Here is a 72,089-nt window from a genome sequence, read left to right on the forward strand (position 1 = left end):
TTATCTATAGCCCTCAGCTCTGTCCTGCCATGGCACTGGCATCTAATTAGCGGAATACATGGGAGCCTAATTTGTGGTTACTGAAAAAAGCTTATTGGGAAAAAAAGGCGCTTAGGAAATATAAAAAAATACAGAATAATACTTTCCTCTTACGTACATCTCTTGAATCCAGATTTTCATATAGTGGATTAATATCTCAGGGTGACAAAAGGAGGGAGAAAAACAACATCCAATAGTGTAATACAGTTTGGAATCAGTATATAAACAATATAGGTTTAGATTAAATGAGTGATCTATAGTTATGGGGTTGTCCCCTATGCATTCCACTTACAAGTGTGTGATAATATCAGGCATGTCAATAGTGTCATATCCGTAATAAAGATCGGGGGTTACCCCCCACACAGAACACTCACAGATCCACGCTGATTATGTAGGCATATATAATGGTTGTAGATCTCCAAATAAATGATGTTCTCCTCAAACACGTGTCAAACAACAGTGTTTATTGATGAAAAAGGCAGGTCCAAATTTAAAACATTTATTGAAAAATCCAGAAATATAAAATGGATAATAAAAAACATAAAGTCCATACTCACAGGAATTAGATGGCAAAAAAAAAGGATCTCAGTTTCAAAGGCTGATGTAAACGGGATCCCTCCAAGCCATGAAAAGGTCCTGTATGTTCCTTGTGGGTATGCGAATGCAGATAATCCAGAGGTCCTCACCAACGCATTTCAATCCTATCAAGGATCTTTGTCAAGGTGTAGAGGACCACTGGAGAAGAACACCACTAAATACCCTAACCAATACAACAATTAACTAGGGATGTGCAGGCTCGGATAGGTTCGAGTTTGCACGTGGAGTTCGGATTTTTCCCTCCAAAAAAACGGAACTCAGAACGAGGCAAAACGTCATCTTACATGGACGAACATCATCATTCCTGGACAAAAGACCAGGAATGATGATGTTCGTCCATGTAAGATGACGTTTTGCCTCGTTCTGAGTTCCGTTTTTTTGGAGGGAAAAATCCGAACTCCACGTGCAAACTCGAACCTATCCGAGCCTGCACATCCCTACAATTAACCAATCCTAGTCAAGACTAACCCTAACGCTGAATAAAACATAATGCATAGTACATGTCTCTTAATCTTCGAGAGTATATCCAGGGTGAAGTTATTCCACTTGCTGCTGTTACTTCCGGTTTCGCCGGACCAGAAGTGACGCGGCCATCCGCAACGTCTTCCTCCCAGTCCGGTATTGATGACATCACACTGGAAATGACTCCTCCTCCGCTTTTTGTAAAGCTCAGATCTCCTGAGTGTAATCTTTAATATAGAGCGGTGGCCATTTTGTTGGAGTCCAGTTCATTTTAAAGGAAGAAACGGTGGCCATTTTTTTGTATATATAAATCCAGTTCCAATCCAGGTAATCTTAATAATATAAAATCCATAAATTAAAATTCATAATAGACAATAAAGAATATATAAACATGATCAACCACATAATAAAAACCAAGATATGTATCAATTCATACATAATACTAAAATTCATAAAAACCATTTAACTTCAAAATCACTATTAATCCCACCCGGTGCAACGGTCCCATATAGATATATAAGTTTCATCTCGGTCCTGGCAATTAATTTTGAAACATCACTACATCGTTGATTCCCCCTCACCAATTTAATACCAAAGAAATTTTTAATGCATTTAACATGGGAGAGGTTTGCTGTCATAGAGCCCATCCCCGACACAATAGGGCGTCCCGGGGGATTTATTGGGTCTTTATGGACTTTAGGCAGTATATAAATTACCAGTACTATCGGGTATTCGGGAATCAAGAATTTAGCCTCGGTCTCACTTAAAATCCCATTTTTTCTCATACATAGTCACTAAAGTTTGAAGTTCCATGAGAAAATTACTGCTGGGGTCATTTCTTAATTTTCTGTACATGGATCTATCTTCCAGTTGTCTCATTATCTATTTTTCATAATTATCTACATTCATAATAACCACCCCACCACCTTTATCGGCGGGTTTAGTTACCAAAGTGTCATTTTTTCTCAAGTCCTTCAAAGCATTTCTTTCTTTAAAATTAAGATTAAATTTTATGCTCTTATCTTCAATATTTTTCAAGTCCTCTAGGACCTGGATGGTGAAAGCATCTATATAGCTTCCTATTATATATGAGGGGAAAAATATGGATTTCGGCCTAAACGGAGTAGTAGACCCAAACTCCACATTTCATTCCTCCTTCTCTCCCTCTTTGCTTAGAAAAAAATTATTTAATGTGAGTTTACGTGTAAACTTTTGCAGATCAACATATAAATAAAAAAGGTTACATTTTGTAGCAGGGGCAAATTTTAAACCTTTCTGCAATAAAGTTGTCTCATGTTGTGATAATACATGGGAACTTAAATTAAAAATCCTAACTTTACCTTCCTCTGATCTGGTAGTTTTTTCCCTTATGGTTATATTTTGTTCATCCCTGTATTTTCTTTTGTTTTTGTGGTTCTTTTTTAGTTTTTGTTTTATCCCACTCCTTTTGCCTCTCATAGTTTTTAACTTATGTGTTGGTATCTCCAATCCTGATCTAAAAAATGACCACTCCTTGAATGGTCATCTCTCAGCACATTGAACCTATTCCTTGTCTGGATGGGAGGTGGTCCCTCTCTTTCCCTATATCCTCTTTGATTATACGGTGATCTATACTCATCTCTATCTCTATTGTAATTTTGATTACTCCATTCTAATTTAGGAACAAATCTCCTTCTTAAAACAGGTGTTTTATAAACATGTACCTGTTTACTCGTTCCTATTTCTATTCCTCTCTCTTTTTATTCCATTTTTTTATTGGTTCTATTTGAGCTTGTCTGCGAGATGGATCATTAGAGGGTCTATCGATTTTCTCAGCGATTAACATATCCTTATCTCTTTGAAATTTTTTCAATTTTTTCTCCCTTAGTCCCTTCTCCATTTTGATAAGTCTTGATTCTATCATACTTTCTCTTTCCTTATATTCCGGATGATCAATGAATGGTTCAACTAGGAGTTTATGTGCTTCAATATTATTTTCCAATAGTTTCAGATCCTTCTTCCTTTCCTCCACTATTAAATTCATGAGAGCAAAAGAACAGTTCTTTGTTATTAGATCCCATTCTTTGCTAAAATTTTCCGAAGCTGTAGTGAAGGAAGCTTTTTTGTCAATTTTTAGACCTTTAGGAATTAACTGGTGGGAGATGTAATGTTCCAATGTTGCTACCTCCCACCATATTCTACTCTCCTTTAATAAATCTCTCTCCAATTTGTTCATTAGGTTATCCAAATCCTCATCCAATAAATCTATTGGTTCTGATTCTACATTATAGAGAGACTCATCTGTTCCTCCTATTCTCCCTTAATTGAAACATGACTAGCAGCACTAGGATTTGTACACAACAGGTGTAAAATACAACAAATATGCAGCAAGAAAATGTGTACTATCCGGTGCGCTATCCAAATGCAGCCTGCATCTACAATAAAATGAAGTTACACCAAAAAACTAAAAATAGGAATACTGAAAAAAGCTTAAAGAATTCATAACTTGTAATATGAACAATGTTATATATGCCATAGAATGTACGTGCAATAAATTTTACATTGGGAGAATTACAAGACCCTTAAAAATAAGAATAGGTGAGCATATTCGAAATGTAAAAAAGGGTTTAGATACTCATTCACTATCATCCCATTTCAAAAAAGAGCATGCCTGTGATATTAAATGCATTAAAAACTTCTTTGGTATTAAATTGGTGAGGGGGAATCAACGATGTAGTGATGTTTCAGAATTGATTGCCAGGACTGAGATGAAACTTATATATCAGTATGGGACTCTTGCACCGGGTGGGATTAATAGTGATTTTGAAATTAAATGGTTTTTATGAATTTTAGAATTATGTATGAATTGATATATATCTTTGGTTTTTATTATGTGGTTGATCATGTTTATATATTCTTTATTGTCTATTATGGATTTTAGTTTATGGATTTTATATTATTAAGATTACCTGGATTGGAACTGGATTTATATATACAAAAAAATGGCCACCTTTAAAATGAACGGGACTCCAACAAAATGGCCACCGCTCTATATTAAAGAGGACACTCAGGAGATCTGAGCTTTACGAAAAGCGGAGGAAGAGTCATTTCCAGTGTGATGTCATCAACACCGGACTGGGAGGAATACGTTGCGGACGGCCGCGTCACTTCCGGCCCGGCGAAACCGGAAGTAACAGCAGCAAGTGGAATAACTTCATCCTGGATATACTCTCGAAGATTAAGAGACATGTACTATGCATTATGTTTTATTCAGCGTTAGGGTTAGTCTTGACTAGGATTGGTTAATTGTTGTATTGGTTAGGGTAGTTAGTGGTGTTCTTCTCCAGTGGTCCTCTACACCTTGACAAAGATCCTTGATAGGATTGAAACGTGTTGGTGAGGACCTCTGGATTATCTGCATTTGCATACCCACAAGGAACATACAGGACCTTTTCATGACTTGGAGGGATCCCGTTTACATCAGCCTTTGAAACTGAGATCCTTTTTTTTTGCCATCTATTTCCTGAGGGTATGGACTTTATGTTTTTTATTATCCATTTTATATTTCTGGATTTTTCAATAAATGTTTTAAATTTGGACCTGCCTTTTTCATCAATAAACACTGTTGTTTGACACGTGTTTGAGGAGAACATTGTTTATTTGGAGATCTACAACCATTATATATGCCTACATAATCAGCGTGGATCTGTGAGTGTTCTGTGTGGGGGGTAACCCCGATCTTTATTACGGATTTGACACTATTGACATGCCTGATATTATCACACACTTGTAAGTGGGATGCATAGGGGACAACCCCATAACTATAGATCACTCATTTAATCTAAACCTATATTGTTTATATACTGATTCCAAACTGTATTACTCCCTCCTTTTATGTCACCCTGAGATATTAATCCACTATATGAAAATCTGGATTCAAGAGATGTACATAAGAGGAAAGTATTATTCTGTATTTTTTGAAATTTCCTAAGCGCCTTTTTTTCCCAATAACCTTTTTTCCGTATTCATATTTTGGAGTTTTTTGGTGTAACTTAATTTTATCGTGGATGCAGGCTGCATTTGGATAGTGCACCGGATAGTACACATTTTATTGCATAATTTGTGGTTACTGTATAGCAGCTAAACTATGAGAACAGTATGGGTTTGGTGTAGAGACTGTAATACACGTGTGAATGTGTAGATTTTTACGTGTGGAATTTAAGAATCATAAAATTTAGGACACTTGCCCTTTATAATAAAGTGCAAAGATGCGGCCAAAGAAAATATATAGCAGTCATCATCATTAACTCCCAGAGCAAGCTCCAGTGTACTAAGGCAGCGAAGGCCAGCTGGGACATATGGTTCTATAATCGTATGCTATGCTATAAATAAACAGAAATAATTTTGAAAAGATTTCTAGTAAAATAAAATAAAAAACTCCCAATCTTCTCATTTACCTTTTTACATTATTCCTACATCCAAAGCAAATCCTTGTTCCTATTATAGTGACACAGATATTTTTTCAAATATAACAGATATAGGTGGATATTTATCAAAGCTTGGAGAGAGAGAAAGTGCGAGTGATATTCTTGTTATAACTCATTACTAATTTTAAATGGTGCTCCAACCAATCAGCTCCTAACTGTCATGTCTTTAAAAAATGACAGTTAGGAGCTGATTGGTTGAAGCACCATTCAAGATTAGTAACAAGTGATAACAAGAATATCACTCGTTGATAAATCTGGCTCAGAGTAATGCTGGTCATACACGGGATGATTGATCACACGATTTGGGCAGTTTCTACAGGTTGGACAGACCAATCTTTTGAAAATAGTTGTATTTTGAGTCTTCTGCGACCCCGATGCGCGTCCCCGCCGTCGTCTAGTTGGATCTCAGATCAGATGGTTTTGCAGAGAGATCTCAACTGATCTCAACTGTAGGAATTGACACACATTATGTGATGTGATTGATCAAATCATATGGTCTTATGTGAAAGAGTTGCATTTTAAATACAAATCGTCCTGTATCTGAAGGGAAGAATTTTCAAGGGAAATCGTACAAGTGATCTGACCAACTTTTGAATCTCACCATGTATGGCCACCTTTATAAACAAACCAGCTTCTAACTGTCACGTTACAGGCTGTGTTTGAAAAATTACAGTTAGAACCTGATTGATTGGTACTTTATCACTGTCCATTTTATTTCTTTTCTTTTTTTGCTGGGTACACACTAGAAGATATGTTGTCCGATCCTGTGGATCTGGCTGACATTTTGGGCACATCGTTGAGTGCGCTCCCGGGAGTTGTTCAATGGGGAATGTTCCATCGGCCTCCATGTATGGCCGATAGAATGAACCAGCTACCAATGCTGGCAATGCTTCCAATGCTGGTGAACGATACATTGGCCAGACATTCGACGGATTGTGCAGTGCGTACCGCCCACCCATTATATTATTCATCGGCACCATAATGTGTCACATTGGCGGGTTGCTAAGTGTGTACCCAGCCTTACAGAGCCACAACAAGAATAAATAAACCCTACTGCCATGGAGGGCCATGCGCAGAGCTGTTTTTCACATATCCCAGCCACACAAACGTCAGCTGCAAGCCTTTTATTCTCATATTGGATCCATTAGGTGACAGCTGCCACCGCCACTAATGGCTTTTGACTTATTTTGTTTTTTTATGTTATATGGATTTATTTTATTTTAATTCAATTGTTTGGCAAACTATAGTTTTGTCTATTAAACACTATTGTGGAACTACATGCTCCAACACACCTTGGCCATGATGTCCATAAGCTCCAGTCTAGTCACATCCACAAGTACCAACATGCCCAGGCACTCAATGGCTGCCAGGGCTTGCTGAGTCCTGCAGTCCTTCAACAGTATTGCAACCCAATACACTAGATATGCCAGGAAGAACTGTAATGCTCTCCAGTGGTTTTCAGCATGCTGCTGCTTGGCTCTGAGATGAAGCATGCTATTTTTTGTAGGCCCCATTTAGTTCTGTGTGCTCTGCGCTGTCTCCTCGTAGCTGCTTAGGTCCCCGTAACATAGTACGCTAATGGGCATGGGCGATCTATGACCCAATGCGCTCCTGCGCCTGCACCTCAGTACCGTGCATCATCCTCTCTGTCCCCCGGACTGTAAAGACATGCCCCTGAGTGTCTCTTAAGATGAACTGTGCCATAGAGATGCGGTGGTGCCCAGGGACACAGCCAGAATATTATGGGCCCCATAGCATAGCATGGCCCATTTTGAAGGGAACCCAGCTCCAATGCTTCTAGTAGACACACCCCTCTGCTCATATTATGCCCCATAGCAGTGTCCTAGTTAATGTTATGCCCCATAGCAGTGTTCTAGATAATGTTATGCCCCATAGTAGTGTCCTAGTTAATGTTATGCCCAACAGAAGTGCTATAGTTAATTTTTTGCCTTTCATTATTCACTTTATATGTGATGGTGATGCTTCAAGTGCTCCTTCCCTATTGTCATCTTTTGAATCTTAAATGACAGTCCCATGTATGTAGGGTCTTCAGGGCTGAGAAAATTGCAGTTTACAGTGAGTATAAATAAATGCGAAGAGAGTGAGGGGACCAGTCATCTCCACATTTCCTAATGCAGGAAATTCCACTTTAAGAGGAGATCTTCTTAATTTCAGCACCATGTGCCTTTCTGAAAAAGTCCTAATCTCACAGCTCAATCTACACCCCCAGGTGACTTCACAAAGGGTGTAATCAAGGAGAAGTCTAGGGCCAAGCACACTCTTTAGCTCAGTTGCGCCTGTGGGGATGAAATGGTACTTGGGAGATGGATCATATCAGTGTGAATCATTACTAAGAGGCAGAGACAGTGACCTCCACCTATAAAAGCGCTGATTAGTACCTGGTTTTGGGCTGAGCAACAGGCCGGACTCAATTGCTTAACAGCTAATTCTGGGAAATAGGTAGACAACTCTATGACCTGGATCCTGGGCCCACTAAGCCTCTGTGCCCCATAGCAATGGCTCCCCCTGCCCCCACTATAGCTATGCCCATGGTGGTGCCTCTATATGCCATGGTGCCTCCACTGCTAGCTGGTCTGTATATTCCACTGCCACCACTCAGGGCTAGTGCAAGGTCTCTCAGTGCACTAGACAAAGTTTCATTTTACCACCCATCCTCCCCCCAAGACCAACTTTACCACTTTCCTCACATGCCCTATGTTGCCTGCCAGCTTCTATCTCACATATCCCTCTGACCAGCAGCTCATCCCTCACATACACATCTGCAGCCAAAATTTCCCTCACATGTACATCTGCTCACCATCTTTTCCCTCCACAGCTATTTGCTTACATATCCTCTTGCCTCAACCATAGAAACAAAAGTTATATCTAGATATCAACTATAGAACACTAATATTAATTAAAATTTTCATCATTTATTGATTATTCTTTAAAACACATTGAATTGGGATCCTGATAAATGAAGAAGTAAAAATTATTATAGATAAAGAAATCCAAAAGGACATAGTAAGTGAATTAAAGTTCTGTGTCAACTGTAGCCTGCTCAGGATATAATTTTCCATATTTACATATTGACATATGAATTCCTTGATACAAATCATAAGATCCAAGAATACAACTTCAACTTGGCTGATGGTAAAGGTAAGCTTAATATTAAAGTTATTCTCATTTAAGCCTTTACAAAAGAGGCTCAAATTTTCTTCTGTTCCTTTCCATATAAACAATATATCGTTGATAAACCTGGTGTCATGCCAAAGCTTTAGTGATAACATATTATTTATATGGAAAGGAACAGAAGATAATTTTAACATCTTTTGTAAAGAATTAAATGAGAATAACTCTTAAAAATGTTTTTTTTAGAAATATATTTTTATAAATATATTTTTATGAATGTCCTTTTATTATATATTTATATACTGATTTTTTCTGCTGAACTTCATATGGTGTTTTTTAATTAATGTAATGAAGGTATTTATATTTATAATATGATACATTTTAATATAAATAATTTTAGTTTTTTTTACTTATATTTATTGGACTTAATGGACTATGAAGACTGAATGAATCCAATAATCTATTGAAAGAGCTCAGAAATGTAATTTGAAAGGAGTTTCTTATTCATTTATAAGAAAAGTACTCCCATTGAAAGACATTGTGGAATACAAGTGGAATGCATTTTGACTGCACAGTGGAACACAAACAGGAAGTCTTGCGGCCATCTTGTTCTGGTGCTTACGATGACGTCATTTCCGGCTAGTGGCGATTATAGAGACATTGGAAGCTGCGGCTGGGCATAGGGGGAGGCATTTAGATTAATTAGTTGACTGACAACACTATTTAGAGGGCATACAGCAGTGCAGTCACCATGCCTCTTATGAAAGACCCACAGGTCCAAAATGCATTTGGCTGGTGACACTGTATGCTGCTAAAGCAAATACCCGTAGCTGACCTGGGACTGCTAACAATGGTGACCGGGACTAAAGTCTGCACACCTTTAATATCGGGCCAGGTTAGATGGGGGACACCTTTTGATGCAAGCTAACCAAAGAGGATATCTCACCAGTGTGGTGATTATATGCTTTTAAATTATATCAAAATAAAAATGTGAGTTGTTTGGAGAAATAAAGTGTAAATTTTTTTATAACAGTGTTGCAGTAGTCCTGTTCTGTTTTTATTCTGAGATTATTTCTACTGAGATTATGTTGCATATGCACATTACCAATATCTGGTTTTGAACTGGAGGAACAAAGAAGGGGAATTGATTTAACAATTCAACCACCTGCTTGATGTAATGACTTTTATTTTTGCACTGAAACTTCTTACAGATACTTAAGACTGTGTAAAGACAATGACAAGCCATGTTTAGTAACATTCTTATATTGTATTAAAATTGTGGTGAGAGTGGTGAAAGCTCACATATGTTAATTGAGGATGCTTTTCTAGATAATTTGCGCTAAACTATCAGAAAGTTGTTTGCCAATAAAATGTTTGTTTATGCAACAAAGACTATCCCCAATGCCCCCAACAATACAGCCCATAATGAAAAGAAAAGTAGTGCAAGTTGGAATTGTCCTTGGGCCCCCCCACCCACCCTTATGTTGTATTTTAAGAAAGACATGCACAGTTTAACAAACCAAGCACTTCAGCAACAGGGCATAGTGATTGATTTGTTTTAGCCCCCACAAAACAAGCTACCAATGGGCTTAAGTCAGGTAAGAGTGTTCATGAACTCACTTCAAATGACGTAACAGGGAGGAGGATCTAGATGGATAATGTACCTACCTCTACTCACTTTGGCTTTACAAACGCTACAGATGGCTTGACAATTGTGGTCAGAATTTGAGTAAAAATAATTCCACACATATGAGGTGGATTTTTTCATCTTATGCCAAGGCATGACAATGGCCTTCTTCTTTTAATGGGCAAGAACTGCTTCCACTGCTGCATGACTTACACAAACAACATCATCATTATCAACATCCTCATTAGTGCCGGTGTCAGCTACACAAATGATGGCTTGACAATTGTTGTCAAGATTTGGGTAAAAACATTCCTTACATAGAAGGTGGATTTTTTCATCTTATGTCCAGGCATGAGAATGGCCTTCTTATAATGGGCAAGAACTGCTTCCACTGCTGCCTGACTTACACAAACAACATCCTCAGCATCAACATCCTCATTAGCGCTGGCATCAGCTAGACAAATATCCCCCTCATCTTTTTGCACTTCCGCCGTAGCATCCTCAATTTTTATTATACCATCATTACTTGTGCTGCTCATCCCCACATTGGCAGAGGGTGCAGATATTGTGGCAGAAGGCTTCTCTATGAGTACAGTATCCAAAATTTCAGACTCAAACATAGCACTCATGGACACCCTTAGACTTTCCACAAAGATTTGTGACATTTCAGAACACACAGTATGTTCTTCAGCCTAAGTGTTTTTTTCTGCATTGATTTGCTTGTTTTAATTTGACACCTCTTCTAGACTGAGTGAGAAGTTTTTGCATTGTTATGTGATGTTACAGAAGAAGATGACTGACTGACAGCAGTTGTAGAACCACCACTCACAAATAAAGGCCAAGGCCTGAGCCTTTCCTTGCCACTGTGTGTGGTGTATGGCATGTTTTTTCTCCAGGAAACTTCCCCTTTATTAGAAGTGATGTTTTTTTTTTATTTCAGATGCCTTGACTTAAACCCTTTATGCACCGGCTTTTGTAGATGTTGAAGGGCTGGTATCATCATAACTGGTGGCAGCAGCTGCATTGCTAGTACTTGGTTGCTGCTACTGCTCTTCTATCGACTGATCACGATCCACTCACAGCACTGATAATAATTAATGTTGGACTGCACTCACTTTATGATATTATATAATGTTTACAACAATACACTGCCCAGTAAACACACACATTTTTTAGAAAAAAAAGATTTTTTATGGTTTCATTAAAACTTTGGCATAAAATGACAACTCCACACAGCGCTGATTTTAATTAATGGTGGACTGCACCTACTTTACTTTATTTACATAATGTTTACAAGCACCTGTGGAAAACCATTAAGTTGATATGAGCAACTACTTTTTTGTATTGCTGTTCGAAAGGCATGGATGGGACCAGCAGAGGGAGGGTGTGCTAATTCCTGGTTTCTGGGGTACCTCCTAGGTGAGTTGGCTTTCAACTTAAATATATTTCTGTACATGCTGTTATCATGTGGCACAACAGTATGCAATTATATGACCCAGAGTGGGTGCTATTATTATGTAGCATTAGGGATTGCGGTACAGAGGAGCATTGACATGGCCCTGCACTGAATCATGTATTTGCAAATATATGCAACAAAGACCTCTGAATTTCTATTATCATGTAGTATTCAAGACTTTTTGCTGTTTTTTTTTGCAGTGTGTTGGAGGGAAACTTTTTTATTTTTTTCTGTAGTCAAGAGTAAACCCCTTCCTTTACAAGCAGCTGTGAAAAACCATTAAGATGATATAAGCAACTACTATTTTGTATTGCTGTTTGAGAGGCATGGTTGGGACCAGTATTGGGAGGGTGTGCTGGCTCCTTTAGTGCTAATTGGATGTCTCTGGGGTACCTGCTAGGTGAGTTGGCTCTCAACTTAAATATATTTCTGTATGTGCTGTTATCATGTGGCACAACAGGATGCAATTATGACCCAGAGTGGGTGCTATTATTATTTAGCATTAGGGATGCCGGTACAGAGGAGACTTGACGTGGCCCGGCGCTTAATCATGTATTAATCATGTATTTGCAAATATATGCAACAAAGACCTCTGGATTTCTATTGTCATGCAGGATTGCAACCTTTTTACAGTTAACTGGAGGTAGTAGAGCTGAAGTCCAGCGTAAACCTCTCCCTTTACAGGCACATGTGAAAAACCATTAAGTTGATATAAGCAACTACTATTTTGTATTGCTGTTCATAATAAACAATAATCCACTGCACTCGTTTTATTAAAAAAAAATCTGTGTTTTAACAATTGAAAACAACTTCACACTGCGACTCACAGTGCTTATATTATATTTTATTTATTTATTTTAGCAATCTCTGGAGAGTTTGGGCATTTTTTTACACTCGCAAATTCACTAATGTTAAACTCAGGAGAGAGATCTCCTTTGCTACGGGAATATACTGGAGAGTTAGCAAACTCTCTTCAATTCACCGTCGGCTAAACTCGAGAACCTTTTCACTAGTGAAGATAAGATTTGGGAATATACCAAGCAGAGAGTTTCTAAACTCTTATGAAATGGGACAACTCTCCTGTAAAAACAATTCACCTGCCTGTGATCTGCGAGTTTGGCAGAAACATACACAGATCACTGTGATCCATGTATGTTTCTGCCTATAAATAGAAAAAAAAGGGTTCATTTGTATAAAAAAATTATGTGGGGTCCCCCCCAAAAAGCTTAACCAGCCCCAGACTTGTCAGCCTGTCCTGGTACCTAAAATTATGGGGAACAAAATGAGTAGGGTTCCAATGTAATTTAGGTACCGGCACCAGGCTGCAAGGCGTAGGGGTTCCCCTATAATTAAAACCAGTAATGCCACAGCTCGGAGACCCTATTACCGGGGCTCTGTGGCCAAAGCATTATCAGCCCAAGCTGCTCAGGTCAAGCCGGGGATCTCAGGGGAAGTGGGGACCCCCCAAGAAGGGGTCCCCCAAAACCCCAGGCTTGTTATGAATCCTGGGGCTCTTTCTTGCACCCCTGGGCTGTGAGTATGGGGGTAATAAAGTGATAAATATAAGTAAACTATTGTATTTTACAGTGGGACTACAGGTGCCAGCATGCCTCCAATACTGGGGTAAATTTACTAAGAATTGAGTCTGGTTGAGTTAGCAATCTCTGGAGAGTTGCCTATCACTTTATTACTCCCGTACCCACAGCCCAGGGGTGCAGGGAAGAGCCCAGAGCTTCATACCAAGCCTGGTTTTTTGGGGGGTGGGACCCCTTTATGGGGAGGTCCACACTGCCCCTGAGACCCCAGCTTGGCCTGATAATGCTTTGGCCACAGAGCCCAGGTAATAGGGTCTCTGGGCTGTGGCATTACAGCCCGTCCATTTTGGATCCGGTGCTGGTTTTAATTATAGGGGGACCCCTATGCAATTTTTTTCCCCCTATAATTAAAACCAGGACTGGCAATACAGCCTGGTGTTGGTGTCTAAATTACGGTGGAACCCTACTCAATTTGTTCCCCGTAATTTTAGGTACCAGGACTGACTGGCAAGCCCGGGGCTGGTTGCTTTAGGGGGGAGGGACCCAGTGTCTTTTTTTCTTTTAACATTTAACCCCTTTTTTAACAGCCTAGAACACAAGCAGCTTACACATATTTCACTGATATATGCAGGCTGCTTGCTCGAGAGAGTTTTGCAGAGAGAAGACACTGCATTCTCGGGTGAGTAATCTCCTGCAAAACGTGCTACTCGGGGGAGATATCTCATTCTGTTTCACCATTGGCCATCTCACTCTCAGCTAAACTCAGTTCCTGGTAAATTAGAGAGTTTCAGGAGCCTCAAATCACCCGAGTTTCGGCAAAGCTAATAGAGTTTAAGAAAAAGCAAACTCTCCCAAACTCGATTCTTAGTAAATTTACCCCTTAGAGTTCAGAAGCTGACATAGGGCCTGATTCAGTACGGATCGCAAGTGTGATTGCGCATGCAGTCTTACTGCAAAAATTAGCTAATCCTCAGCAATTGCTATGCCATTGCAGCACAACATAAGGATGCTCACCTTACCTTACACACATCCATAATACTTAGCAAGACTGTTAAACCATCGGTAACATCAAGTACCAATGTAGCCTCACGCGTACTTGCACAAGGTCAGATATTACTCAGAAATTGTTAATCTTGCGGTACACAGTGAGAGCTCAGGCTGCGTATGGCATCGCAATGGCTAATTTATGCATGCCCCTGTAATGGCATTCAAACACCCTAGCATGCCTGCAATTCACCTATCACCCCCCCATCACCTCCCCTAAACAGTACAGCCTGTCAATCACTCTGCGATGGGTCTGTGTAGTCACTGCAATCTCAATCCCGATCGCAGTGAAGTCTTTGCGCACTACGATGTATGCACAGTATGCAATAATCGTCCATCTGCATATGCGATTGCAATAGTGATACTTGCTGAATCAGATGCATAGTTCCCAGACCTCCAAGTAGGTCACCCAGTAGGCACCAAGAGTGCACCAATAAGTGGCGGCTCCAGAGGTGGGACTGCAGCACAGTCCAAAATTCAAATAGGGGAGCCACACCAACTGCCACTTCAAACGCTGCCAAACATAGATGGCTGGGACTCACTGGCAGTTGGTGTGGCTCCCCTATTTGAATTTTGGACTGTGCTGCCGCCCCACCCCTGGAGCCGCCACCTGGCAAAACTGTCACATTTTCCAGAGCACAATGATGATGCATTGTAAATGATGGGTGGACATTTTGCCACATAATTCTGAAACAAAGTAAGCAATTACAACACCAATATTTTTCTGCAAATCTACGGACCAAGGGCCTGATTCAGTATGGATCGTAAGTGCGATTGCTGCTGCGATTACGCACGCAGTCTCACTGCGAAAATATGCTAATCCTCTGCTATCGCTATTCTGTTGCAGCTATCGTTATTCTGTTGCAGCACAACATAAGGATGCCTACCTTACCTTACACACATCTGTAATACTTAGCAAGACTGCAAAACCATCGGTAACATCAAGTACCATCGCAGCCTCATGCAGACTTGCACAAGGTCAGACCTTACTCAGAAATTGCTAACCTTCCAGTACACAGTGAGAGCTCAGGCTGCGTATGGCATCACAGTGGCTAATTTTGCATGCCCTTGTAATTGCGTTCAAATGCACTGGCACACCTGCGTTTGCTGACCACCACCCCATCACCTCCCCCAAACGGTACTTCCTGTCAATCACTCTGCAATGGGTCTGTGTAGTCACTGAGATTGCAGTCCCAATTGCAGTGGAGTCTTCGTGCACTGCGATGCATACGCAGTACGAAATAATCGGCCATCTGCATACACGATTGCAGTAGCAATCCTTTCTGAATCAGGCCCCAAGACCTTTCATTTGGTATATGATGTGCCCTGTTCAGACAATGGCATCATAGAAATATGTGACTCAAAAAAGTCATCCTTCTGCTATTAATATATAGACTAGGAAATCCCAGCGGTAACCGCCTTAGTTATGGAGGATAATATGGAGATGATAAGCCCATAATTTGAGGGTATTTGTCATAAAGAGTTCTGCTAAATATTGTGGAACAACCCAAAAAAATCCAAGAAGTGTAGGGCACCACAGTTCACACATTGCATATCCATAGGACGCAAAGAGTAGTATTGTGGCGAATATGTCATGTCCATTGCAACTTCAAGGGGCCTAACAATTGATCTTCTTAATCGTTGGTTGTGATGATAGTATTCTTGACTATAAGATTTTTGAACTGTGCGCTCTGGGCGACCTGTAAGGGTTTCACCACATCAACGTCTTTGAGGCCAGTCTCTAGGCATGTTTGGTGTAAACAAATCGTGGAGAAGTGAATAATGAACACACCAGTCAGTGATTGAGGTCCCCACAAGACATGCTGATATATGTGGCTGCAAATAACTGTCACAGTTTCCAGCCACCCAGCAAGTCAATTGTTCCAGGTTACCCAGCAGGTGCACAGGGAGAGTTCACCAACTGTCACATTTTCTACAGCACAATGGTGATGCTTTGTAAATGGCGGGTGGACATTTTGCCACATAATTCCAAAATGAAGAAAACGATTGCAACTCCAATATTTTACTGCAAATCTACGGACCAAGACCCTAAATTTGCTATATGATGTGCCCTGCTCAGTCAATGGCATCATAGAAATATGTCACTCATAAAAGTTGTCCTTCTGCTATTGATATATAGATGGTTACTCGCAACACCTTTGTTGGACATTAAGTTTATAGTAAAAAGAATTTTCATAGCCATAAACAAAATATTACATTTCCATTTTTAGCTGTGAATGTGAAAGTCACATTACTTATATGAAATTTCATTGTATTTATATGTAAGTAACACCACTCTTAGAAGCTCAATTGTTAATGCAAGTCTCTGACTGTATGGGTTGGTCAGTGCCCTCCTCTTTCACTCCAATGGATTCAGCCGTACACCATCCGATAGTGTAGCATATGTGGGCCCTTAACATTGGTTACTTTGATGGGCCCTTCAAGTACTGAATAAGTGTATAGGGCAAATCTTTAAATAAGAGACAGAACAGAGCAGTGGTTCTCATCTTCAGCTTTCAAGTTTCCCCAACAGGTCATGCTGTGAGGATTTCTACTTGTGGAAGTAGGTGGGATAATTACTGAAAATAGATTAACTCACTCGTGCATGATTACAGACATCCATAATACATGACCTGTTGATGGCACTTGATAACGAATAATAAAACATATTAGTGCCAGTGAGTGTGCAGACAGAAAATATATTCAATTAATCAATTAGATATGAAGTTAAGAAAATAATAAAAGACAAACACTTGTAAGTAGTAGTGAATAAAATGAATGTAATCAAGACAAAAGCAATGCCGGATCCAACTGCTGATATTCAGCATGAAGTAACCCAGTTCAATGGGATGGTGTGTATGTACAACACCCACCTGATGGCTATTAATAAGGAATGGTAAATGCGTAATCTAATCTGACCACATAAATTTTACATAGGGCATGCTAATCCATGTTCAACTCACCTATGACTTGTCTATACTTCTTGCATTTATCACCATATATCCTTGGCATAGTTTTTTCTGGAAAATTGGAATATAATAATTTTTGTGGTAGAAGCAAGAGAAGAAGATGAGCAAACTTGTAACAAAACATTTACAGGTATTTTTACTAAATTGCGGGTTTATAGTAGTGGAGGTGTTGCCCATATTATAATTTATCTGTTAACATTTATCTATCACCTTCTAGAAGATAATAGCTAGAATCTGATTGGTTGCTATGGGCAACAGCTCCACTTCTATATACCCACACTTTAGTAAATATACCCCTTATAATGCAAAACACTATAATGTATTTGAAAATGGTCCTGCTATAAAGGACACTATTTAATCTAACTAAACAGAGCCAGCATTAGCCTTGATGGATCAGCAGTGCCTCCTCTTCCCTCCTCTGCCCTTGTGTTTTGCGACCCCCATCCCAGCTGCTTTCCTTCTTATCTTCTCTGTTGTCTGTAAGCAGGGCCGTAGCTAGGGTAGTGCGGCCGGTGCCAGCTCACAGGGCACCACAGGTCAGGGGGCGCTGTTTGGGCCTGTCAAACTTCTGTTTATTATAGGGGTGTGCACCGGCCACTTTTCGTGTTTTGTGTTTTGGTTTTGGATCTGGATCTTTCTTCGTGTTTTGGATCTGGATTGGTTTTGCCAAAACCACCCTTCCGTGTTTTGGGTTCTGGGTTTTGTGTTTTGGATCTGTATTTTTTTTTTAAAAAGCATAAAAACAGCTAAAATCACAGAATTTGTTGGTTTCTCTGCTCCTATGCTATTATTAACCTCAATAACCTTAATTTCCACTCATTTCCAGTCTATTCTGAACACCTCACACCTCACAATAGTGTTTTCATGTCCAAAAGGTTGCACCGAGGTAGCTGGATGACTATGCTAAGCGACACGAGTGGGCGGCACAAACACGTGACCCATCTAGGAGTGACACTGCAGTGGCAGACAGGATGGCAGTTAGAAAAACTAGGCCCCAAACTGTACATAATGCAAAGAAAAAAAAGAAGTGCAAGATGGAATTGTCCTTGGGCCCTCCCACCCACCCTTATGTTGTATAAACAGGACATGCACACTTTAACAAATCAATCATTTCAGCGCCAGGGTCTGCCACACAACTGTGGCTGAAATGATTGGTTCGTTTGGGCCCCCACAAAACAAGCTGGCAATTAATGTGTCCCTGCACAAACTGGCTCTACGGAGGCAAGATGTCATCCTCATCCTCCTCATCCACCGATTCCTCACCCTCTTCAGTGTGTACATCCTCATCCTCACAAAGTATTAACTCGTCCCCACTTGAATCCACCACCACAGGTCCCTCTGTACCTTCTGGAGGCTGGTCTCCCTGGAAGAGCTGATAATTCATTTTGATGAACATCATCTTCTCCACATTCTGTGGAAGCAACCTCCTACGCCTTTCGCTGACAAGGTTCCCGGCTGCACTAAACACTCTTTCGGAGTACACACTGGAGGGGGGGCAACTCAGGTAAAATAGAGCCAGCTTGTACAGGGGCCTCCAAATTGCCTCTTTTTCCTGCCAGTACAGGTATGAACTGTCTGACATGCCTACTTGGATGCTGTCACCGATGTAATCCTCCACCATTCTGTCAATGGTGACAGTATCATATGCAGTGACAGTAGACATGTCAGAAATTGTTGCCAGGTCCTTCAGTCCGGACCAGATGTCCAAACTTGGTCCTGCCTGCCCTGCATCACCGCCAGCGGGTTGCTTAGGATACCTAAGTTTTTTCCTGGCAGCCCCAGTTGCGGGAGAAAATGAAGAAGGAGCCGTTGACGTGTCACGTTCCGCTTCAGCTGACAGTGTGTTCACCAGCAGGTCTTTGCACCTCTGCAGGCTTGTGTCGGCCGGAAAGAGAGACACCACATAGGCTTTAAACCTAGGATCAAGCACGGTGGCCAAAATGTAGTGGTCTGATTTCAACAGATTGACCACCCTGGAATCCTGGCAAAGCGAATGAAGGGCTTCATCCACAAGTCCCACATGCCGAGCGGAATCGCTCCGTCTTAGCTCCTCCTTCACTTTCTCCAGCTGCTTCTGCAAAAGCCTGATGAGGGGAATGACCTGACTCAAGCTGGCTGTGTCTGAACTGACTTCACGTGTGGCAAGTTCGAAGGGCTGGAGAACCTTGCACAACACGGAAATCATTCTCCACTGCGCTTGAGTCAGGTGCATACCCCCTCCTTTGCCTATGTCATAGGTGGATGTATAGGCTTGTATGGCCTTTTGCTGCTCCTCCATCCTCTGAAGCATATAGAGGGTTGAGTTCCACCGCGTCACAACCTCTTGCTTCAGGTGATGGCGGGGCAGGTTCAAGAGTGTTTGCTGGCGCTCCAGTCTTCGGCACGCAGTCGCTGAATGGCGAAAGCGGCCAGAAATTTTTCGGGCCACCCAAAGCGTCTCCTGCACGCCCCTGTCGCTTTTCAGAAAATTCTGCACCACCAAGTTTATTGTGTGAGCAAAACATGGGACGTGCTGGAATTTGCCCAGATGTAATGCCCGCACAATATTGGTGGCATTGTCAGATATCACAAATCCCCAGGAGAGTCTAAGTGGGGTAAGCCACTGGGCGATGATTTCCCTCAGTTTCTCTAAGAGGTTGTCGGCGGTGTGCCTCTTACTGAAACCGGTGATACACAGCGTAGCCTGCCTTGTAACGAGCTGGCGTTTCTGAGATGCTGCTACTGGTGACGCTGCTGCTGTTGCTGCGTAAGGTGATACATCTACCCAGTGGGCTGTCACAGTCATATAGTCTTAGTCTGCCCTGTTCCACTTGTCCACATGTCCGTGGTTAAGTGGACATTGTGTACAACGGCATTTTTCAGGACACTGAGGACACTTTTTCTGACGTTTCTGTACAGTCTCGGTATCGCCTGCCTAGTGAAGTGGAATATAGATGGGATTTGGAACCGGGGACACACTACCTCCATCAATTGTCTAAATCCCACTGCACTAATGGCGGATACCGGACGCACGTCTAACACCAACATAGCAGTCAAGGCCTCAGTTATACGTTTTGCTTCAGGATGACTGCTGTCGTATTTCATCCTCCTCGCTAAGGACTGTTGGAGGGTCAATTGTTTAGTAAAAGTAGTGGTGTTCCTACTTCCTCTCTGGGATGATGAACGACTCCAAGCAGCAGCAACAGCAGCAGCGGCAGCAGTAGGCGTAGCAATGCAGGATCCTCCAGAGGAATCCCGGATAGGAGAGTCAGTCATGCCAGTGACATGGCCTGCAGGACTACTTCCGATCCTGACTAAGGAGGAAATTGACGAGGAGGGAGTTGACGGTGTGGTTTGCAGGCGCTTGGATACAACAGGACAACGGGATTTAGGTGTCCCTGGACTGCTTACGGTCTTAGCCAAAGTTTCTGAACTTGACAGTAACTTTTTATGAACGCGCTGCAGGTGCCGTATAAGGGAGGATGTTCCTAGGTAGTTGACGTCCCTACCCCTACTTATTTCACCTTTACATATGGTACATATGGCAAGACAGTTGTTGTCCGGATTTGGATAGAAATATTGCCAGACCAAAGAGGTGGAATGTTTGGTCTTCTGCCCAGGCATGACCGTGATGGGCTTTTTCATCCCACGGACAACAACTGTCTCCCCCGGAGCCTGATTTAAACAAACCACATCACCATCAGAATCCTCCTCGCCAACTTCCTCCTCAGCGCCAGCTACACCAGTATCCTCTTCCTGTTGTACTTCAACAGTGACATCTTCAATTTGCATATCAGCAAGTGGACTGTGGGTGCTCCTTTCAGCACTTGCAGGGGGCGTGCAAATGGTGGAAAGAGCCACCTCTTCCCGTCCAGTGCTGGGAAGGTCAGGCATCGCAACCACCACCACACTTGGACTCTCCTTGGGGATTTGTGATATCTTCTTAGAAAGCACAGTTCTTCGCTGTGCTTTTGCCAGCTTAACTCTTTTGATTTTTTTAGTGGGAGGAGGGCTTCCATCGTCATGTGAAGCTGAACCACTAGTCATGAACATACTAGGGATCGACCTTAGCCGTTCCTTGCCACTCCGTGTCGTAAATGGCATATTGGCAAGTTTACGTTTCTCTTCAGCTGATTTAAATGTCTTTTTCAAGGTCATTTTCCTGAACTTTGCCATTTGGGATTGTATGTGCCCTCTACTATGACATTGGGCATCGGCCTTGGCAGACGACGTTGATGGCATGTTATCGTCTATGTCATGACTAGTGGCAGCAGCTTCAGCACTAGGAGGAAGTGGTTCTTGATCTTTCTCTATTTTATTTTTATCGGAGAAAGTTTGGTCCTCCATTTATGTTATATCGATTTGATATATACGTGCGGCTAAACACAGAAAATAATTTTTTTTTTGGTTTGGACTGGAGTGTACTTTGGGGGTTACAGCACCCTTTAACGGTCAAGCCAGCCGGCCCTTTACTTATGACACAGGCGCACGCTTGGCACTACTTTGTTGATGCACGTGCGGCTACTGCGCACACAATTCACAAACACAGAAAATAATTTTTTTTTTGGTTTGGACTGGAGTGTACTTTGGGGGTTACAGCACCCTTTAACGGTCAAGCCAGCCGGCCCTTTACTTTTGACACAGGCGCACGCTTGGCACTACTTTGTTGATGCACGTGCGGCTACTGCGCACACAATTCACAAACACAGAAAATAATTTTTTTTTTGGTTTGGACTGGAGTGTACTCTCGGGGGTTACAGCACCCTTAACGGTCAAGCCAGCCAGCCCTTTACTTATGACACAGGCGCACGCTTGGCACTACTTTGTTGATGCACGTGCGGCTACTGCGCACACAATTCACAAACACAGAAAATAATTTTTTTTTGGTTTGGACTGGAGTGTACTTTGGGGGTTACAGCACCCTTTAACGGTCAAGCCAGCCGGCCCTTTACTTATGACACAGGCGCACGCTTGGCACTACTTTGTTGATGCACGTGCGGCTACTGCGCACACAATTCACAAACACAGAAAATAATTTTTTTTTTGGTTTGGACTGGAGTGTACTCTCGGGGGTTACAGCACCCTTAACGGTCAAGCCAGCCGGCCCTTTACTTATGACACAGGCGCACGCTTGGCACTACTTTGTTGATGCACGTGCGGCTACTGCGCACACAATTCACAAACACAGAAAATATTTTTTTTTTTGGTTTGGACTGGAGTGTACTTTGGGGGTTACAGCACCCTTTAACGGTCAAGCCAGCCGGCCCTTTACTTATGACACAGGCGCACGCTTGGCACTACTTTGTTGATGCACGTGCGGCTACTGCGCACACAATTCACAAACACAGAAAATAATTTTTTTTTTGGTTTGGACTGGAGTGTACTTTCGGGGGTTACAGCACCCTTAACGGTCAAGCCAGCCGGCCCTTTACTTATGACACAGGCGCACGCTTGGCACTACTTTGTTGATGCACGTGCAGCTACTGCGCACACAATTCACAAACACAGAAAATAATTTTTTTTTTGGTTTGGACTGGAGTGTACTTTCGGGGGTTACAGCACCCTTAACGGTCAAGCCAGCCGGCCCTTTACTTATGACACAGGCGCACGTTTGGCACTACTTTGTTGATGCACGTGCGGCTACTGCGCACACAATTCACAAACACAGAAAATAATTTTTTTTTTGGTTTGGACTGGAGTGTACTTTGGGGGTTACAGCACCCTTTAACGGTCAAGCCAGCCGGCCCTTTACTTATGACACAGGCGCACGCTTGGCACTACTTTGTTGATGCACGTGCGGCTACTGCGCACACAATTCACAAACACAGAAAATAATTTTTTTTTTGGTTTGGACTGGAGTGTACTTTCGGGGGTTACAGCACCCTTAACGGTCAAGCCAGCCGGCCCTTTACTTATGACACAGGCGCACGCTTGGCACTACTTTGTTGATGCACGTGCAGCTACTGCGCACACAATTCACAAACACAGAAAATAATTTTTTTTTTGGTTTGGACTGGAGTGTACTTTCGGGGGTTACAGCACCCTTAACGGTCAAGCCAGCCGGCCCTTTACTTATGACACAGGCGCACGTTTGGCACTACTTTGTTGATGCACGTGCGGCTACTGCGCACACAATTCACAAACACAGAAAATAATTTTTTTTTTGGTTTGGACTGGAGTGTACTTTGGGGGTTACAGCACCCTTTAACGGTCAAGCCAGCCGGCCCTTTACTTATGACACAGGCGCACGCTTGGCACTACTTTGTTGATGCACGTGCGGCTACTGCGCACACAATTCACAAACACAGAAAATAATTTTTTTTTTGGTTTGGACTGGAGTGTACTTTCGGGGGTTACAGCACCCTTAACGGTCAAGCCAGCCGGCCCTTTACTTATGACACAGGCGCACGCTTGGCACTACTTTGTTGATGCACGTGCGGCTACTGCGCACACAATTCACAAACACAGAAAATAATTTTTTTTTTAGCACTTGGGGGGAGCACCCCTGATGGACAGAGCACCCCCTGGACAACACTACAGCACTCCTTTAGGACTGGGACACTGCACAGGACTTTGGAGTGGACACAGCCCCTATGGAGAACTGACTGCACAACACAGTCCAGCCAGCCCCTATGGACTTTGAAGTAGTGGACACAGCCCCTATTAACAACAGCAGCACAGCACAACACAGCCAGCCCCTATGGACTTTGAAGTAGTGGACAACAGCAGCACTACACTACACTACACTACACAGCCCTAACTCCCACCCTCCCTCTTCACTGTCCACAGCCGAGTGAGAAAATGGCGCCGACGCGGGTACCTTATATAGGATCCAAAACCCGCGAGACTCGGAAGGCGGGATGATGACGTTTTGCCTCGATTTCAGATCCGAGTCAGGCGGGAAAAGTCGAGCCTGACTCGGATCAGACTCGGATCGGGGGGGCTCGGGGGGGTTCGGATTTCAGAAATCCGAACCCGCTCACCCCTAGTTTATTATCATTCTTGCGTGTAGTTTCCTCTTCTTTTATCCCCAGCATCTCCTGGCCTCTCCTATATCTTCCCTGGCCCTTCTACATGAAGCCATGGCCCTTTATTGGGTGCATTATGGACCTCATTCAGAGTCGGTCGCAAGCACCGTTGCGCTCGTAACCGACTCGATGGTTAGTCCTGCACACGCGCAGCGGCCGCACTGCGCGTGCGCAAGCCCCGGAGTGACAGAGAAACTCTGTCGCTCCGGAGCTCGTTACCAAAGGGGCGGCTGTCGATGTTGATCAACAGCTAGCCCCGTTTGGTAGGCGGGCCAGGGGGGTGGTTTCCAAAATGGAGGCTTTCCTTAACGAATGCCTGACGTTTTGTGGGCGGCCGCACTGACATCATCAGTGATGTCAGTGGGGAGCTTCCTGCTCCATCAGAGCAGAAAGCTCCCTGGGGCTTATAAGTGCCCAGACCCAACCTTAGGGTCTGGTCGTAAGCCCCGATGGTCGCGATGGTGATCACCATCGTGACCATCAACCTGGTCGGTCGTTAAGCTGAGGGTGGTAACCCACAGCTTAGCGATCGACAAGGAGGTGGTCGTTCAGGATGCAAGCGGCCGTCCTGATTCAGTAGGACCGCTTGAAACTAACGACTGCCTCTGAATGAGGTCCTATGTCCCTTTAAAAATGAGGGGGCGCCAATGCTCTTTCTGGCACAGGGCACCAAAATGTCTAGTTACGTCTCTGTCTGTAAGCGTTGGGCATGGCTGAGAAAACAGTAAAACTCATATGTTTCTCAGATATAAGATTACCAAAAGGTTAGAAAAAGATGCAGTCTACATGGGTCAATAAGTTTTTAACTGCCGTCAACTTCTATGTTTCTAACCAAAGTCTTGTAAACAAGCATAACACCAACTCTATTTGGGACATTTATTAAAGTAATTTTGCAGGATTCCCTGGGATGTATATAGGGGCTACCACAGCAGATATTCACCATTTCCGACACAATAGCAGCCCCATAGGTTTCTATGGGGACTGCTATATTGTGAGCTTTAACACATTTTCGAATGTGAAGCAAATAGTTTACACCATCGTCCAACTACACCCTAGGCTACACACTGATAAAATACCTGGTAGAGGGCTCCATGGGAGCCCTCCCTGGCAATGCCCATGGGCACAAACGTGGTCTGCTGGCCTGCATATACAGTAGCGTGGCCGGACCCCAAAGCAAAAAGTAAAGTGATCACATTAGCAATCACTTTAGTTTCACACATCCCAGGCAAGGGCTTCTATCAGCTCCTATCAGTGATAAGAAATTATAACTAAAAATGTCAGACCTACCAAAAGTGTAATAGAGGAGACTTACAGAAATCCCTTAAAATTCAGACAAAATAGTCAATTCAATTCTAGAAAATAAAATGTAAGTTATCTGTGATTAAATAGCATGACAGTTAACTTATTTGATGTGGAGGCTTATTTTAGTTATTTTTTCCATGAGATTATAGCATCGATTTTTAATTATCCCTCTTTAGGAGAATAGAGAATGAGACTGGTGTCACTTTTTGCTCTTGTACCTGGTGAATTTTAAGAATTTTTTTATTCTTGAATCTGTGGATGGAAAGGTGTTTCTAATAAAGCACATATAGATGTTCTGGCCTAATATTGTTATCAGATTACATTACACACAACTCCGCTCTAAATCACGGATTCCAATATACCATTATGGGGTCTATTCAGTATTAACTTTGTTTACATAAAAAATACGGAAACTATGATTTCCGTATTTTTTATGTAAATCCCCTATTCAGCAATGGGTTAATGGAGAAGAATCCACAATTATCTTCTCCACTAATTACCTTCTCGCTGAGTACCGCACTGTAGGGATCACCCATTGATCTCTACAGTGCTTTAATACTTTTTGCTATTCACCATAGAAAAAAGTGTTAAATCACTCGATAAATCCTTACTTTATATAACGCCATTTCAGAATGGCGTTATATGAAGGAAATGCCTTAAATTTCCCGAAAACTGCAGGGAAAGAGGGAATATTTCCCATAAGTCCCTGCAGCATCTTGTAAGCCCGCCCAGTCTTCATGCCTGCTTTCCGGTGATCGGCGACAGGTAAGGTCAATTAGAGTCTATTAAACCTGCCGAAAGTGATTGACATGTGTATACAGGCTTTATACTAGCCTGTATACATGTATATTTATGTACTATTATATTTGAAATGTTGAAATGTATATGTACATATTAAATATAAAAGCACATAAATATACATGTATACAGGCTAGTATAAAGCCTGTATACACATGTCAATCTATTTGGACAGACTGGAGCTGTACTTAACCCTCCGTGGTCACCGGGAAACTAGGACGGAGACTGTTCCCGAGCGCATGACTGAGCATGCGTAGAGGAACAAACAGAAGGGATTGTTTTCGGAAATCGAAAATAATCCCTTTTGTAACATCGCAGGGACAGCGTGTTACTGCAACCGCTGTTCCTTCTGAAAATCTTGCTGAATAGCTTACTAAAAATCTGACAATTGATAATTATTTGTAACGATGTTGCCCGATAATATTGTGGACAATATCGTCACTGTTGCTGAATAGACCCCTAAGTACTAAATAATACAAAATGCTGCAGTAGTAGCACACACAATCTTATTTACTGAGTTAAAAAATAGATAAAATGCTCTTGTTAATCATTAAACATTTTGGATATTATAAAGTGTAGTCATTATTAACTCCTACTCTAACACACAACTGCTCTAATTAAACAGTATATAGTAATGCATCCACTATTCTAATAAAAATTAGAACCAAAAAAAAGAGTTTTAACTTCTATAAAATGTGACATCAGAATATGAAATAAGCATTTTAAAATATGCCATTAACTAATAAAATGTAATTTGGTGTATTTATTGTGGTTAGACAGGTATGTGGATTCCCTCCTTTTAATATGCTCTCTACGCAATTTGTAACACTGCATTTTATGTAATTCTATCATTTAGAACACCATAAAAAGACAATTTTAACAGTTTTAATTACTTAAATGTCTGCTTAAGGGACCAAAGTAAAGATCAGTTTCTAAAATGTTTGAACACATTGATTTCTATCCTTTCATATGCCCAGCTCACCTTTCTTTGTATAAGATGTGTGTCATAAAATTGTGCAGAGCAGCGTAATATTTTGGCACTACAATGCAGTTTATAACTTTCTCATTACATCTTTGATCTATTGCTATTACCAGGAACTGGACACTAGGTGGTACAGAATACAGTCCATGTATGGTTTCAGTTGCACTAACACTTAGGGCCTGATTCAGAACCACTCGTGAGCGGCTGTCCGCTCGCAAGTGGGTCGATGGTCTGCACTGAGCATGCGCACGACGGAGGGAGCTCCGTCGTGCGCATGCGCCAGACGCGACGAGCGAAGGACTTTCCTTTGCTCGTTGTGTCTGATCAAAGGGGGCGTGCTGTCGATGTTGATTGACAGCACGCCCCCTTTGGTGGGCGTGCCGGGGGCGTGCCTCCCTGACGGGGGCGTTCCCAAGGGAACGCCTCCTGTCAGAAGCCGGCCCACTGACATTAGTGATGTCAGTGGGAGTGATTTTGGCTCTGATAGAGCCAAAATCACTCCGGGCCTTGCGGTTGAAAACCTCAACCGCAGGCTCCGGCTCGCAGTTTCGATGGTCGCGATGGTCACGACCATCGCGGCCATCAAACTGCACGCTCGTATAGGCTGTGGGTGGTGACCCACAGCTATACGAGCGTCCAGGAGGACGCTCCATAATTATGGAGGGCGGCCCTCATTCAGAACGTGCGCTCTGCTCAGAGCGTACGGCTCTGAATGAGGGCCTTAATTCTTATCTTAGTGATGTGTATTTATAGTCTATTATAGAACGTACACATTTCAGTTAATGTACTGTAATTAGAACATTTTCTGAAGCAGGGTTTCAAATGTATTGCATATCCAGATTCCATTATTTACTCTCTAATGTCCACTATTCTCTTTGTTTTAGCTGCAACCTTCATTTTAAGTTGGATCTCTATAAAATGGAAACAAATATGGCTTGGAATGGAATGTAGTTATGATTCCAGCTGTCGGGATGCCAGCGCTTAGAATTCTGGTGCCGGAATCCTGACATCAGTCAGAAGATAGTGAATTAATTTAATAAATTAATAAATAAAACAAGTAACTGAACACTATGGAAGCTACTTCAAATATTTTATTAACATGTAAATTTAGGTGAGTAACGCACAGAAAAAGAGAACTAGTTTTACATATAGAATTTTTATCTTTCATATTATAACAGCATGATTCAGAGGCATACAGATCTCAGTCACAACACCATTGTGGCTGAATGGATGTAACTGGGCGGTAAAGGGACATTCACACATAGGTACCAAGGGTGTGCCAAGGGTATCATGTAAATAGAACTGGGGCCCTGATTCAGAGCCGGATGCTCTTTTTAATGGAGCTGGCCTCCTGGCCGCTCCCTAAGCTGTGGGTGACCACCCACAGTTTTTCCGAGTGGCCAGGTGATGGTTGCGATAGTCCCGACCATCGCGACCATCGGGCCTGCAAAGAGATCCTTGTGGTAGGGTCTCGTTCCCGCAAGCCCCAGTGAGCTTCCTGCTCTAAATAGAGCAGGAAGCTCACCACTGACATCACTGGTGATGTCAGTGGTGCCTCCCACAAACGGCAGGCGTTCCTTCAGGAACGCCTCTGTTTGCGTAGCCGCCCCCCCTGCCCGCCTCCAAAACAGGGCGAGCTGTCAATCACAATCAACAGCCACCCCGTTTTGGTGTGAGACCCGTAGCGTCGGAGCGCCAGTTGCTGGCCGGGTCTCGCGCATGCGCATGCCGGAGGTGGCACATGTGCAGTGAGCAAACATCGACCCCCTTGCAAGTGCATAGTGCTTGCGAGTGGGTCTGAATCAGCCCCAGTGTGCACAAGCAAATATCCAAATGTGTGACCTCACTTATTTATACTTCTGGCTGGACAAATAATTGGCTTTTTTTGTGATTTAGATGTCTAGCATACGGTATCACAAGCAACTAGAGACGTGCGCTGACCCCCGTGTTTTGGTTTTGGATCTGGATTAATCTATGTTTGGGTTTTGGTCTTGCAAAACCACACTCAAGTGTTTTGGATTTGGTAGTGGAACTGTTTTTTTTTTTTTTAAATTAAAAATTATAAAAAGATTTAAAAACAGCTTAAATGATGTAACTTTTGCAATCCTAAACCTGAAATTCGGAGTTAAAATACAAATTCTGAACTGCGGGAAGATCAGAACCGCAACTCGGATCTGTCCAGATCTCCTCAGGAGATCAGAACCACAATTCAGATCTGTACGGATTAAAAAAATTTGGGTGGATTTGGATTTCTGGAGAACTGAACCGCACATCTCTATAAGCCACAGTACAGATTTCTACAGAATAATAGCTTATGATACCTTATCATTTTACACCGCTTCTAAGGATGAAAGTGACTCGTACTAAGGGCTTGATTTAGAGCCGCTCGCTCACACTGTGCGTTCGCAAGTGGCCTGATGCTCTGTATACGCGCATGCTTCTTTTTGCGCGTGCGCGAACTACACACTGCGGTCGCTCGCCCAGCAAAGGCAGCCCAGGGTAATGAGTGACAGAAGAGCCCGTTTGTGAGTGGTAACAGGGGCAGGACACTAATAACGGGGGGTTGGAGATGCGAACGCAGGCGTGCCTGAGTGTTTCAATGCCATTTTAGAGGCGTGCATAATTAACAGGCAGCGTCATAGTACACGTCACTTGCCTTTTTTTTACAGTGATTTCCTCGCAATGCTTGTGGTAGGGTAAAGCTACCTCAAGCACTGCGTTCACATCCGATGGTGCTCGATGTACCAATGTTTTAATACACTTCCTGGAGATGACATGTTGCTGGTGGGCGGCTCTGCCTGTGCGATTGGGCGTACGCATACACAAAGTGGCCGCTCGCTTAGACATCAATTATGCCTTGGCGAGCAATCGCTTCCCGTGGCGTCACTTTGACAAATTGTATACGAATCAGGCCGTAAGTGCTGCAAAGGTTCAAATGCTTGGTGGGACTTAACTAAAAGTCCCTTCCTCATAGTTGAGCCAGGAGAAGGTGGAGATTAATTACATCATCATATCGACCTTTCAATTATGTCTTTAAGCCCTCCTTCCAGGATAAATTTTGCACAGCATTTTGAAATCTAGGAAATAGGGTATAGAGCATTAAAAGTGCTCTATCTCCGCTATTCTGGTAAACAGACTCGTGGGTACCATCATTTGAAAGAAGGTAGTCTCTTTCAAATCATGTGACCCCTGAGATGTTATATTCTGGTGATTATGTGTGGTTACCCGAGAATACCCCTGCACTGCAAAAACCATTATGAAGTCCAGGGATAGGAAGGAGACTTTCTTCCAACTTTGCTTAAATAAACTCGGAGGCACCCATATTTAAAAGAGGAGAGTTCCATGTTCAAATTATGTGTCCCTTAGTGCTTATTATCTGGTGATTTATTTATTAACAGTTATTTATATAGCGCACATATATTCCGCAGCATTTTACAGAGAATATATTATAAGTATCATATAAAATATCATGTATTAATTGTGGAAATTTTATGTGTGCTAGGCCAGCAAACTAAGCATTACAATTATATGTGTCTACTGAATGTAGAATATTAAATAGTGGGACTTGAGGTCTACTGTATTGATGTATATACAGACTTTTTCCTTTAACATACTGCTCATAGATTAGCATATTTACATCAGTGCATTTTATTAATTATTCAGTGTATACTGTATGCATTGCAAATAGAGAATAAATCTGTTAGAGAAATTTCTGAGATTTTTTAATATTAATATTTTTAAATTAATCTTCTTTGAGTACAATAGCACATGCTTCTTTTTTTATTGTATGGATGACTCTCTGTAAGTTTAAGATGTGAGAACCAGGCGAAAACAAGATGTCAAGACACAGACAATAAGGAAGAGTGCGCCAACTTAGTAATTAAGTCAGGTTATCATCATCCTTCATTCCAGCACCTCAGATGCCCAACAATCACCATTGTCTGCTTGCATGCTGAGGTGACATTTGCTAGTTGTGCCTACCTGACAACCCAAAAACCTTTGGCGACCAACCAACCCAGTCTGTCCTAGCACCCACATGTGTGGAACAGCATTTACTGATGGGGAAAACAAACAGGGGAACATACAAACGGTCTGCATTGGATAGATCCTTGTGCATTGGATAGATCCGTCCCATAACACAGACAGATACAAGGAAGTGTTACTCACCGAGGTCACATTTCTCCCCTTGATGGATGTGTCACAGGAACTCAGCACCTGCAGCATTGAACCCCGATTTTATGGATGCACTACAGCTATCTAGCCGGATAGTATGTAACACCCACCCTAGCATAACTAACAACACACAAGTCCTACAACTAACCCTCTAGTGTGCAACACAGCTACATTCTAGGTATTATTCCTATCCATTACTAAACAACCTATGCTAACAACATTACAGGACAAAGCATCACATATTAATATGACTCTAACATGCAGAGACATTAGAAGCCTACTTATAATGGATATATGGGGTTGCTGTGCCTAATTCTTGGTTTATACAAGAGGTCACCTCCTCTCAGGGACCTTGAACACCCTGCACTCACACAGAAGCTTGCATACACAAGGGGATGAAGTCACTATACAGGTTACTCTGATGCTAGCAGAAAGAGCAGTTTGTGGGAATGTGGGCAGCATGGGAAATGAAACTGTTAAAACATTTAAAACCCTGGTGAGCTAGTAGATGTGGTGGACAGAAAACCTGCACACATGACAAACGTAGTCAAGAGTAGTGGAGTTGTGGGCCTAGTGTTCAACTATAACTGTTGGGCCATAGGTCTAATGGCCAACTTACATTGGGGCACAGGCTTAGTGCCCACACTTTACCAGTTCCATGGGTCTAATGCCTGGCATTAACTGCAGCCTGGATCTAGTGTCTGATAACCAAAGGGGCAACATGATGGCAGTCTATATAAAGAGGTTTCCCACTGAGGCCTTACCTGGTCAGGTCATGCAAAAGAGCTTATCCAGGCACCTTGGATAAGCTCTTTTGCATGGGGTGACTCCTCTGTGCCAGCCCTTCCACACAGGGGTCAGCGTAGCTCCACAGTTGGGCCTTGTCAGGGGCAGTCTTCACCTGGGCAGCCCTCTGCTGACCCCAGGGCATCTCATTGATGCCTCTGCTTCTCAGGCCATCTGCCACAAACCTGCCCTGGTCAATGGCATCCTTTCTTATTTCCAGAAGTTTTTCTATTGTTCTCAACATCTGCCTTCTCTTCGTCTATTCAGTGTCTGCAGCAGTGGCGTCCCTCCTCAAGGGTGACACCCGGTACAGAGAAGGACTGTATTGCGCGTGGAGAAGCTGTGCTCCAGCAAAAGGGGGCATGGTCTCATGGGTAGGGGGCATGGCCTTGTGAACTGAACCCCCCTTGTAATCGCTTAGGGGGTCCTGGAGGTGCAGACTGCTCCCGTGGACCACTCTATATGCAGTGCTAACTCCCTCACTGTGTCAGGAGCTGAGTGCTGCTGCACGTAATGCTAAAGTGCAGCACCCGACTTCTGTCACTGAGCACTTTGGTGTCACCCCTAAGCAGGTGACACCCAGGTGCATCCCACACCTTCCCTTGTGATGCCACTGGTCTGTAGTCTCCTGTCTGGCATCTTTTATTCTTTCTACAGGTCTTCCTCCTACCTCCTCCTCCTTCCTCCGCACCTCATACCTCTTGGTCAGTGTTAACGTCTGCTGATTGCTGTGTTTCCTCTGTTGGGCTGCTTCCTGGGTCCCAATGGTGATGTTGGAGACCCATCCTCAGTGGGTCTCGTGATGCGCGCACCACTCCACGTCCACTAGATTCTCTGCAAGGATATATCTCTCTCACCCAGGGGGAGATAGAGGTTCAAACTGATACCTAAAACTTCACTTCAACTTATTAAGTGTACCCATTTTTTAAGATCAGCCAAAAGACATGCTGAAGGCAAATTCGCAGAGTTTTTCACTGCAAAATAAGCATGATGGACTCTTATTCCGGATTTATTTGAGCATATCTGTATAGTTTTTATACTGTATGTATTGATTATTATTACATTTACATTGATTAATTCCATGAAATTGCATAAGCATTGGTTTTATTAAGGTACCTGGTATGCCAGTATTACAAATCCATTGTAGTTTATTTTAACCACCTCATCAGCATACACAGTGCTGTTTTGAAATCTTTGGAATTTTTTATTGAGTCAGTATTTTATATTTAGATTTTGTTTATATTTTGTATGCACTTTTTTCATTAAATGTTTGATTCCTATGTTGCGCCTCATACACATCACAATTATCAGGATGAGGAGGATATTTATGTAGTTGACGATAACAACAAGGATGATGAGTATGTTGATGATGGCAAGGATGTTTGTGTAAAAACTGTAAATCAGGAAACAGTTGTTGCCCATGGTGGGAAAAATCCCTTTGTTGCCATGCCTGGGCAAAGGACCAAAAAATCCTCTTCTCATGTGTGGAATTATTTCCACCCAAATCCAGACAACCTTTGCAAAGCCATTTGTAACCGTTGCCAAGTAACAGTGTGTAGAGATAAGGACCATAACCGTCTTGGGACCTCATCCCTGTTGCATCACTTGCAGCGCATTCATCAAATCGGAAAGGGTACAGAAACTTTGGGGACAAAAAAACAAACAGCAATCAGTCCAGTGTCACCAAGCTGCTACCTTCTATTTGGATCCAAGCACCAGCAATATCCACCACCAACACCTGCATCATCATCGACATTCTCATTCGTGATTGGAAGTAGTCCTGCATCCAATATCATAAGGACTGACTCCTCTCCTATCCGTTGTTCCTCAGAAAAATCCTTGAGTGCTACGTCTATTGCTGCTGCTGTTGCTATAAGTGGATCTTCATCCCAGAAGGGGACCAGGAAGAAGACTACTTTTAGTAGTTCAGGAAGTTCAACAAAACAATTGACTATCACACATTCCCTTGCATTGGTGAACAAGTATGATAGCAAACACCCAGCTGCACAGCAGATTACTGATGTAATAACAGCTATGCTTGTATTAGATGTGCGTCTAGTGTCCGCCATTAATGCAGTGGGTTTTACCCAGTTAATGGAGGTCCTGTGTCCCCGCTACAATGTGCCTTCTAGATTAGACTTCTCTAGAATAGCAATTCCCAATCTGTACAAGGGCATTAGAAAAAATCTTATTAATGTCCTCCGAATTGCCGTTGTGCCCTCTGTCTACTTAACCAAAGATATATGGACAAGTGGAACAGGGCAAACTAAAGATTACATGACTGTGACAGCCCACTGGGTAGGTGTTTTGCCTCAACCTGTGCAAACAGCAGCACCAGCATCATATAACAAATGCCAGCTCATTCAGAGGCAGGTTACTCTGTGCACCACCGGTTTCACTGAGAGGCATACCACTGAGAACATCTTAGAGAAACTCAGGGAAATCATTGCAAAATGGCTTGCTTGGACTCTCCTCGGGATTTGTGATATCTGACAATGTCAGCAATATTGTGCGAGCATTACATGTGGGTCAATTCGATCACATCCCATGTTTTGCTTACACAATTAATCTGGTGATGCAACATTTTTTAAAAAAATGACAGGGGCGTGCAGGAGATGCTCTTGGTGGCCTGAAAGATTTCTGGACATTTTCGACATTCTGCAACTGTGTGTCGAAGATTGCAGCACCAGCAAGAACTGTTGAATTTGCCCTGCTATCAGCTGAAGCAAGAACTAGGTGGAATTCTACCCTCTATATGCTTCAGCAGATGGAGGAGCAGAAAAGGGCCATCCAAGTCTACACTACGGCCTATGACATAGGGAGAGGAGCGGGAATGCACCTTAGTCATGCGCAGTGGAGAATAATTTCTGTGTAGTGCAAGGTTCTCAAACCCTTTGAACTTGCCACACGTGAAGTTAGTTCAGACACTGCCAGCTTAAGTCAGGTCATTCCCCTCATCAGATTTTTGCAAAAGCAGCTGGAGAGACTGAAGGAGGAGCTGAAACTTAGTGATTCCGCTAAGTATGTGATACTTGTAGATCAAGCCCTTCATTCGCTTCAACAGGATCCAAGGGTCGTCAATCTCTTGAAATCAGATCACTATCTTTTGGCTACCATACTTGATCCTAGATTTAAGTCACACCTTGTGTCTTTCTTTTCGACAGACATAAATCTGAAAAGATGCAAAGAGCTGGTGGTGAAAAAATTGTCAGCTCAAGCGGAATGTGACATGGCAGCATCTCCTCCTTCAGTTTCTACAGCTGCCAGGAAAAAACTACATTTTCCTTAGAGACCTACTGCTGGTGGTGATGCAGATCAGTCAGCAAAATCTAATGACATCTGGTTGGGTCTGAAAGAACTGCCTACAATGAGTAACATGTCTACCGTGACTTTGTCTGATATGGTCACCATTCAGAGAATGGTGGATGATTATTTTAGGGATAGTTTCCAAATATGCATGTCAGACAGTCCGTTTCACTACTGGCAGGAAAAAGAATCAATTTGGAGTCCCTTACACAAACTGGCTTTTCTGTACTTAAGTTGCCCACCCTCCAGTGTGTACTCTGAAAGAGTTTTCAGCGCAGCCGGGAACCTTGTCAGTGATCGTCGTAGGAGGTTACTTCCCCATAATGTGGAAACGATGATGTTCATCAAAATTAATTACAAATTCCACGAGGAAGACCTTTACCAGCACTTAAGTCCAAAAAAGACATTAGTGTATGACTCTGTAATGGTGGATTCCAGCAGGGACGAATTCATATTGTGTGAAGAGGAGGATGCACACACTGATGGGGATGATGATGACAAAGACGATGACAACATCTAGTTTAATGTATTGTAAAGCCACTTTGTGTATGGGATCATTGCCACCAATGTCCACTGCGCATTGGTAGCTTGTTTTGTGGGGGTTCCAAACAAACCAATAATTTCAGCCACAAGTGGCAGTCCCTGTCGCTGAAGTGATTGGTTTGTTAAACTGTGAATGTTCTGTTTCATATATACAACATAAGGGCGGGTTGGTGTGCCCAAGGATAATTCCATCTTGCACCTTTTTCCTTTCCATTATGTGCTGGTTGGGGCATTGCTGGCTGCCTGACATTTTAATGTTATGGTTTATGAATGTCCAGAAATTGTAATGGCCACAGACAGCATCTCCTGTATTCCCCTTTCATTTTTTTTATAGAAAATTTTGAACCAATTGCTGCTTGTTGTATCAACCTGACGACACAAGTCGCACAACAGTGACATTCAGCCAAGGGTTCTCAGCCCTTAAGGCCACAACCTGCTTCACGGGCCAAAGACCAGCTATCACCACTCCTAACCAGCCCTCAAGGCTGTAATGGCCACAACTTGCCAAGAGTTCTAGGCCTCAAGGCTGTTGCAGGACTAATCATAGCTCTGTATTCCACTACTACTCAACCCGGAGGCTGTATCATCAATTAACTATCAACTATTAATTCTTCAGCCAGGGACTGCACCAATTATTAATTCTTCAGCCAGGGGCTTCACCACCAATTATCAATTCTTCAGCCAGCCAGGGGCTGCACCACCAATTATCAATTCTTCAGCCAGGGGCTGCACCACCAATTATCAATTCTTCAGCCAGCCAGGGGCTGCACCAATTATCAATTCAGCCAGGGGCTTAACCAATTAGTAATTCTTCAGCCAGTGGCTGCACCAATTATCAAGTATCAACTCTTCTTACTTCAGTCAGTGCCAACTATCAACTATCAATTCTTCAATCCTCAAGGGGTACCCCAAACATCATCTTTGCATAGTCCTCAACTCTATTGATAAATCAGTATTGAGCCAGACAGCTGGATGCAACCTTTTGGCCCTTTAACTAGATAATCAATATTGTGAGCTGTGAGGTGATCAAAATTAACTGGAAACGAGTGGAAATAAATGTTATTGAAGTTAATAATACTGTAGGAAGAAGAAAAGGCCCATTATATGTGATTTTAGCTGATTTTATGATTTTTTAAGAAAAAAATCCAGATTCAAAAACAAAAACAAAAAAACAAAACACGGAGGTGAGGTTTAGGCAAAACCAATCCAGATCCAAAACCAGGGGAGATCCAGATCCAAAACCAAAACCAAAACACGGGGGTCAGTGCACATCTCTACTCTTCTCATGTTTGCAAAACCCACACAAAGTGCTCTATTTCACATGGGATTTTGAGAATTAATGATAAAACAATCAATAGGGCTTTCTGGCAGAAATGGATAACATTATACAAACATATATTTTTCTACCCCATTCCTATATTGTCCCCATACACACACACACTGTATGTACATTTTTATGATACTGGCTTTGGTGGCATATATTAAGAACAATTAGAAGTTTTATGATTTCTGAGTTTTATATTTGCAGAATGCAATTTCAATGTGATATTTAGTCTGTAAACGATTGCTTATAAATATTGCTTTATGTTTTTTAAAGTTTTTGACTGAATCTTTTAGAAGTATAATATATAGATTCTAAAAATATGCGTTATAAAAAAAGTTTAACTGGGCATGGCAGGCTTCTAACCAGAAGTATTTGTAACACCCTTCAAAGGCCTACATTTTCCCTGAACTGTCCTGTTACAGTACCTAGCATCCTAAATGTAGGCAATATCACTTTTTGCTCAGAAAGCAAGTATTAGGCATGTGTTAGTACTTAAGTCAAAATGTTGGAAATCTACTAAACGTGAAACATCAAGAATGTATAAGGGATTTATAAGGGATGAGAATCCTTTGGCCAAAGATGTAGATCATGGTTGCACAAAGGCAGCAGAGTTTCATCATTCAGGTTATCATAAAGGTAGGCAAGTACCAGAAACCCAGCATAGCACATTGGCAGCAGACTGTCCGGAAGTTAGAATTTCACATGAACATCTGATCAAGGGATTACACATGGACAGCCAATGCTATGAACTCAGGATTACACTCAAATAAAAGGGTAAAGAGCACGCAGATAACAGTGTCAGGAAATTGGTATTGCACTCTGGTAGCAGGATACCAGGATTGCACTTGAGTAGCAGAGCTCCAGAAGCATACATTTAGGATTGCATACTAGTAACAGTATGTTAGGATTGTAGCGAGGAAGGCCATTTCATCTTGGAATGGGTGTATTAACAATTGTTCTGTATACATTGTATGTAATATATATCTATTTTCTGAAGGAAAAATGTTTTTTAAATTGTATAGCTGAGAGGTAATTGACTGGCTAGTGTTTACTTATTGCCCTAGGCTCAGTGTACAAGTTGTTAATGTCTGTGGTTTTCTCACTTAAAGCATGGATCAAAGACTGGGGTCTGTTTATAACCCCACAGGGGGTCAGGCTTACATGGCCAACAAGAGACAGATCGACCAGCAAGATGTCAAAACTTTCTCCTAGCCAGCTGAGCTTCCAACAGGATGTAGTGAGCAATTGTCTAACCCCTGCTCAAGTGACCAGGAGAAACTGTGTTACAGTCACCTAAGCAATGGAAGGGTTAACCTATCCGAAGGGGGGGAAGTGACCCAGAGCAGCCTGTGAAAGGGCATAAAAATGTGTGTGTGATATGAAACTCTGTTCATTCTGCATGAGGCTAGCAAAGAATACATATGATCCCTAATTCGTCACAGGGAAGGCCTCATCCCAGAACCATTTAATCCAACTTTATCCAAATTGTTTGTTGCTCCCTTTTATTATTTTATTTACTTTTCTGGAAATTGTAAGTAATGGTGTGATTCATTATATTCTTTGTAAGTTTTTGTACATAAACTTTGAAGAAATTCTTGAATTAAACATTTATTCTAGTTCTGGATCTGTGTTTTTATGACCCAAGGCCTCATATGGCTAATGTTACTTATTTTTCCAAGTATTGATAATTGTGTATGCAGGTAGGAGCAGGAGCCTACCTTATGTTTTAGCATTATATTCTTCTTCTGCTTGTGGCAGTTACCAGGTTTAGTTACCACACGTAAAAGTCGTGGGCGGTGATTCTCAGATTGGTGTATCTGGAGGGTCCGTGACAATTGGTTCACAGTGGTGGGATAATTATTGTTTTTCTATAAAAACAAGTGAAGGAGGGAGTACTCCAAGATAGGAATCTACAAAGACCTCAGGACGAAAGAGCTTGAGGCATGGTGCAGGCAGAGGGTCTGGTCAGTGAGGACCAAACCAGGCAACAGCTGATCAATGCCCTAATGGACGCAGACAACCAGCAAGGAGCTTGAATTGATCAATCAGATTCCAGGTCTGTTGTTGAGGAGCAGATGGCACTGGACATTACAGGGACCACTCATCATAGATCGTACTCCTTTAATACTTCCAGTGGGAACTCTGCAATGGGTCTGTACCTACAGGCGGCTCTTAAGTATGTGAAAGAGCCTGACCCGGCTATGGTGCTGCAGCTTATGGAGCAGTTTAATGCTAAGGAGATCAGAGAGGCTGTGGAGTGCAAGGCAGCTATGGACCTGGAAGTGGCTGCCATGGCCAGAAAGGCTGCTGAATGCAGAGCTGCCATGGACCTGGAGGCTGCAAAGTATAAAGTGGCTCTGGACTGAGAGAAAAAGGAGGATGATCGCAGGCTCCAGTTGGAGGTAGCTAAACTCGCCCACCAGCCTGTGGCCGGTGATGTGTAAACCCATTGACCACTTCGAGATCAATTTCCAGTGATGGAAAAGGATGGAGAACTGGACACCTTTTTCAGGACTTTTGAATAGACTTGCCATCAATTTCAATTGAACTATACTCTGTGGGACAGTTTTATAACCCCTGGCCTAAGAGGGAGAGCGCTGGATACATTTGCCAACCTCTGCGGGAGATGGATGGGAATTATGCTGAAATGAGTAAAGCATTGTTGACACGATTTAACATTACCCTGGAATCTTACAGGCAGCAGTTCAGAGGTTTAACACGCAGTGCCTCTGATACTTATGGAGGATTGTCCACACAGCTTACAACCTTCCTGCAGCAATGGCTGGATGGAGTGCAGGTGACAGACATTGAGGCATTAAAAGAACTCATTCTGCAGGAGCAATTCATCTCCCTGTACCCAGCAGAAGTCAAGGAGTGGGTCTTGGATCGTGAACCCAAGACAACGAAAGAAGCTGCCACCCTGGCAGACAAGTATGCTGCTACCCAGACAACCACAACAAAGAAGAGCTGGGGACCGCCAGGGCAAACCGCCTGGAAAGAGAAGTGACCTGGATGAGCTGTCCCATCTCCTTCCCCTGCAGCTGCGACACCTCTATAAACACCAGTAAAGCAGGTTGGGGAAAACCGGTTTCGGCCACAGGCTGCCGGTGTTTTATATGTGATGACCCCGGGCACCTCAGTGCTTGTTGTCTGGTAAAGAAGATGGCTCCCTCTCCTGCAGGGGCCTTACTGGCAAAACCTGTGCATGTAGTTTCATATGCACGAGGGTCCTAGGATGGCGCCAGTGAGAACCTGCAAGCCGTTATCATGGGAAATCAGGTAACTGTGGAGCTACATGATACTGGGGCTGATTTGACTTTAGTGCATCCCACATTAGTGGACCCAGAGAACTTTATTCCCAAAAAGACAATACTGTATGCGGTGTCGGGAGAACCCACTCTGAAGTAGCCATGGCCCAAGTATACCTGGACTGGGGGGTAGGCAGAGGTTTCCGGGAGGTGGGTGTGTTGCCCCATTTAATCACAAATGTGTTACTTGGTACTGACTTAGGTTGTTTGAGGGCCACCTTTGTGACAGAACCTGATGTCTCTAATATTGTTTTGCCAGCTTCTCTCACTAACCTCATTCCTCCCCAGGTGGCAAGTGATCCCGATAAAGTACAATGTCTATGTGTAAGAGGGGGTCAATGATTACATGTAGTGATGAAAATGCTTATGTTGATTTGCAGGTACCCAGAGAGAATACACCAGGTCAGGTTAATGTGGTTAATGCTAATAATGTATTGTCTTGTCATGCCAATGCATGCATCACTGCTGGGGATAATGTACCTATGTGTGGGAGAGACCAAGGTGGACCTGTATGTGTTACTAATATGTCTGTTGAGGATGGTGCCATATGAGTGTGTGCTGCCAATACACACTCTCAGAAAGCACAGTCCAGGGGAGAGCTGAGACATGCTGCAGCGTCATCCCCCACTGAACCTCCTTGTGAGAACAGTTAACACACACAGGAAAAACTCCACTCACACACTGAGATTGCATTAGAGAGCTTGACATTTCAAGCCAAGCAAAGGACTGACCCCTCCCTACTCACCCTCAAGGCAGCAGCTGATGAGCCTGACAATGCAAACTACACACACAGAGGGCCTGATTCAGACCCACTCACTAGATGTGGCCACTAGCTCCCAGGGTATGGAAATTCAGCTAAGTGACATCAAGACAAGTGCTCACACGGCAAGGCATAAGCAAGCCCACTATGTCTTGGTGAGCAATCACTTTGTGTTTACAGACGCCCATCAGCCTGTCTTTAGCTGCCCACTAGCATACGTCATCTCCAGGAAGTATAAACAACCATCGGTACATCGAGTTCCATCGGATCTGACTTCAGCGCTTGCGGTTGAGTGAACCCTACCTCAAGCACTGCGAGCACTTCAGTGTATTATTCAACCAGGTAACCTGTACTATGATGCTGCCTGTTAATTATGCATGCCTCAGAAGCAGCGTGGAAACACTCTTGCATGCCTGCGTCTGCAACTCCACTGCCCCATTACTACTGCCCTGCCCCTGTTACCACCCACAAATGGCCTCTCCTGTCACTCATTCCACTGGGCTGTCTTTGCAGGGAAAGCGAGCACATTCCAATCGCTCGTACTAGTTTGCGCACGCACATTGCAAAGTATACGCATGCGCACATTAGCGATTGCTTGCTAGCGAGCAGATGTGAATGAGGTCCAGAGTGTACTGGGAAAATGGTTACTTGTACAGGGAATGCTCTGTCCCTGATACTACACCACGGTAAGTTACTGAGTGGCAGCTTGTAGTACCCTGAACTTATCGGGAGAGTCTGCTTAGGGTAAAACATGAAATACCCCTGGCAGGGCACCTTGGTGTTAACAGGACCAAGGTGCACCTGACACCAACTTTCTACTGGCCAGGCATGCTGACTGACATACCAAAGTACTGTCAATCATGTCACACCTGCCAGTTAGTGTGGAAATCCAGGGGTGTAGGAAGGCCCCCCTTATTCCCCCCCCCCTTAATTCAGAAAAATTTGAGCGAGTAGCCATAGACATTGTAGGGCCCCTTGCGATTCCCAGTAGCTCATACATCCTGACCATGGTAGATTATGTCACCCGGTACTCAGGGGCTGTGGCCCTGTCCTCAATTAGAGTAGACAAGGTAGCAGACAACCTTATCACCATCTTCTCCTGGGTGGGGTTCCCTAAGGAGATGCTGACTGACCAAGGCCCGCAGTTCATGTCCAGCCTCATGCAGAGCCTTTGCAAAAGGATGCAGGTGGATCACCTGATCACCTCTCCTTATCACCCGGCTGGGAATGGGCTTGTGGAAAGGTTTAATAGCACCCTGAAGCAAATGCTCCATACATTTGTGGAGTCCCAGGGAAGAGACTGGGAGTGATTCCTCCTCTTTGAATACCGCGAGGTACCGTAGGAATCCACTGGCTTCTCACCCTTCAAACTCTTGTATGGACACAAGGTGTGCGGTCCCTTGGATTTGATCTGAGAGGGCTGGGAAGGGAAACTAGCCACCCCTGCATTATGTCGTGCATTATGTCATGCACTTTAGGGAAAGATGCAGATCTTGATGGGGTTGGCCCAGAGCAACCTTAAGGCTGCACAAACCAGACAGAAGCTCTGGTATGACCGTAACGCCAGGGACTGCATATTTGAAGTGGGGCATTGATTCCAATGAGGCAGAACAAACTGCAGGCTGCATGGGAAAGCCCATACATTAGTACAGCGCATAAAGGATGTGAACGATGTCATTGCCAGAGAGGAGGGTAGAAAGAGACATAGAGTCTATCATGTGAATATGCTCAAGGCCTACCAGGACAGGGACACATGCGTGCTAGCAGTTTGCAGCCTCCTGGAGGAGGAGCAGCAACCGGACCCACTGCTGGACTTCACTGCAGCAGCTGTGTCAGGTGACACCCTGGCAGGTGCCCAGTATGGGAAAGAGTTAGCAAAGTCAGCTATCTGACACCATGTGCCTCTACCAGGCCTCCTTCACAGGAAAGTCAGGGAGAACACACCTAGTCACACATCATGTAGACACAGGCAACCAAACCCCCCTTAGACAGCCAGCATATAGAAGTACCTTGGAGGTGTTACAGGCAATGAGGCGAGAGGTGGATGAGATGCTGTGATTAGGGGGTAAATTTACTAAAGTGAGAGTTTTTAGAAGTGAGTTTTAAAAGTGATGTTGCCCATAGCAACCAATCAGATTCTACTTAACATTTATAAAGCACCTTCTAGAAGATAATAGCTAGAATCTGATTGGTTGCTATAGGCAACATCACTTATTAAACTCACTTCTAAAAATTATCACTTTAGTAAATTTTCCCCTAGGGGTAATATAGAAGTCCTTTAATTCATAGGCTGCGCCCATAGTGCTGGTCCCAAAGAAGTGTAGGGGCACTTTGTTCTGCATGGACTACCAAAGGTTAAACGAGGCCATGGTATTTGACACATATCCCATGCCCAGGATGGATGACCTGTTAAGTCAGCTGGCCTTGTCACGATATGTCACCATCATGGATCTCAGCCGAGGGTACTGGCAGATCCATTTGTCACCTGAGGCCTGTGAGCAGTCTGCATTTATCACCCCATTTGGGCTGTATGAATTCTTAGTCATGCCCTTTGAGATGAAAAATGCCCCAGCCTCGTTCCAGTGCCTGATTAATGACCTGCTGGAGGGTTGGGAGGGGCACATGGTTGCGTACATGGATGACATTGTGGTGCTCAGTCAGACCTGGGAGGAACATTTGATCCATCTGTATGATGTATTAAAACAGATCACTGGGGCAGGCCTGACCATTAAACCAGAGAAGTGCCAGCTGGGCATGCGTAAGGTACAGTACCTAGGGCACAGAGTAGGGGGCAGTAACCTCCGTCCAGAGCCAGGGAAGGTGGAGGCCGTTGCTGAATGGCCTGCCCCCTGATCCTAGAAACAGGTCATGTCTTTTTTGGGAATTGCAGGGTACTATCGCAAGTTTGTATCCCAGTACAGCACAATTGCAAAGCCCCTGACAGATCTCACAAAAAAGAAGCTTCCCCAGTTGGTACACTGGACTAAGGCTTGTGAACAGGTCTTCTGCACTCTGAAGTCCGCCCTGTCTGAAGCCCGGTGCTGCGAGCACCTGACTTTAGATGAAGGTTCATAGTGCAGAGGGATGCATCTAACTTTGGGCTTGGGTACATGCTCAGTCAGGTTGATGACCAAGGGGGGGAACATCGGCCAGCTAAGTGACCCATGAGGTCAAGCAGATGAGGAAAAGAGGCCAGGAAATATCCATCAACTGATGGAGATCCTGGCCTCTTCCCCCTCCCCCCAATGGCAGCAGAATGTCAATCACTGACAGTCTGCTGCCGCTCTGTGTGCGATCACGCAGGACCCGTGCTGCACATGTGCAGTATGGGTCAGACATTTGCGCAGATTCCCGACCATCGGGAATCTGCATTCAGTAGTGCACTAGCATGCACTGTTGAATCAGGCCCATTGTGTGCAAAGTTCCTGAACAGGCAATACTGCATGACAGCAATGAGTAATGTGAAACACCAAAATCCTCATAGAAAACCCCATCTGCATACTACTGCCTACTGTCAGTAACCTTATATATGCTGGAGTTCTCGGATGCCTCCTACCAGACAGCGAATCATAAATTTTCCCCACAACCAGTCAATCACAAGCAATAGCAGCACATACACACACACTTACCTGCTCTACATACATGTGAATGACATAGTAGACTCTTCTGTCTGCCTCCTGTGATGTCACTGTACACGTGGAGATCTTACACCAGCTAGATGTACAAAGTGATCGAGGGAGTGCAATTTCTCATGCCCCCATCATTCCCATATTCTTCATGCTCTCCCCATTAATTCCCTTTACCCCTATACCGGACCTGCCATCAATTCCTCACACATACACTCCACACACTTACTGTCATTACCTCAGCCCCCCCCCCCCCACTTAGTCACTCCCTCAAAATAACTTTGCCTATCTTTTTCCTAGGCCAAACAAATACTCCTTCTTTCTGAAGGTTCACAAAACACTATACACCTTTTCTCAGAATGCAGGTGAGCATCAGAGGTGTCTTCCAAACTGTGAAGGTTCCATGGAGTGTAATGGTCACAGAGCAGGGTGCATAAGAAACTTCCTGTTAATGACCACTAATGTACTCAAAGGAGGAAGTATGCAGGAGAGGTGACTACATAGAGAAGTGGATGAGTCCAGTGCTGATCTCTATGGCACATACAGTAAGTTCTCTGGTCCCTGTGGAGATACCTACTACTAGGAAGCAGACAAATACATAGGCCAGCCCTTTATAGATCAGAATGAAGGAGTGTTAGGGCTTTCTATCTCATTGCCCTAGATATCAAAAGGGTTAAAGCCACTGATAACATAGGGCCTGATTCAGCAAGGATCACAGTTGCTCATATGCACGCAATCGGCAAATTGTTGCATACTGCACATGCATATGCATTGCAGTGCGTGAACTAGCTATTGCGATCGGGACTACGATCGCAGAGGATATACAGACCCATGGCATAGTGATTGACAGAAAGTGTGGTTTGTGGGTGGTAACGGGGGGATGGTCGGGCGAACGCAGGCATGCCAGTGCGTTGGGATGGCGTTGCCGGGGCGTGCTTAAATTCGCCACTGCGATTACATATGCAGCCTGAAACCTCATAGCATGCGCTGAAGTAAACTGTGAGTGAGGTCTGACCTGCCTTAACTGTGCATATAGGTCCGATGTTAGTCAATGTTACCGATTGTTTCACTATGTTGCCCAGGTATAATGATGTGAGTATCCTTATTTTAGGCTGCGATCGCAATGCGTGCATATAAGCAGAATAGCGATGCTCGCTGAAGCTTGCCCACAGTCGTCTCAGGTGTTAACACTGACAACAGTTATTTCCAGCATGCAAAGAAAAGCTTACATATGTGTACTGTATATGTTAAGCCAGACAATAGTAGCATTTGCACCAGCGTACGAGAGGTGTACAAGTGTATATACTTACACCCCACAATATTGTATAGATGGCTATACAATGCTGGAAGTAAATGCGTAAGAAGCATAAGCCTATTGGTACACACTGTAATAATGTAATGATATGTCAAACAAAGCTGGATATTGTTTTGTTAGTTATTAATAAATAAACATGTTGCACATACAGTATAATATACAATGTAAAGAAATACAAGCACCTATGCATCCATTGCTTTCCCGTTTAAAAATAAAATATGAAAACATCAATTATGCAGAGGGCTATGATGATATATTTTAGAGTTGCCATGCTAATAAATGAAATACTATGAGCTGGGGGAGTCCAAACATAATCAGCCAATTATAAGTGTATACTCTAGATAGTGCGTCTTATAGTCATCATCATTATTGCATATCGTTTCCCCACCACCCAGTACCTCTAAGATGAACGTATCTGCAAGAGCCTGTATATCCAGATGTGTCACAAATACGTGAACATACTTGTACTTTACTCATCCTATGCTTAACCTGTACCCTCCCCGGCCTCCCTCTCAATGTGCTGCAACACACAGTAATGTTAATTTTGCACAGTAAAAATATACATACATTCGAATATATATGGATGAATCCATTATGTATAATACAAGTTATATACTGTTGTCTGTGTGTGGGGTCCAAACCACAATACAGGGCTGAAATGCGTTGAGGCTTTTCTCCTACTGCACCTGACATTCCCTCTGGCCACTTTGGGGGTTCAGATCTGTACAGATAAGCTCTTTTTGCACTTTCTGAATGTGCATTTGTTGTTTTTATTGTGTGTAATGTTTTAAAACATATCACACTAAGGGGTCTATTTACTAATCAGCTCCCAACTGTGATCTCACAGGCTGTGTTTGAAATATGGTAGTTGGGAGCTGATTGGCTGGCACCTTATCACTTTTCACTCTGTTTCCTAACACTGCTTAGTAAATAGACCCCTGTATGTTATCAATATGTTTTTTTGGAGTTACTTAATTCAGAGGAATTCTTCAAAATCATTTTGCACAACTGATTTGAATTATCCTGGATAAAGGACACACTTAAGTCATGTAATATATATATGGTACATGTGCATTTAGAATCACTTTAATTCACTAAGTTTCACCTAAATACTACACTAGAAAACACTGTATTTCTTATCTTTTCAGAGTTACTACATATTTGAACTATAGGTTACTGTGAAACAAGCTGCCACCTGAAAATCAGGAAATATATTATGCTCGGGTCATTCAACCTCTAAGAGACTTTGTGTATGTTTCTTTGAACTAACACTTGATGTTAGCGCTACAATCAGTTTCTTCATATATATATATATCGTCATCCTGATGACGATGTGAGTAATACATCGAAACGTTGATTACACCTGCGTCTGTGAATTTCTTTATATACTGGAGCGCTGCTGACATTGTATGTGTATATATATATATATATATATATATATAAAAAATATATATATATAAAAAATATATCATACAAACTCGGCACTCAAATACTCTTCAAACTGCAACTCCTTTGAACATAGGGAATGTTGGTTCCAAAATCATTTGTTAAGCTTACCACCGCTTCACGGTCATTCCCATCTGGCCAGTCCCTACACTGATTCTCAGATAAATTAACTTGATCTGCCACCTTTGGCTCAAGCTGCATATATATATATATATATATATATATATATACACACAGTCAGGTGCATAAATATTGGGACATTGACAGAATTTTCATATTTTGGCCTCTCTTCACCACCACAATAGTTTTGAAATGAAACAAACAAGATGTGCTTTAACTGTAGACTTTCAGATTTAATTTGAGGGTAATTACATCCATATCAGGTGAACAGTGTAGGAATTACAACGGTTTCTATATGTGCCTCCCACTTTTTAAGGGGCCAAAAGTAATGGGACTATCAACTCAAAAGCTATTTCATGGACAGGTGTGGGCAATTCCCTCAGTGTTTCATTATCAATTAAGCAGGTAAATGGTCTGGAGTTGATTCTAGGTGTGACATTTGCATTTGGAATCAGTTGCTCTTGACTCTCAGTGACAGCTCTTTGGATCTCATATTATCAGTGAAGCAAGCCATCATTAGGCTGAAAAATCAAAACAAACCCATCAGAGAGATAGCAAAAACATTAGGTGTGGCCAAATCAACTGTTTGGAACATTCTTAAAAAGAAAGAACGCACCGGAGAGCTCAGCAACACCAAAAGACCCGGAAGACCACGGAAAACAACTGTGGTGGATGACAGAAGAATTATTTCCCTGGTGAAGAAAAACCCCTTCACAACAGTTGGCCAAATCAAGAACACTCTCCAGGAGGTAGGTGTATATGTGTCAAAGTGAACAATCAAGAGAAGACTTCACAAGAGTGAATATAGAGGGTTCACCACAAGACCAGATTAGAGTTTGCCAAACAACATCTAAAAAAGCCATTACAATTCTGGAACAACATCCTATGGACAGATGAGACAAAGATCAACTTGTACCAGAGTCACGGGAAGAGAAGAGTATGGAGAAGGAAAGGAACTGCTCATGATCCAAAACATACCACCTCATCAGTGAAGCATGGTGGTGGTAGTGTCATGGCGTGGGCATGTATGGCTGCCAATGGAACTGGTTCCCTTGTATTTATTGATGATGTGACTGCTGACAAAAGCAGCAGAATGAATTCTGAAGTGTTTCGGGCAATATTATATTATATGCTCATATTCAGTCAAATGCTTCAGAACTCATTGGATGGCGCTTCACAGTGCAGATGGACAATGACCCGAAGCATACTGCAAAAGCAACCAAAGAGTTTTTTAAGGCTAAAAAGTGGAATGTTATGCAATGGCCAAGTCAATCCCCTGACCTGAATCCGATTGAGCATGCATTCACTTGATGAAGACAAAACTGAAGGGAAAATGCCCCAAGAACAAGCAGGAACAGAAGACATTTGCAGTAGAGGCCTGGCAGAGCATCACCAAGGATGAAACCCAGCGTCTGGTGATGTCTATGCCTTCCAGACTTCAGGCTGTAATTGCCTGCAAAGGATTTGCAACAAAGCATTAAAAAGTGAAAGTTAGATTTAGGATTGTTTAGTTTGTCCCATTACTTTTGGCCCCTTAAAAAGTGGGAGGCACATATAGAAACTGTTGTAATTCCTACACCATTCACCTGATTTGGATGTAATTGCCCTCAAATTAAATCTGAAAGTCTGCAGTTAAAGCACATCTTGTTTGTTTCATTTCAAAGCCATTGTGGTGGTGAATAGAGGCCAAAATATGAAAATCATGTCAATGTCCCAATATTTATGCACCTGACTGTATATGTATATATTAGTATAAGGGTGCACTCACCAGACTTCAGTTCATTTAAGTTGATAACTTTATTCCATGATAAGAGAATCCATATATATATATATATATATATATATTCTAGAGATGTATGTTTTGGTGCTCCAGAAATCCACCCGAATTTTGTGAATCCAAAGAGATCCGAGTCACAGTTCTTATCTTCCAGCGGTACGGAATTTGGATGTTATCTCTGAATTTCTTGTCTTGTATTGCAAAATTACATGATTTTAGCTGTTTTAAAAAAAAAATGATTATTTTCAAAAAAAATCCACATCCAAACCAAAACACTTGAGGGTGGTTTTGCCAAACCAAAATCAAAATACGAAGATCAATCCAGATCCAAAAACAAAAACAAAACCCGGATGTCAGTGCATATCTTGAATATTTTTACTTTTTTGTCATCAAAGGGTACTGAAAACTCATACATGTGTAAGTTATCTGTTACAGCTGTGGGCCAGTATCTCTTTGCTGAGTAATACATAGCTCCCTCTGTGATACATTCTTGATAAATGCAGGTGAAAAGTAATTTTTTTAGCATTGTAATAATATCATTGGTTTTTTTTTATCATACTTATTAATAATAAATAGGACTATTCCAAATAATCCACCGTGACCATTTTGTGTCGATTTGTGATAAATAATTGTATTTTGCCCTAAGAGGTCCAAATGCTACTTCTTCAAACAAGTATGATTTAATATGTCTAACCATCTCTGTATAGCTATGTTCATCCTTGATTGTATTTTGATGTTCAACGCTTCGAATGACAATAAAAAATTTTTTTTTTTTTAAATAAATTAATAATTAGGACCCGTGGTTATACAGTTGGATGGTTTCAGAGATTTTTTTTCTCTTTGCACTTGGATGGATCAAGACAATATGGTGTCCTAACCTGTACTTGTGTGTTAGGCTCGTGCAAGTTACAACTCCATTTGAAATGTACATCATCTATGCACGTTCTTTTCACCATTCCCTATATAGTGTCAGAAGCAATATGTGAGAGTTCTAGGCACAAGCCTTCAAACGCACAGTGTGATATGAATAAAAAAAATTAAAAATATATGGGTTGCCCCTTCAGGCCAGCATTACATTTGATGTTTGGTTGTAAAAGAATAAAGTAAAATAAAATATGATATTAGAAAATATAAACATTTAAACATTTTTAAAAAAAGCTTTTTTAAGAGAGAAATATTTATACACACAAACACAGAATATATATATATATATATATATATATATATATACATACAGTATATATATACCTTTTTATTTTATTTACTTTCCCCTTCAGCTGACTATATCTAATTACGTAATGAGAATGACAACATAGATGAAAGCGGGACCATTTTGAATTTCCGAATCTCCCCTTCTCTGCTATTCGTCTGGGGCACAGGGCTTAGCAGAGACCCAGCGAGAGGAGAAAAGGATATACCACTTTGTGTTTGATGAGAAGCAAGGCAATAAATTCATTAATCATCATTTTATGCCTCATCAAACACTTTCCAAGTTCCTCCATGGGAGTTATACAAATTAGCCACTGAAAAGGCAGTAATTTTAGTTTAGCTAGGTAAATGCTTTTTGATTGCCTTCCTTCAACAATGCTTCCCCTGACAAGCTAATAAATCAGTCTTTTCTGTCTCCGGAGCTCAGCAAGTGCCAACAATAAAGTGTACATTGTTTTAAGCCTCAATTTCAGCTGCAGAAAGCTCACATAGATGGTTCAAGAGATCAAAGTGTTGCTACTTTATTGCAGCCCAAAGTTTTGTCCTTTTTGGACAATAATAGGAAAAAAAGAAAGAACTTTTGAAAACCACTATTAATAAGTAAAAGAAGGAAACAGAAGTCATTATGAAAAGTCCACTCCACCTCCCAAAAAGAAAATCAAATCACTTTCATGTGGTGATCACAGTGACCTCATGTACAGAGGATCACAACTCAATCTCATCTCCTTGTTGTTTGTTAGGAGGATGAGCAGTAGCAATATTACAATTGTTACCCAGCTGTATCTTGAAATATCTTCATTGTTACCCATGCAGACAGCTGGGGAGTGGTTACATAAATCTAGAGGATGATGTTGTCAGGAAGAACAGATTGCTGGAGAAAGTGGCAGTAACGGCTGCATTTAATCTGAGAGCAATTGATTCCTTGTCTGGTCCAGAAATGAGACATTTAGGGTCAGCATGGTGGATATCTCAGCTTATGGTGGAACGTCTGTTATATCCCAACCATTGTATTATAATCATTTATACCAAACAACTACATACTTTGGAAAGCTTTTACGGTACTTCTCACCTACACACGTTAAGCATCTACACATACAATAACAAAACATTTATTAATTTACTATGTGATCAATGAGTATAGTTTCTTCTATAATCATCTTATTACATGTCAACAGGGTCAATCAATTCTGGATGCAAAAGATAGTTATGTGTTTATTTACAGCATGAACAACCCATGTACTGGCAGGAGCATGGTCACTGTGCTCCTGGAACACTTTCAGTGACATCATCACAATGCCAGCTTTCAGTACATTGGCTGTGAATGGTCATATGAGATTAGTGTCATCGGATCATGCGCCCACATCAGCTTATGTTAAAGAAAACCTTAGACACAATGGTATATCTAAAATCAGTGCAGGGTATGTTGTGCACAAAGGCATGTGTGTCTAGGGGGCCCACAGTACACAACCCTCTACAGTACCCATTGAATTTACTTACCTTGTGACCTCCATAAGAAATTACCGGTAAAATGGCATCTGCAATATTTTATGCATTGTAGATTCTGACACAGGGCCTGATTCAACAAGGAACGCATGCTAGCAGACGCACGCACCCAGCCGCTGCGAGAATATTCTAAGCAATGCATACGCACGGAGACCGCAGCACAAGAAGCAGACACCCAGCAGATTAATTTATGCATGCCCCTGTTACGCCCCTCTCACCACCCACAAATGTCACTTCCTATCAATCAACATCGAAGGTCTCTGCGGGCTCCCTGCGTACTCTGAGAGAGCCCTTACTGTACTCAGCAACCTGTTCACGCACGCGCAATGCGATGCATATGCATGTGCAGATCGCAAACATTGGCTCGCACCGTGCATTCTCTCACTTGCGTTGCTTGCTGAATCAGGCCCACAGTGCCTTGATGTGGTTGGTACCATATATTTGCAAATGTATGCAACTGAGTCCTGTATATTAATATTATGTAAGATGCAAGTCTCTTCTGCTGGACCATTGCAGTATGCTGGGGGAATTTGTTTTGTTTTTTCTTGGCTAGATAACCGTTTCCTTACACGCACCTGTGATGGGCCAGTAAATTGATTGAGCAACTTCTATTCTGTGTATCACTGTTCTGAGAGGCATGCGTGGGATCTGTAGCTGGTATGCAGATCCTTGTAGTGCCTTGGAAGATCCTGGGATACCTACAGCTGAGTTGACTCTCAATTTAGAAATATGGTGCTATTATTATGTAGTGTAGGACCACCAGAGCAGAGAAGCCTTTCCGTGACTAGTGGCTTACTTTATGTTGGAAAATGTATGTCCTCTGCATTTTATTATTATGTAGCAGGGGCATATCTATAATGGGTGCAGAGTGTGCGGGGCACACGGGCCCTTGGGTCCAGGGGGGCCCTGCACCGCACACCCTGCACCCATAGTATTACTTACCTCTCCGGAGTCCCACGTCGGTGCGGGGGTCCGGCGCTGTAAAAATTACTGGAAAATGGTCGCCGCTGCCATTTTCCCATCGTTTGCACATGAGCAGTACAGGGAAAATGGCCACCGCACCCATTTTCCCCGTGACCTGTGCATACTCTATAGTCTCTGCGTACACTCTAGTGCCCAGAGTCTATAACTCAGGCACTGGTCGCGCACAGCTCAGTGCGCTGCCGGCCGCCGGACAGAGAGGAGGGGGCCTTTGTAAGAATCTGCACACAGGCCCCCTCCTCTCTAGAAACGCCCCTGTTATGTAGGATACAAGTCTCTTCTGCTGGTCTATTGCAAACTGTCGGGGGAGTTTGTTTTGTTTTTACAGTGATAGGGTCTTCAGCATATTTCTACCAAGGGCCCCCTCCTCTGATAAAATGTCCCTGTTAAGACATATACAGAGGAGGAGGGCAGTTGTATAGTGAATGTTTCTTAATAATGACATACTGTATGTTTTAATAACCTTTCATTATAATTTAGTCTATTGCTCAGGTTTTACTGTTTATATTAGACTTACATGACAAGTTTGAGTAATGTTTTGCTATTTTTAACCATCTGCTCCTATGGCTAAATATAAAAAATACAGAAGCCTTAATTCACGGCCAGGGAAAACAATTATTAAATCACACATCCAAGTTTGATTTTACATGGGCAAACAATGAGACGTTGGGTGTCTGTAGACAAGCTTGTGGTTGTATCCTAACCATGGGCCTGATTCATCACTATATATATATATATATATATATATATATATCAGTGATGTGCGGTGAGGTAAATGGCTGGGGAGGCAGCGGCTAGTATCAGAGCCAGATTTACAGATACATATATGAACCCGAGGGCTCATGTGGGCATTATACAAAGGAGCAGCAGTATATAGTGCTGGAAATTTGGTGTGTTTTGATCAGGGATGTACGGAAAAGGTATACAGACTCCAGAGTTTTACTATAAAAATTATTAGAATAATTAGAATAATACAAAGAAGATATATGTAATATTTTCTTAAAATGATTTAGTATTTTATAGTCACAACTCTGGAGTATACCTAAGTACAGTATGACAGGAAATGCTCAGCCTCACCTAACAGCACATCACCGATATATTGTATGTGTATACCTGCCTACATATACACACATTTTATATATATATATATATATGTATATATATATATATATATATATATATTATAAGGGCACAGTCGTGCCCTTATATTAAGGTTGCATATAAAAAAACTGATTTCTAAATAGAGAATTCCACAGGGGGGGCATGGTGTTTAACGGGCTACACCTCAAAAGCTATAGAAGGTACTGGGCTGAAATTTGGCACGGATGGGTAGAACTGTCGCTCAGTGCTGCATGCCAAATTTCAAGGCAAAAACATAAAAAATTAGGATTTGGGAGTAATCTAGATCTCCAACAGTCACATTTTTGTGACATTCTCAATTAGGACAACTTTCCTGCTATTCTCTATGGGGGATTTTTGGGAAGGCATAACTCAGGATAGGTGGCAAATTTAGACTTGGGGTTTATTTATTAGGTAGCAATTGTGCCAGGGTATGTGCTTTTGGGGTTCAGGTAAATTAGAAAGTTACAGTTTTTAAACTATTACCTCAAGAATGCGCCATTGAATAGATAGGAAATTTCAACTTGTTGCGCTGCTGCAGTAGGAGCCTCCAGCAGGTGTATTCACTGTGGTTTCACTTGGGTACAGCAAGATGGCTGCCTTTTGCAGGGGCCGGGTATGGGGGGAAGGAAGCCGGCGTTTTTTGCGGCCGGGATGCGGGGGAGAGAGGGGTAGAGGTTAGCAGGCATTAGCTGCGGATGGGAACTGGGGATGGTAACGGGTGTAGCAGGCGTTAGGACCCGGGGAGGTAGCAGCACTCAGATGCAGGCTCGGATCTGGAATATCTGCATCGGTGTTTAAAAAAAACAAACACAGAAGCAGGTACGGGTCAGTGAGACCCGTCTGTGCTTCTGTGTTTAATAAAAAAAAAACCTGTTTAAAAAGAAAATGGTGTGATCCCCTCCCCAAAAACAACAACCAGCACCAAGCTTTGGAAAGCCAGTACTGGTTGTGCTAAATACAGGGGACAAATGACATAGGGGTCCCCTGTATGAAGCACAACCAGCACTGGGCCCTGAGCCGGCCCTGGTTCTAAAAATACAGGGGGAAAAATACATAGGGTCCCCCTGTATTTACCAGAACCAGCACCGGACTCTTTCTAGCGGGAGGTGATGCCACAGCCAGGGGAGCCCTTTCACTGGTCCCCCCAGCCAAAGCATCACCCCTGACCGCTAGTCAGCCAAGGCTGGGGATCCCTGGGGAGCTGGGGACCCCCCAATAAAAGGGTCCCCCTCTCAAGGGCACCCCAGGCTGATAGCCTGGGGCTATCCCCAGCACTCATGGGTGGTGGGTGCCGAGTTGATTGTGTAGTATTCTGCAAGTAAAGTTAAAATATTTTCTTTTGCTGTGGAACTACAGTTCCCAGCAAGCCTCCCCACATGCTTGTACTTGGAGAACCACAAGTATCAGCATGCGGGGCATTACGGGCATGCTGGTACCTGTAGTTCCACAGCAAAAGCAATATTAAAAAAACACAGAACACACACCGTAGAAAAGTACAATTTTATTAAAACATACATGCACACACACATGTACTCACACATGCATACACTATCTCATATACCTAGTATCTCTGAAGCCACTCTGTCCTCTTCTCCAGTAGACAATCCAATGGAGTACCTGTAATAAAAACTCCATACTCACCTCCTCCTATGCGTGGATCTGTCCTCTTCAGGCAATCCAGGGTCTTGACAAAGAAAAAACGTGAAATACCCGGACCCACGAACATTAGTAGTGTCCTCTAAGTACACTACTACCCGAATGACAGCTCCACCTGGCACTTCAGTTTAGAAATCCTGGTGTGGAGCGCTCATTGGCTGAGAGAGACAAGCTTTTCGCCTCTCAGCCAATGAGCTGTTCTCACCATTGACTTCAATGGTGAGAACCGAGCGTGCCCTTTTCAAAAATGGCGCCTCAGCTGCATTTTTGAAATTCAAAGATGGCCACGGCGAGCGACATCATCACCCCACCCCCTTGGCTGGCTTAAATACAGCCAGCACGAGGTGCCGTCCACTCAGTCGTCGGCTGAGGAGCTGGAGAGAAGACCTGCTGAAGCAAGAAGATGCCGTGGAAGCCCTGAATGGTGACGGCCATGGAAAAGAGCTTAAAGGCTGCCGCCCTCCAGGTGAAGACACCATAGAAGTCCTGGGGGAGTGGCAGCAATGAAAAAGAGCTTAAAGGCTGTCTCCCCCGAGGTGAAGGTGCGACTAAATAAAATATTTTAAAAAATGGTGTCTGTTTTATTTTAATATTTCTTTTGCATGAGGTACTATAGGTACCAGCAGGCCCTTAATGCCCCACCTGCTGATACTTGTTGTTCTCCAAGTGCCAGTATGTGGGGATGCCTGCTGGAACCTGTAGTACTACTGCAAAAGACAATATATATATTTTCATATGCACCACACAACACAATCAACCCAGCATCCACTGCCCAGGGGTGCTGGGGATAGCCCCAAGCTATCAACCTGGACCTGGGGTGCCCTGGAGAGGAGGACTGCTTTATTGGGGGGGTCCCCAGCTCCCCAGGGAACCGTGGCATGGGGTGACTAGCAGTCAGGGATGATGCTGCGGCTAGGAGGCCCAGTGAAAGGGTTCCCCTGGCTGTGGCATCACCTGCCTGCTAGAAAGAGTCTGGTGCTGGTTCTTTTAAATACAGGGGGACCCTACACATTTCTTCCCCCTGTATTTCCAGAACCAGGGCTGGCTCAGAGCCTAGTGCTGGTTGCGCTGAATACGGGGGACCCCTATGTCATTTGTCCCCCGTATTTTGCCAACCAGAACTGGCTTTTAAACAGAAAAACAGACGGTCTCACAGACCCATCCTTGCTTCTGTGTTTATTGAAGTACAGGTATCAGGGATCATTCAGATCCGAGCCTGCATCAGTCTGCTGCTACCTCCCCCGGGTCCTGCCACCTGCACTACTGCCACCACTAACACCCATGGGTCCCAGTCACAACTAATGCCTGCTATCCCCCAGGTCCAGCCGCAGCTTATGGCTGCTTCTTTCCCCTGAGCCCACCGCCACTACCACCCACACTGACCTGCCACACTAACCTGTATAAGAATCCAACAGACTGTGGAGCTGAAAGAGTGTATGTGTGCATGCACACATACACTCTTTCAGCTCCACAGTCTGTTGTATTCTTATGAAGCCTTGACAAACATATTTTCTGTATACATGGAGGGGTCAATCATGTAGGGCCAAGCATACTTGCCTACTCTCCTGGGACTGTCGGGAGCCTCCCAAAAATCGGGTGCTGCTCCCGGCACCCCACAAGAGAAGGCAAGTCTCCTGCATAGTCCGCCAGCCCCCTGCGACCGCACATGAAAGTGGGAAGTTCGTGAGACAGGACGATTACGCGATTTGCACTGAATTGCGTAATCGTAGCCCCGTCCACTGCTTTCTAATGCTGGTAATATTAGCATTATAAAGCAGAGGATGATGCAAACATGCAGACATGCCCCCGCTCCGCCCACTTCAGCCGTCCCCACCCTCCCTGCTGCACCGACCTGGCAGCATGTATTGGGCTAAGTGATGTAGTAAAGTAAAGTAGTGTTGGTTAAGGAGAAATCAATGCTAGTTTTTGGAAATGTGTGTGTACAGGTTCATGATGCTGCAGAGTTCTTGTACACAACAATGGATGCCCTGAGACAATGAACAGCCCAGAATATTTAACCATTGCAATAGTTTATTAATGTTATATGAGGTACAGCCGTTCTCACTGTTATACACACTGGTTCTCATGGAGTAGAGCTTGAGCATAGTGTGGTATCATACAGCTGCAAGATCACTTTAAACATGTTGGAAGGCAAGTAATCGCTGATCTCTCAGTAGCTAAGTGGAAGGCTTGCATCTCCCACTGTGAACAAGATGGCGCCATGCATGCACAATACTAGACTCAGTGGCCATCTTGGTGAATTAAACCTTTCTGCACTGTAGCCCTCTTCACTTTCAACACAGAGAAGTAGTGTAGTGTTCCGTATGGAGGGGGGTAGTTCAGGGAGGTTTTAATGGGCATGAAGGGGTCAGAGACATGGTGCAGAGAGGTACTGGTGAGTATGGAGGGATCAGTAATATAGTTCAGGGAGGTATTGGTTGGTATCGAGGGATCAGGAAGGTAGTGTAGAGAGATAGTGGTTGGTATGGAGGAGTCAGGGAGGTGGTGCAGAGAAGTATTGGTGGATACGGAAGGGTCTGGGAGATGGTGTAGGGAGTCTGTACACAGATTTGATGGAAGGCTGAGACATGTTTGTATCTATAGCTGTATGTACAGAACAAGGATGACAGGTAATGAGTAGACCTGAGGCCGACTGACACCAGTCACAGCCAATCAGCAGCTGTCTGAGTGTGCATCTCCCCCCTCCCTGCCAGCTGCATGTCATCATGAGGGGGTTGCTGGGGGGGAGTGGTAGTCAGCAGATATTAAAAGAGTGCATGATGGACATTTTAAACTGGTGCCAATTCCACAAAATATATTGGGCTGAAACTGCAGGGAGAAGGCTCCATGTACATGGTGCTGCTCTGCAGGTGTTGATAGCATCCCTCCTATTGACAGGTGGGAGGAAAGGGTCTGATTGTGTTGGAATGGGGTAATCCTGCTAGTGACTTTGCATGCTGTCTTCACTGCACTGCTCCTCTTCTCCTGTGCATTGGAAGCAGCTACTGGGACAAGCAAGTTACAAGAATCTTCTTACAGAGTAGCCATCATAGTGACAGCTAGGCAGCAGCAGGGAGGAGTCAAAATTCCATCTCAAACTTGATGTCCACAATGATGCAGAACAGTGACGGTACCCGCTGCTTGCTGGCCATGCACATTATATGGCCTATTGTTGTAGAGCTTAGAAAGTTTCAATAGGTACCAGCGGAATGTAAAATGGAGGTTAGTCCACACAAGAAATCCTTAAACAGGTATACAGGTTTATTGGTAACAGTAGTGACTCACAGTGATAACAGTGGTACACAGCGGGAGTCTCTGATGGTAGCCACAACAGTGGTAATGCAGGAATATATTGCAGAGGAGAAGGAGACTGTAAAGGAACACACTCCTCTCTCTAACACCCCTCTCGCTCAGGGTTGTCTCCAGTCACATAAAACATTACACTTTACTTGAACATATTACAGCAAAGTACACCTGTGACCAGACACATGGGGTTATGCAATAAATCAATAAAGCAATGAAACATATCAACACTTCAAACATATTCCAGTCCACATTTTTTCAGAAACACATTTAGGAGTTGTGATGTCAGTCCCTTTGTTAACATATCAGGGGCATTATCTTCATTAACTACAAAGGTTATGCTGACAGTCTTTTGTGCCACTAATTGATAAAGTGGTGTCTAATAGCAATATGCTTGGTTCTGTAGGACACGTTTACTGCACCCTTGTTGTCAATCCTGACTCAGAATACTTAACTCACATATATTCTCTTTTGAGCATAGGGCTTCCTTGGCAGTTTATGTAAGTACCATGTACTCTACCTCAGTGGTGGAAAGGGCAACAGTAGGTTTTTTTCTGCTTGCCCAGTTGATGGCTGTACAGGGCCGGCCCTAGCCAATTTGGTGCCCTAGGCAAGATTTTGGCTGGTGCCCCCTAGAAGATAATCCACCACCAATCTTAAAGTGGGTACACAGCTGATGGATATATGTGCAGATCGACTGAAAGAGGGGATAGGGCCAGGGCAGAGGTGACAGGACAGTGGGGACAGGACAGAGGGGCCCGGATAGAGGTGACAGGACCAGGACAGAGGTGACAGGACAGAGGTGACAGAGCCAGGAAAGAGGGGATAGGGCAGGGCAGAGGTGACAGGACAGTGGGGACAGGACAGAGGGGCCTGGATAGAGGTGACAGGGCCAGGACAGAGGTGACAGAGCCAGGAAAGAGGGGATAGGGCAGGGCAGAGGTGACAGAGCCAGGAAAGAGGGGATAGGGCAGGGCAGAGGTGACAGGACAGAGGTGACAGGACAGAGGTGACAGGGCCAGGACAGAGGTGACAGGACAGAGGTGACAGGACAGAGGTGACAGGGCCAGGACAGAGGTGACAGGACAGAGGTGACAGAACAGAGGAGACAGGGCCAGGACAGAGGTGACAGGACAGAGGTGACAGGGTCAGGACAGAGGTGACAGGACAGAGGTGACAGGACAAGACATCTTAGGCTCACTTGGTACCACCCTCCCTTCCTGGGCACACTTATTAATCCTCCCCCTTTTACTGGGCACACATAGCAACCACTCACTAAGTGGCTATGTTTAGAATCCCCCCTCCATTACTGGGCACACTTAGAACCCCTCCCCCCCTTCCAGGCAGACTTACCCTCATTCTTTCTTACCTGGCGCACTGTAGAGCCACCAGGTGCTGGCCACATCTGCTCCTGCCGATATGTGCCTGACGTCACTGCTCTGCTCTTCCAGGCTTCCCCTGCTTCCAGCGAAGGAGGGGTCAGGTACAGCACAGCGGAGGAGCAGGAAGGAGAGGGGAGGAAGGAGGGGAAACAGCAGGGGGTGGGACTTTGTGAAGAGCCTCCCTCCTGGTTCAGCCCACAGTGCAGTGTGTGCACTTCTGTGTAGCAGGCTGCCGCTGCATGGCGTGCAGCGTTACAGGTGCAGCGGCAGCAGCATTAATGGACCCAGTAGCAGCTGCCAATAAGGGGGAAAAGATAGATCCCCTTCCGTAGATGACTCTCTCGGGGCAGTGTTCATTAAGTTCCACCAGCGGCAGGCAGCGGAGGAGGTGGGGGCTAGCGGCAGGTGGCGGAGGAGGTGGGGGCTAGCGGCAGGCGGCGGAGGGGGACAGACAGGCAGAGCCCTGGAATGCCCCTAGCATTCTGAGTCCCCCCTAGGCATTTGCTTATAATACCGATGCCTAGGGCCGGCTCTGTGGCTGTACCTGCTAGTACAAACAGGTCTAAACAACAGTCATCCTCATCTGATCCCCAGTCGGCATCACAGAGAGATTTCAATTCAGAATTTCCAGACTTTGAAAGCTCTAATATAAAGGAAGTTGAACCCTTTAAGTATTTTAGGATTCTTTTAACTGCAGTCCAGTGTTATTTCCCAGAGTTAATGGCAAATTGACTCATCCAGCTCACAGCATGTGTGATGTCAGGCAATGCTTGCTTACATTAAACCTCCAACAACGCTCTGATAATGAACTTTCTTCATATAATCTATTTCTGCTTCTCACTTGTTAGTGACATAGCTTTTTTTAGTTTTGTGCCTTTGTCAATGGGAGGACTGACTAGTTTTACATCTAACATTGCATACTTAGTAAGTATTGGTTCACTATATTCCTGTTGATCAATGTTGACAAGTACTGTCTTAAAGTTTTATAAAAAATCTGAAGCCTAACAGGTGATGTACATGCCCTAGGGAGTATATTTACTAAACTGAGATTTATAGAAGTGGAAATGTTGCCCATAGCAACCAATCAGATTATTGTTAACATTTAACTAGCACCTTCTAGAAGATAATAGCTAGAATATGATTGGTTGCTATGGGCAACATCTCCACTTTTAAAATCTCTCACTTTAGTAAATTTACCCCTAGGTCTCTTAACTTGAATTTATGTTTATGGTGCGGTTCTGGAAGAATTTCTGCTCCACCCTAGGTTTCGTCCGGATACCATCCACAGTCTAACGGGCAGACAGAATGGGTACACCAGTCTCTGGAGCAGTACCTCCAATTCTTCATATCCAAGTACCAGAATGACTGGGTATCCCTTCTTCCCATGGCAGAGTTCGTCTTCAACAATTCCTGTCACTCCTCATCATCTGTGTCGCCTTTCTTCTGTAATTCTGGGCTGCACCCTAGAGCAAACTCCTTTAAGACAGTTTCAGTTGAAATTCCATCCTCCACATCAGTTGCAAGGCTATGCTCAATTTGGAGAAAGGTTTGCCAGTGTCTGATTAAATTATCCTGTCATGCCATGACTTGGACAGATAAGCTTCGGCGACAGTGTAACTTCAAAGTTGGTGTGGCTGTCTTCCCGAAATATCAACATCCGCCAGGAATGTCCAAAGTTGGGACCCAGGTTTATTGGGCCATTTAGAATCATCTCCCAAGTCAATCCTGTGGCCTTCTGTCTGAAGCTTCCTGGTAACCTCAGAATCAATAACACCTTTCACTGCTCTCTGCTCAAGCCGGTGTCTTCATTCTTCAGGTACAGCTCTAGATGGCCTGCAAGACCCTCACCCGTTGTGATCCAAGGACACTGAGAGTTTGTGGTGGAAAAAATTCTGTATTCAAGACTCTCATGAAGAGACCTTCAATTCCTGGTCCACTGGAAAGGGTATGGACCAGAGGAGCGCTCCTGGATTCTGGAAAGATCTTTACATGCTCCTACATTGCTGAGAAGATTCTTTGAGAACTTTCCAGACAAACCAGGGTCTAGGGGTTCCTTAACCCCTCATCAAGGGGGAGGTGATATTGTTAGGATCTGCGTTTAGCAGATCATCTTGGTTGCAGTTCAGAAATCTTAGGGTCTGATTCAGACCCAGTCACATCCGGGTCGATGGTAGGCCACAGCGCATGTGCATGACAGAGCCGGCTCCGTCGTGCGCATGCGCAAGACCCGGCTAGCGACGGGCAATCCGTCGCTCTGGGTCTCGCACCAAAGGGTGCGAGCAGTCAATGTTGAGTGATAGCTCGCCCCTTTTGGTGGGCGGGCCAGTGGGGTGGCTGCCCAAATGGAGGCGTTCCCGAGGGAACACTTGCAGTTTAGGGGCGGCCCCACTGACATCACGAGTGATGTCAGTGGAGAGCTTCCGGCTCTGTTAGAGTCGAAAACTCTCTGGGGCTTGCGATGAACAAGACCCTACCACAAGGGTCTCGTCGCAAGCCCGATGGTTGTGATGGTCTTGACCATCACGACCATCATCATGGCCGCTCGCTATAGCTGTGGGTGGTCATCCCCAGCTATTCGAGCGCCAAGAGGCCGCTCCAAAAAAAAAAAAGCCCGGCCCTGATTCAGAGCGAGCGCTCTGTCATAGCGAGCGGCTCTGAATCAGGCTCTTAGTTGCTACTGGGACACTGCATTTATTCTTGTCTGTCTGTGTACTGATCTCATGTGTTCAGTAATTACTGTCTGTGTGCAGTATCAGCTGCACACTAGTTAAATGCCTTGTCTGTGTGCACAGGCCAGGTGTACGCTAGTCTATCATTAGGGAGGCTTGCAGGGCTTGCTCTGATTGGACCCTGTATCTGTTAAATTGCAGCCAGCCCTTCACTCCATGATGGTGAGAGCATTTTCAAGTGTTTCCGGTTGTGGCCAGTCTCCTGTTTGTTGCAGTTGAATTCCAGTTCTCCTGTTTGCTTTATTTCTTGTCTGCCGTTTGTACCATCCAGACGGCATGGTCCGCATAACATCTGCTGGTTGCCGCTTGTGTCATCTAGGCGGCATGGTGTGCATTCCTGCTCCCAGCCGCTTGTGTCATCTCGGCGGCACAGAGTGCTCTCACAGTCCTAAGTGCGTAATCCTGTGCACCAACGCCTGTGTCAGCCCAGCGACATAGGCAACACCTCAGCGTCCTAAGGACCTCATTCAGAGTCTATTGCTAGATGCGATCGCTCGCCCCCAGCGTATGCAAATTTTTCAAAGTGACGCCACGGGAAGCGATCGCTCACCAAGGCATAAGCACGCCCACCATGTCTTAGCGAGCAGCCAGCGTACACCCAATTGCATGGCAGAGCAACCCACCAGCACACATCATGTCCAGGAAGTGTATTAAAACATTGGTACATCGAGTAAAATCGGAAGCGATCACAGTGCTTGTGGTTGCCTTACCCTACCGCAAGCACTGCGAGTACTTCAGTGTAAAAAACAGGCATGTGACATGTACTATGATGCTGTGTGTTAATTATGCATGCATCTAAAATGGCATTGAAACACTCAGGCACCCCTACGTTCGCACCTCCACTCCCCCGTTATTAGTGTCCTGCCCCTGTTACCACCCACAAACGGCTTCTCCTGTCACTCATTTCTCTGGGCTGTCTTTGCTGGGCGAGCGAGCGGCCTGCGATTGCACAGAGTAGTTCGCACACACGCAGAATGAAGTATGCGCATGCACGTACGCAAACCATCGGGCCACTTGCGAGCACACATTGCTAGCGAGACACTCTGAATGAGGTCCTAAGTGTGCAAGCCTGTGCACCATCGCCTGTGTCAACCCGGTGACATAGGCTGCACCTCAGCATCCTAAGTGTGCAATTTAGTGCACCAACGCCAGTGTCTACCAGCCAAGAACTACCAGCCCTAAAGGCTGCTACACGGCCAAAGCTGCATCCAATTCAGCCCAGAGGTTGCCTCTCGCCAAGGCTTACCAGCCCTCAAGGCTGCTACACGGCCAAAGCCACATCCAATTCAGCACAGAGGCTGCCTCTCGCCAAGGCTTACCAGCCCTCAAGGCTACTACATGGCCAAAGCCACATCTTGATACTAAGCCCAAAGGCTGCTCCTCACCCAGACTTGCCAGTCCTCAAGGCTGCAACACCATATATGCTGACCACCCACAGCATATACGAGCGTCCAAAAAGATTGTCGCGATGGTCTTGACCATCGCGACCATCGGACTTGCGACGGAAACCCTGCGGTGGGGTTTCCCAGCCTCAAGTCCTGGAGTGATTTTGGCTCTATCAGAGCCAAAATCACTCCCACTGACATCACTAGTGATGTCAGTGGGGCCGGCTTCAGACGGTAGGCGTTCCCATGGGAACACCTCCGTCTGGCAGGCACGCCCCCGGCACGCCCACCAAAGGGGGCATGCTGTCACTCACCATCGACAGCACTCCCCCTTTGGTGCGAGACCCGGAGCGACAGCTTGGCTGTCGCAGTCCCGGTCTCGCGCATGCTCACGACGGAGCTCCCTCCGTCGTGCGCATGCGCAGTGGGGAACATCGACCCACTTGCGAGCGTACTGCCGCTTGTGAGTGGGTCTGAATGACCCCCTCTGTCCTTTAGCAACATTACAGGCTTTATAACAGGCAATGGTTCAATCTGCATTTATCTTTTTACAAAAGACCCACCTGTTCTTCACTGTCTTGCAGTGACTCAGCCTGTTAACAGCATGCCATGTATCGTTGTCATCCAGTGATGCCTTTGCTTTATCAGTTACTGACTTCTATTTCTCCAAGTCGTTGCTTGATATTACCTCTTGGATATTTTGAGATTCAATGAAAGCAATATTTGCAAACGCTTCATAATATCTCATAGGGATTTTCCTTTAATATTTCTAACATAATTTCTGCTTTGTGATTGGACAGCTACGCCTGCAGTCTCTATTTCAAACACACTTCCAAGTGTGGGCATATTCAGCATAATAAATTTGTGCTGCTATTCTTGCTCCAATTTCACATTAGGTGGCACTGTTTCATGGAATATCACAACCCTTGACTTTATAAGCTTTTTGTTTGTAATTTCCTATAGTCTGTATTCCTCACTTTCTTGGCAGAATCCAAGAATGATACACCCAATCATCTCTTCTCCTGTTTACTTATTACATAGCTCTCACAAGCAGGTCTCTCTGTATTGTTCATGGCTAGTCAAGTCACCATCCCATCAAGGAGTTTCAGGACATAATCATACCCAAATTGACCTAGCCACCTATGCAACAGCTACAAAGACTGGCTTGATCTAGAACATATAGTTGCTGGCATCAGGCTTTTGTTGCTATCACAATCCCTCTTTTATTCTGCACAACACACTTGCCCTCTGTGAACTTGACCTTGAATCCTTTGTCTTTTAGATCCCAAATCTGGCAATGATAATACATCATGAATGTCTGTGACTATGATTTTATCTTTTATTTTCAGGAGCACTGTGATTGTCCTGAATTTCATGGCTGTAGGTACTTCAATCACTGACTGTTATAGGGTGACATGTGCTGAATGATACAAACCATTCTTTATTGCAACTTAAATGACTTGTGGCTACCAAGTCCATGTACCAGCAATCCTTTCTACGATTGTTTGTGACGTTTAAAACTGACTTGTTCCTTTTATCATGCTTCTGTGAGTCACTTAAGTCTCTCAGTCTGCATCCTACTTTATGACATATGAAACCTTTTTTGTTCTTTGTGAGTAAATCAGAATGCTCAGCTTTCCAAAGCCACCACTAAGAAATAAAATTTAGGTGATAGATTCTGTAGCATCATCATTGGAACCTCCTCATCATCCACATGGACTCCTACAATTGTATATTGCTGAGATATGGACAACATCTTATTAATGTACTTGTTCATGTCTCTGCATGGACTCAGGGCCTGATTCAGCGGCGCTCGCAAAAAGTGAGCGCTCGCTCTGAATCAGGCAGGTATTTTTAGTTGCGGCCTCTTGGCCGCTTGCATAGCTGTGGGTTACCCCCCACAGCTATTGTGAGCGGCCATGATGATGGTCGTGATGGTCAAGACCATCGCTACCATCCCACTTGCGATGAGACCCTTGTGGTAGGGTCTCGTGGCCGCAAGCCTCAGAGAGCTTCTGGCTCAAATAGAGCCGGAAGCTCTCTCACTGACATAACTGGTGATGTCAGTGGGGCTTACGGCAGGCATTTGCATGGGAACGCCTCCATTTGTGAAGCCGCCCCCCCACCACACCTACAAAATGGGGCGAGCTGTCGATCAACATCGTCAGCTGCCCCTTTTGTAGTGAGTCCCGAGCGAGCGCTTTTTGCGCTCGCTCCGGGGCTAGTGCACGTGCAGTGCACATGCCGTGTGTGCGCACTGGGCCACCATCGACCTGCTTGCGAGCGCAATGTGCTTGCGAGCGGGTCTGAATCATGCCCTCAGTTTGGTACTGCACAGTGTATGTCTCATGTTATCTTCCTCATTCGACCTTTATCTTCATACAATGCTTGCAGGGCTATCCATATGACATGTGCTGACACTTTCCTGTGATTTATGGAATACATGTGCTGTTTCACAGCTAGGCAAATGGTTCCCATGGTTTTGTCCACTTCATCAGATTTTGGATTGTCACCAGGATCATTTATGATCTTCCACAGCTTCTCTCACTTCAGCTACATCTCTATAGTGAACATCCACCTGACATATTTCTCTGAGCTTCTCAATTTTATGAAGATCATGCTGGCTGCTGCACTCTTCATTTTACATGCTAATCCAAAAAACAGGACTTTCTGTAAACTTCACACTTAGGGTTATGTTAGTGGTCTGGGCCCACAATCTGTTGATACGACTTATTGTTGTGGAACCTGGAAGATTTCAATAGGTACTAGCGGAATGTGAAATGGACTTTAGTCCAAACAGAGAGTCCTTAACCAGGCTTGCAGGATTACTGGTTAAAGTGGAAACACACACAGTGATAACAGTGGTACATAGTGGTGGTCTTTGGCGGTACTGTAGGTTATAGTGGTCTCACTTGAGATCCTAAGTACTGCACAAGTGTGCAGTATTGTGACACTCTTACATGTGCATTGGCACCTCAGGTAGTGTATCACACCTCTGGCTGACTCCGGGTGCAAGTGCCCCAGAGTGTATTGCAGAGTAGAGCAATATTGGCTCTCCTGTAATTTTTTAATCCAGCTCTGCATGTCTACGTCTTTATGCCAATGCTGTGGCCAATTCTGAGTGTTATGAGACGCCCACTTGCAGCGGTGCTAATCCGTCACATTGCATCTTTAGAGGCATCATTGGTACACCATCGGATGCATCATCAAAACTTGCACTAGCCCTGTGACAGGAGCAATTTCACTGTTTGCACATAACATCCTATGTCAGTGCTATTGCATCTTTGGATGCAGTGGCTTCAGTGACACACTCGTGACATATTCGTGTCTGGTTAGCCACCCCCCAGGAAGGAACCGGTATGATTTACTGCCAGATGCAAGTCCGGCGGTTAGAATTCCGACAGCGGCTGCCCGACGTGGGTGAAAATCCTGATCGTCCCTAAGGTAAGTATAGACTAACCTAATTACCTACCCTAACCCTAACCCTCCTTAGGGGTGCCTAACCCTAATCCCCCCTCTAAGTGCCTAAACCTAACCCCCCTTTCCCCGCAGCCTAAACCTAAGTCCCCCTGTGCAACTATAGCAAAACCCAGGTCTAATGAAAGAACTTTGGGAATTAGCTGGCTGCTTATATTTACAATGAATCAATGAGTACAAATATTGATGCGTTTTCCTGTTGCAGATCTGAGGTCCAATATTTCAGAAGCTAGGTGGAGGATCAGATCTGGTGTCTGGTTTTAAACCTGGGGTGAAGGTTGGATCTCAGGTCTAATTTTAAATCTAGGGGAGGTAGGTTGATGTCTGGGTCTAAATTTAAACCAGAGGTGGTCTGATCTCAGGTCTAATATTAGATCATACGGGGGGGGGCAGATCTAGGGTTCGAATTTTAATGAAAGAATGAGGGGGTATGTAGTCAGATTTCTGCTCTAGCAAGGATCACCTGCGGCCTGAAAATATTACACATGTGAAAACCTGATAATTAGTTACTTATTTTAACAATATAAGATGATCACTATTTTTCTTTTAAATTGTTGATGTATATGTAGCAGAAGAGAGTATGTTGTGACACATCAGTAGTATATTTATTTTAGATATAGAGCGGAACTTTACTAAGTACATTTATTAATCATATTTATGATTTATCATGGTCACTACAATGGTCCCTGTATTGTATAGCAATAACTGGAGTGATCCCTGTATTGTATTTCGATCACTAGAAGCAGGGCAGGCTCTTGGGGTGTTCAACCAGCGTGGTCGAACAGGGACGCCACCTCATAGAGGGTGCACCCCCTCCCAACATCCTGATTTCAGTGGGACAGCACTGTCCCGCTGTTCCACCCATGGGCCGAAGTGTCCCGTGAGTGGTCAAATTGGGAGGTTGGGCACCCCCACTGCCGTAGCTGTGCGGTGGTGCCGGACCCCGGAGTAGCAGAATGGATGCTGCGCGCATGCCAGGAGAAAACTGGGGGAAGCCCAACTAGTGACGGAGTGCTGGGCTCTCCCACAGCCTCACGTTACACAGGAGGTGTGCCATGCGGGCACGCCCCCAAATAACATCAGTTAGGGGTGTGGCCTAGGGTAATTAGGCCACTCCCCATTGTTGGCACTTTACACCGAGCTGGCACAGGGCGTAGCTACCCCTGGAACCAGCCCTGACTAAAAGGCTCCCTGTTTTGTATGTCAGCCACAAGAGGGGCTTGGTTGGTGGTGTATTTTTTTTTATAGTGCTTTGACACAAAAATGTTACATATAATTCACACTCACTTTGGAGATACCACACCTACAGGGGTTGTTGTCATGTCTGACTTTCCATCACAAAGCACTGATAGAAAAGTCATGGGCCACATACATGTGTCAATTCCCTAGTCTGATAGCTGCCAGCCAGATGTGTCCTCATACACTGTTGCTCAAGTCATGCCAAATAGCCCCTCTCGGTACGGCAGGTTCCGGGCAATTCTGCCACTCCGTGCATCTTTCTCGCTCAAAATATGCATATTATTCTTATAAATATAACAAATGGAAGTGACAAAACTACATAACTTAATTACACAGATCAATTTGATGTGCGACATTTGTACATCTGTGTGCAACTGAGTTTGTATCTGTATAAAAAGGGTTCTGATGTGAGCGGCTGTGGCTTTTTATCACACCAAATTCCGCTGTGCTTAATCTGCGACTTTGTATGTGTGAAAAATAAATTCCTGTACAGTTAATGTCACAGCCTATTGTTTGTAGCATACTGTGGGGTATATTTACTAAAGTGCAGGATTTTAGAAGTAGAAATGTTGCCCATAGCAACCAATCAGATTCTACTCAACATTTATCTAGCACCTTCTAGGAGACAATAGCTATAGTCTGATTGGTTGCTATGGGAAACATCTCCACTTATAAAAACCGGCACTTTAGTAAATATACCCCTGTGAGTGTTTTCTTGCTGTGTCTGTGATGCATATAAGATGAAAACTGTAAAGAATTGTATAGTATGCTACTAATCTTGGAGCCGGACAGCTGTATATATGTATATATATAAATATATAGAGACTTGGACCGGCACTCACTAATTTATCATCCACTTATGTGCCCTCAGTAGAATAGTGTATTATTACAGATGGATGCATTATTCACGTTTTATATGGGTTATACTATATATAGAACATTTTAACTATCCTAATCATGTTTCTATACCCTTTAACTAGTAGAAAGTATCTCCCCATCATTGTTTCTTGACTTAAGATATATACATCTAGTCCATAATATGATATTGAGACTATGCTAGTGTCATTTACCATGTCAATATAGTTAACAGCACATAGTAATCCCTCACTATATTAGCCATATTAACTGACATGTGTCTGGATGTCCCTGTAACTGATGGGCACTATTTCCTATATAGTAGTGGTATACGTATATATATGTATATGTTCCATATGAGGACCAATTTAATAGAGTAACTTTCTACTGTGACCCACTGATTTGAGCACAGTATCCGGTCATTAGATCTACATTGTCTAGATAGACAATGTTTAGGTAGACAATGGAAGATAGACAGGCAATAGATAGACAGGGACTGAAGGTCGACACGCTAAAGGTCAACTAGTAACAAGGTCGACAGGTACTGATGGTCGACAGGCAGTAGGTCGACAGGGACTGAAGGTTGACAGGTACTGAAGGTCGACAGGCAATAGGTCGACAGGGACTGAAGGTTGACAGGTACTGAAGGTCGACAGGCAATAGGTCGACAGGGACTGAAGGTCAACAGGCAGTAGGTTGACAGGCAGTAGGTCGACTGGGACTGAAGGTCAACATGCAATAGGTCGACAGGCAATAGGTCAACATGTACTGAAGGTCGACAGGCAGTAGGTCGACAGGGACTGAAGGTCGACAGGGTCTGAAGGTTGACACACTAAAGGTCGACTAGTAACAAGGTCGACATGTACTGAAGGTCGACAAGGTCATTAGGTCGACACTCATATAGTCGACATACAAATTGTCGACACGTTGTTTTGGTGTTTTTTTGCCCTAATCTTTAATCCTAACCCTCCTCTTGGTGCCTAACTCTAACCCTCCCTCCTGGTGCCTAACCCTAAGTCCCTAACCCTAACCGTTGGAGTAAGTGCCTAACCCTAACTGTCGGGGTAAGTGCCTAACCCTAACCATCGGGGTAAGTGCCTAACCCTAACCGTCGTGGTAAGTGCCTAACTCTAACCGTAGGGGTAAGTGTCTAAGCGTCGGAGTAAGTGCCTAACCCTAACCGTCTGGGTAAGTGCCTAATCCTAACAGTCGGAGTAAGTACCTAACCGTTGAGGAAAGTGCCTAACCCTAACCGTCAGAGTAAGTGCCTAACCCTAACCCTAAACAAAAAGTGTCAATCAATTGCATGTCGACTATATGAGTGTCGACCTAATGACCCTGTCGACCT

This window comes from Taudactylus pleione, unplaced genomic scaffold, assembly GCF_031769625.1.
Source record: "Taudactylus pleione unplaced genomic scaffold, aTauple2 ptg000117l, whole genome shotgun sequence".
Lineage (NCBI taxonomy): Eukaryota > Metazoa > Chordata > Amphibia > Anura > Myobatrachidae > Taudactylus > Taudactylus pleione.